Consider the following 72,089-nt stretch of genomic DNA (forward strand, 5'->3'; position numbering starts at 1 on the left):
TGTGCCCCCCCCCCCTTCTTTAACACCCTCTTTCACCGTGGATAAGCAGGGGAGAGTCCGGGGAGCTTCCTCTCAGCGCTGTGCTGTGGAGAAAATGGCGCTGGTAAAAGATACATAAAAAACGGCTGCGCTGTATGTCAGAAATATAATATAAAAGAGAGAGCCAACGTATAAAAGTAAATGTTTAATAACAATGATGTTAATGTTATTCCAATTTAATAATACCAATGACAGCAGAAAAAGTAAAAATGAATATGAAGAATGTTAAAAAGCACACAACCCTTGTCACAGAGTGTCAGATAAACTTGAAACCTTCCAATGAATTAAAAAATGAAAGCAGCAGTCTCTATCCACAGCTGCCGATGCTAACTGCTGATCAGACACTGGGAGATCAGTAAACGAATAGAGTTCCAGAGCTGAATGTCTGTGCAACACCCGTAAATGCAGTGGTTAATTCCTCTCCGATGGGCTGGTTAGTGAACCGGGCGTCCCCGGTCAGATGTCCTGCGTTGCCCACGTAAGCTGTGCAGCGGAGAGGAGATGCCGCGCCGTGTGCTGTTTGGCTGGCTAGAGCACTGTGATCCGTAGCGGCTGCTACTGGCAATGAGGCATCAGGGATGTAACCATCAGGGTGTATGGAAGATGCACTGTTGGAGACACCTGTGCAAGGTGTGTGAAGAGGCAGGTCCTAACGCGTTTCGTCACGCTCCACGTGACTTTTTCAAAGGTGATTTCCTGCTTCCAGAGTGTGCAGTATTTAAGCTCTGAACTAATCAGAGTGAGCAGCTGTCCGAAATCAGTATCTAATTACAATAGTGCTTAATAACGTTGGCTCTCTTGTCAGTATAGCAATACTTATACTTAATGTTTGAACACGGCATACATGACTTGCAATAGGTTCCATAATCATTTAAGGCAGATATAAAAAACCTCTTATTCACTTTATATAATTATATTGTTAAATCTTATTGATGTTTCATAAGGTACTCCGGTGGAAAAGTCATCTCAGACATGGAGTTAAACATCCAATTAATAAGCCTCTACTTCTAATCTAATATACCTAATGATTTAGATAGTCAAATGTGTCATAATGAATGCAACATAAATAATTCAAAAACCATACTAAAAGAGATAATAATGAACAATATCAACAATGTGAGTATGTCCTATCAGAAACGCAAATAAACTAATGAATAATAAAAAATACTTTTACTTCTATCATCCTCATTTGGATTCGAACATAGAGACTTCCAACCTCAGAGATTAGTGGCTCAACCGAGTGCGCCACTGAACAGGACAAGTGCTCAGTGTGCACATTTCCATATTATATTACATTCTCATTAGTTAGACCATCGGCTGAGTAAGAAACCAAAGAAAATAGAAAACTAGGGGAACCCGATGACTAATATATGACTAGATAACAACAATGTGTCTATATACAAGCTCCACCCATATATATATAAATATATCCAGACTGATCTTTTATTGCCAGATAATAGTTTACTAACCATTAGTTGTGATTAAGACAAACACAAACAACAGCCAGATAATTGCAAAATTAGACAATAATGACTAGCAAAAGCCAGTAACTAAAATATGAATGAATAAAAGAGTAGCAACATGATTGAATCAGGATAGATCGAATTCAATACATTCATTCAATCCTTCAGGAGTAAGGGTTCTTAACTTATGAATCCAGTAGTTCTCTCTAAGACATAATTTCCTATATCTATCCCCTCCCCGTACTGTGGGTTTGATGGTTTCAATACCTATTAGTCGAACATCTTCTGGATTTGTTTGGTGTTTATCAAGAAAGTGTCTCGAGACACTGTGGAACAAAAAGCCTTTCTGGATGTTACGTCTATGTTCAAGAAATCTGATCTTTAATTTCCGTGTCGTTCTACCGACATATATTAAGTTACATTTACAAACCAGTATGTAAATAACAAAAGTACTATTACAATTGATGTGTGAACGTATCTCAAATTGTAGAGAATCAGTGGAAGAAAAACATTTAATGTTGTTCTGAATGTAAGAACAAGTTATACATTGATTAGCACCACATTTGTAGCATCCTACTATTTTAGGTAACCATTGGTCACTTTTGGCCGGAGCTACAGGGGTATCAGTATTTCTCTTGTCTATAAAAAGACTAGGGGCAAGATGTCGTTGCAAACTATTGGATTTCTTAAAGATAACTGATGGAGTGTCTTTTAATTGAGATCTGAGAACCTGATCTGTAAGAAGGATAGGATAATTATTCCGAATGATGTTCCTAATCTTAGACAAAGAACAATTGTATTGAGACATGAAATGCGGTTGATCTGATTCAAATTTCGAGAGGTGATTTTTAGATACTAAAAGATCCTTTCTATCCAGAGCATCTACCTTCTCCCGTGCATTTTTAATTAGTTCTACTGGGTAGCCCCTGCTCTGAAAAGATAGTGAAAGTTCATCTGCTTGTAACTGGTAGTCTAATTTATCACTACAATTCCGCTTAATGCGTCTCAGCTGTCCGAAGGGAATATTATTAAGCCAAGGTTTATGGTGTGAACTCTGATAGTGAATAAAGTTTAGAGTGTCCACCTCCTTACGAAACGTTTTAGTGGAGATTCTGCCCTCAACTATATTCAAGGAGATATCAAGAAAGGAAATAGAAAATTGGTGCGCAGTGCCAGTGAACCGCAAATTAAAATTGTTATCATTAAATGCATTGATAATATGAGAGGATTTAGAGATATCGCCATCAAAAATGAAAAACAAGTCATCTATGTAACGGCCATAGTAGACGAGGTCCGCGCCGAAGCTCCGCCCCCAAACATGGCGGTCCTCAAAGGCGCCCATGTAGAGGTTTGCGAAGCTCGGCGCGAACCTCGTCCCCATGGCCGTTCCAAGGGTCTGTAAATAATATGATTTGTTAAAAACAAAATAATTATGCGGAAGTATGAATGCAATCGAGTCCAGTAAAAATTTCTGTAATTCTGGATCAATGGAATCTGTTTTCAAAAAAAATTCAGCTATAGTAGAAATACCTTTATGATGTGGAATATTGGAATAAAGTGCCTGTACATCACAGGTCATAAAGAAAAATGAACTCTTCCATTCAATATTTGCTATCGCATTCAAAAAGAAAGTGGTGTCTTTAATATGTGAGCGTAAAGATGTGGCTAGTGGCTGCAAAAAATAATCAACAAAGTGGGATAAATTGGACGTGAGGGACCCAACACCAGAAATTATGGGAGGACCAGGAGGTGCAGTGAGTGATTTATGAATCTTTGGTAAGTGATAATATGTGGGAGTGATCGGGTGGGTAGGGACTAAATATCTAAATTCTTCCTTAGTGATAATATCCCCATCTAGGGCCCCCTTAACTAACGTTGTTAAAATTCTATGAAAATCCTGCGTAGGGTTGGTGGGCAACTTAACATAGGTAATACCATCATCAAGCTGCCTATAGGCCTCAGATAGATAATCCTCAGTATTCTGAATAACAATGCCCCCCCCCCCCCCTTGTCTGCCGGCTTAATGACAAGGGAGGGGTCATTGGCAAGTTTCTGCAAAGCCAATCTCTCCTGGACAGACAAGTTATGTCTATACTTGAATTTCCTCATCTCCCTTTGGCATAGATTATTAAAGTCATCAATTGTCTTTCTATAAAATATGTCAATAGGAGGACTCCTATGATGAAGGGGAAAAAATTGAGATTTATTCCTAAATATATGGGTACGATTGTTGGTGCGTTCTTGATTATAAATCTGCACAGGAGAGATGGATGAATCATTTTCGAGAAGAAGAGATTCCAACATATTAAGGCTAGTTCTATCCTGATCATCCAGTCCCGCTCAAATATAGAAAAAACTGGCGGGGGCTCTTTATATATACAGTGCCTAGCTGTATATATGTCTTTTTTGCCAGAAATGAGGATATATTGCTGCCCAGGGTGCCCCCCCCCCCCCCCTGTGCCCTGCACCCTTACAGTGACTGCCGTGTGTGAGGTGTGTGGGAGCAATGGCGCACAGCTTTACTGCATTACCTCAGTGAAGATCTGAAGTCTTCTGCCGCCTTTGAAGTCTACTTTCTTCTCATACTCACCCGGCTTCTATCTTCCGGCTCTACGAGGAGGACGGCGGCGCGGCTCTGGGACGGACGGCAAGGGTGAGACCTGCGTACCAATCCCTCTGGAGCTAATGGTGTCCAGTAGACTAAGAAGCAGAGCCCTTGAACTCTTAAGAAGTAGGTCTGCTTCTCTCCCCTCAGTCCCTCGATGCAGGGAGTCTGTTGTCAGCAGAGCTCCCTGAAAATAAAAAACATAACAAATATACTTGCTTATCAGGAAACTCAGGAGAGCTCCCTGTAATGCACCCAGTCTCCTCTGGGCACAGTAGTAAACTGAGGTCTGGATGAGGGGCATAGAGGGAGGAGCCAGTGCACACCCAGATCTAAAGTCTTTCTAAAAGTGCCCATGTCTCCTGCGGAGCCCGTCTATCCCTATGGTCTTTACGGAGTCCCCAGCATCCTCTAGGACGTTAGAGAAATGGACTTTTAATTCAGAAGCCAGTCTATCCATAGAACAGGCTTTTTCAACCAGTGTGCCGTGGCACACTAGTGTGCCGCGACCAGTTGCAAGGTGTGCCGCGGAGCCAGAGCAGCTTCCTGCACCTTCAGAGTGAACTGTTGGCCCAGGCTCTTAGAGGATCAGTCATGCTCCGGCCGTGACCTGTGCCTTGAAAACGGTGTGATATCATAGGTCACAGCCGCCGCGTCTGACCACACAGCCAGCCCACCCGCCTGCATACACAGCTTTCCTTGCCCACCCACATCCACACCTGCCCGACCACCCGCTGCTCAGTATTCGCTGCACTCCACTATGAACAACCCCCGCCACTGAGGGACAGGGAGGAGGACAGCTGATAATATTATTTGTTATTTTATTTCTCCTGTGGGGAACAATAGGATTTCAATAGGATTTATGTGGGGAGAATAAGAATTTATGGATGCATTGGGGGTACAATATGAATAATTAATGTGGGGAGCAATAGGATTTATGTGGGGAGCAACATGATTTTTGTGGGAGCAATGTGATTGTTTTTTTCTGTGTACGCCAATGGATGTGTGGATTTTTGTTTTACTGTGAGGGCCTATGTGTGTGTTTTGTTTTTTTCTGTAGGGAACTGATGGTGTGCCTTGGCAATTTTAAAATATTGTTCGGTGTGCCGTGAGTAAAAAAAAGGTTGAAAATCACTGCCATAGAAGATACATGGGTTCAGTTTTTTAAGACAATCAATTCCTTCTACATGACCACCCAAAGTGAACCCTATGTGGGAACGCCTCCTTGCCACCCAGTTACATATATTTAGCCATCAGTAAGATGTCACTGAGATGCGTACGGCGCTGACCCTCCCATAGGTGTTGGCGCTTGGCTCCGGCGCTGTTGCTACAAACTGCAAGACCCATTCCCAGAACATACACTGAATCAGGACCCCCATCTCTACAGAAGAAGCCAGAGAGCAAATACACCAGTGCCAACTGATCTACAGTATATAAGGTGTCTGAGATTTTTATATAAACAAAACGCATTTAAAACCGTAGATATCACATGCAACGCATATATACCGCTCAAATGTCCATTCAGCGGACCAAAAATCCCCCTGATCCTGTGTTTTGGCTCCTAAATGTGTAGCTACAATTTTGCATACCCTCCAACATTTTACCACGCCCCTTTTCCTATACTTTCAATGGAAGTCTGGAGAGCCAAAAATCGGTACAGGCCATAAAAAAAAGGTACTGTACCTGCCAAAAAGGTACAGTTGGAGGGTATGCAATTTTTCCTTCTTCATATATAATGCTGGTATCAACATATATGCGACAAATGGCACTAAATGACACACTTATAATGGGTGGCACGGAGAGCCACCATGGCACTCCTTCAGTATGTGCCGGACTCTGCAAAGGACATAGGGGGTCATTACGAGTTGATCGTAGCTGTGCTAAATTTAGCAGAGCTACGAGCATTCATACTGACATGCGGGGGGACGCCCAGCACAGGGCTAGTCCGCCCCGCATGTCAGTGCCGCCCCTGCCCCCCCGCAGAAGTGCAAAGGCATCGCACAGCAGCGATGCCTTTGCACTTCAAGAGTAGCTCCCGACCAGCGCAGCTTTAGCGTGCTGGCCAGGAGCTGCTCATCGCTTCCCGGCCCGCAGCGGCTGCGTGTAACGTCACGCAGCCGCTGCAGTCCGCCCCCCTCAACGGTCCGGCCACGCCTGCGTTGGCTGGACCACGCCCCCTAAACGATGGCTTAACGCAGCCGCCGTTTAGCCCCCTCCCGCCCAGCGACCGCCTCTGCCTCAGAGGCGATCGCTAGGCAACAACGGATGGCATGCGCAGTTCTGACCCGATCGCTGCACTGCGAGAAACTGCAGCGAGCGATCGGGTCGGAATGACCCCCATAAAGAGATTTTCCTAAACAAATTTGCTAAGTAGCAATGTGGTGCAAAGCTATTTAAAAATAAATAAATTGTAATATTTTAATTAAAAAGGAAATACACGTAGTAATAATAATAATAATAATAATAATAATAATAATAATAATAAGATAATTGCAGCCTTTGCTACAGAAACTATCATGTCAATGTAAACATCTGTAGGTGGCTTTGCCCACATGTGCACAGAACATATTGTGTTAAACAAAAAGTAAATTCTCCTAATTCTCCACCAGGGGGCGCGGCGGAGGATCCATGAATAAGCAACTAAGCATGAGACAGCTCCAGTTCTAGGACAAACCATTTCAATCTGCAGGGGAGGAAATTAGCTTCCTGCATGTTAAACTTGCTATCCATCAACTTAAGTTAGAATAAATGTAACTATTTCTTTGATTATTTAATTTTGTATGTATTTTACTGTCTAGATTGTATTATAATTATATGACATGACATGCATCGTTCCCTATGCTGTGGAATAGAACATTCTGCAAGTTACTACACTTACTTGCCCCTGTGCAGTAACAAAACAGGCTGCAGCTGGCTGGCTGGGGAGAATACATAGGACAGTATGGAGGGTAAGATTACATGTGCTGTAACTGCTGACTGTGACATGTCTGGTGCTTTTTGGTAAAAGCAATAGAAAAATGAATGGGAATGACTGGTGCTTGCATTGGGGTGGATTGCTGTGTAAATGCATGTGAGCAAGTTATTATTGCATGTTGTTTATGTGTAATGCAATGTGCTGACACTTCATTGGTGATATAAGGTAGTGGGAGACTATTATATTGCACTATTGCAGCAGCAAAACAATCTATATTATAGACTACAAATGTATACTACAGCATATCCCACTACGTCTGTCTGGGCTTTGAGTGGAAGTAATGCAGAGGCAACTAGTGCCAATAATTCATCAACGTTTCAGTTTTAGTTTGAAAAACTTTCGTCAGTTTTTCAAAATAAAACTGAATCGTTGATGAATTATTGGCACTAGTTGCCTCTGCATTATTACTTCCACTCAAAGCCCTGAGAGTGGCGCCGTATTTCTCCAGCTCTATATTCCGCTTTTAGTGGTAAGGAGGGCACCCAGGCAATTACCTATCTCAGAACGGAGTGCCGGCCATTACAAAACTATATATATATATATATATATATATATATATATATATATATATATATATAATATTATACAGATGGTGCGGCACTCCAAGGATTTTCACACCGACAGCAATTAAATAACAACGTTTCAATGCCCTTTATTAAGATGGCATTTTCATCAGGTAGTGACTACCTGATGAAAATGCCATCTTAATAAAGGGCATTGAAACTAGAGATGAGCGCCGGAAATTTTTCGGGTTTTGTGTTTTGGTTTTGGGTTCGGTTCCGCGGCCGTGTTTTGGGTTCGACCGCGTTTTGGCAAAACCTCACCGAATTTTTTTTGTCGGATTCGGGTGTGTTTTGGATTCGGGTGTTTTTTTCAAAAAACCCTAAAAAACAGCTTAAATCATAGAATTTGGGGGTCATTTTGATCCCAAAGTATTATTAACCTCAAAAACCATAATTTACACTCATTTTCAGTCTATTCTGAATACCTCACACCTCACAATATTATTTTTAGTCCTAAAATTTGCACCGAGGTCGCTGTGTGAGTAAGATAAGCGACCCTAGTGGCCGACACAAACACCGGGCCCATCTAGGAGTGGCACTGCAGTGTCACGCAGGATGTCCCTTCCAAAAAACCCTCCCCAAACAGCACATGACGCAAAGAAAAAAAGAGGCGCAATGAGGTAGCTGTGTGAGTAAGATAAGCGACCCTAGTGGCCGACACAAACACCGGGCCCATCTAGGAGTGGCACTGCAGTGTCACGCAGGATGTCCCTTCCAAAAAACCCTCCCCAAACAGCACATGACGCAAAGAAAAAAAGAGGCGCAATGAGGTAGCTGACTGTGTGAGTAAGATAAGCGACCCTAGTGGCCGACACAAACACCGGGCCCATCTAGGAGTGGCACTGCAGTGTCACGCAGGATGGCCCTTCCAAAAAACCCTCCCCAAACAGCACATGACGCAAAGAAAAAAAGAGGCGCAATGAGGTAGCTGACTGTGTGAGTAAGATAAGCGACCCTAGTGGCCGACACAAACACCGGGCCCATCTAGGAGTGGCACTGCAGTGTCACGCAGGATGGCCCTTCCAAAAAACCCTCCCCAAACAGCACATGACGCAAAGAAAAAAAGAGGCGCAATGAGGTAGCTGACTGTGTGAGTAAGATAAGCGACCCTAGTGGCCGACACAAACACCGGGCCCATCTAGGAGTGGCACTGCAGTGTCACGCAGGATGGCCCTTCCAAAAAACCCTCCCCAAACAGCACATGACGCAAAGAAAAATAAAAGAAAAAAGAGGTGCAAGATGGAATTGTCCTTGGGCCCTCCCACCCACCCTTATGTTGTATAAACAGGACATGCACACTTTAACCAACCCATCATTTCAGTGACAGGGTCTGCCACACGACTGTGACTGATATGACGGGTTGGTTTGGACCCCCCCCAAAAAAGAAGCAATTAATCTCTCCTTGCACAAACTGGCTCTACAGAGGCAAGATGTCCACCTCATCATCATCCTCCGATATATCACCGTGTACATCCCCCTCCTCACAGATTATCAATTCGTCCCCACTGGAATCCACCATCTCAGCTCCCTGTGTACTTTGTGGAGGCAATTGCTGCTGGTCAATGTCTCCGCGGAGGAATTGATTATAATTCATTTTAATGAACATCATCTTCTCCACATTTTCTGGATGTAACCTCGTACGCCGATTGCTGACAAGGTGAGCGGCGGCACTAAACACTCTTTCGGAGTACACACTTGTGGGAGGGCAACTTAGGTGTAAATAAAGCCAGTTTGTGCAAGGGCCTCCAAATTGCCTCTTTTTCCTGCCAGTATAAGTACGGACTGTGTGACGTGCCTACTTGGATGCGGTCACTCATATAATCCTCCACCATTCTTTCAATGTTGAGAGAATCATATGCAGTGACAGTAGACGACATGTCCGTAATCGTTGTCAGGTCCTTCAGTCCGGACCAGATGTCAGCATCAGCAGTCGCTCCAGACTGCCCTGCATCACCGCCAGCGGGTGGGCTCGGAATTCTGAGCCTTTTCCTCGCACCCCCAGTTGCGGGAGAATGTGAAGGAGGAGATGTTGACAGGTCGCGTTCCGCTTGACTTGACAATTTTCTCACCAGCAGGTCTTTCAACCCCAGCAGACTTGTGTCTGCCGGAAAGAGAGATCCAAGGTAGGTTTTAAATCTAGGATCGAGCACGGTGGCCAAAATGTAGTGCTCTGATTTCAACAGATTGACCACCCGTGAATCCTTGTTAAGCGAATTAAGGGCTCCATCCACAAGTCCCACATGCCTAGCGGAATCGCTCCGTGTTAGCTCCTCCTTCAATGTCTCCAGCTTCTTCTGCAAAAGCCTGATGAGGGGAATGACCTGACTCAGGCTGGCAGTGTCTGAACTGACTTCACGTGTGGCAAGTTCAAAGGGCATCAGAACCTTGCACAACGTTGAAATCATTCTCCACTGCACTTGAGACAGGTGCATTCCACCTCCTATATCGTGCTCAATTGTATAGGCTTGAATGGCCTTTTGCTGCTCCTCCAACCTCTGAAGCATATAGAGGGTTGAATTCCACCTCGTTACCACTTCTTGCTTCAGATGATGGCAGGGCAGGTTCAGTAGTTTTTGGTGGTGCTCCAGTCTTCTGTACGTGGTGCCTGTACGCCGAAAGTGTCCCGCAATTCTTCTGGCCACCGACAGCATCTCTTGCACGCCCCTGTCGTTTTTTAAAAAATTCTGCACCACCAAATTCAAGGTATGTGCAAAACATGGGACGTGCTGGAATTTGCCCATATTTAATGCACACACAATATTGCTGGCGTTGTCCGATGCCACAAATCCACAGGAGAGTCCAATTGGGGTAAGCCATTCTGCGATGATCTTCCTCAGTTGCCGTAAGAGGTTTTTAGCTGTGTGCGTATTCTGGAAAGCGGTGATACAAAGCGTAGCCTGCCTAGGAAAGAGTTGGCGTTTGCGAGATGCTGCTACTGGTGCCGCCGCTGCTGTTCTTGCGGCGGGAGTCCATACATCTACCCAGTGGGCTGTCACAGTCATATAGTCCTGACCCTGCCCTGCTCCACTTGTCCACATGTCCGTGGTTAAGTGGACATTGGGTACAACTGCATTTTTTAGGACACTGGTGAGTCTTTTTCTGACGTCCGTGTACATTCTCGGTATCGCCTGCCTACAGAAGTGGAACCTAGATGGTATTTGGTAACGGGGGCACACTGCCTCAATAAATTGTCTAGTTCCCTGTGAACTAACGGCGGATACCGGACGCACGTCTAACACCAACATAGTTGTCAAGGCCTCAGTTATCCGCTTTGCAGCAGGATGACTGCTGTGATATTTCATCTTCCTCGCAAAGGACTGTTGGACAGTCAATTGCTTACTGGAAGTAGTACAAGTGGGCTTACGACTTCCCCTCTGGGATGACCATCGACTCCCAGCAGCAACAACAGCAGCGCCAGCAGCAGTAGGCGTTACACGCAAGGATGCATCGGAGGAATCCCAGGCAGGAGAGGACTCGTCAGAATTGCCAGTGACATGGCCTGCAGGACTATTGGCATTCCTGGGGAAGGAGGAAATTGACACTGAGGGAGTTGGTGGGGTGGTTTGCGTGAGCTTGGTTACAAGAGGAAGGGATTTACTGGTCAGTGGACTGCTTCCGCTGTCGCCCAAAGTTTTTGAACTTGTCACTGACTTATTATGAATGCGCTGCAGGTGACGTATAAGGGAGGATGTTCCGAGGTGGTTAACGTCCTTACCCCTACTTATTACAGCTTGACAAAGGGAACACACGGCTTGACAAATGTTGTCCGCATTTCTGGTGAAATACTTCCACACCGAAGAGCTGATTTTTTTGGTATTTTCACCAGGCATGTCAACGGCCATATTCCTCCCACGGACAACAGGTGTCTCCCCGGGTGCCTGACTTAAACAAACCACCTCACCATCAGAATCCTCCTGGTCAATTTCCTCCCCAGCGCCAGCAACACCCATATCCTCCTCATCCTGGTGTACTTCAACACTGACATCTTCAATCTGACTATCAGGAACTGGACTGCGGGTGCTCCTTCCAGCACTTGCAGGGGGCGTGCAAATGGTGGAAGGCGCATGCTCTTCACGTCCAGTGTTGGGAAGGTCAGGCATCGCAACCGACACAATTGGACTCTCCTTGTGGATTTGGGATTTCGAAGAACGCACAGTTCTTTGCGGTGCTTTTGCCAGCTTGAGTCTTTTCAGTTTTCTAGCGAGAGGCTGGGTGCTTCCATCCTCATGTGAAGCTGAACCACTAGCCATGAACATAGGCCAGGGCCTCAGCCGTTCCTTACCACTCCGTGTGGTAAATGGCATATTGGCAAGTTTACGCTTCTCCGACGACAATTTTATTTTAGGTTTTGGAGTCCTTTTTTTACTGATATTTGGTGTTTTGGATTTGACATGCTCTGTACTATGACATTGGGCATCGGCCTTGGCAGACGACGTTGCTGGCATTTCATCGTCTCGGCCATGACTAGTGGCAGCAGCTTCAGCACGAGGTGGAAGTGGATCTTGATCTTTCCCTAATTTTGGAACCTCAACATTTTTGTTCTCCATATTTTAATAGGCACAACTAAAAGGCACCTCAGGTAAACAATGGAGATGGATGGATACTAGTATACAATTATGGATGGACTGCCGAGTGCCGACACAGAGGTAGCTACAGCCGTGGACTATTGTACTGTACTGTGTCTGCTGCTAATATAGACTGGATGATAATGAGATGTAGTATGTATGTATAAAGAAGAAAGAAAAAAAAACCACGGGTAGGTGGTATACAATTATGGATGGACTGCCGAGTGCCGACACAGAGGTAGCTACAGCCGTGGACTACCGTACTGTGTCTGCTGCTAATATAGACTGGTTGATAATGAGATGTAGTATGTATAAAGAAGAAAGAAAAAAAAAACCACGGGTAGGTGGTATACAATTATGGACGGACTGCCGAGTGCCGACACAGAGGTAGCTACAGCCGTGGACTACCGTACTGTACTGTTTCTGCTGCTAATATAGACTGGATGATAATGAGATGTAGTATGTATAAAGAAGAAAGAAAAAAAAACCACGGGTAGGTGGTATACAATTATGGATGGACTGCCGAGTGCCGACACAGAGGTAGCTACAGCCGTGGACTACCGTACTGTGTCTGCTGCTAATATAGACTGGTTGATAATGAGATGTAGTATGTATAAAGAAGAAAGAAAAAAAACCACGGGTAGGTGGTATACAATTATGGACGGACTGCCGAGTGCCGACACAGAGGTAGCTACAGCCGTGGACTACCGTACTGTGTCTGCTGCTAATATAGACTGGTTGATAATGAGATGTAGTATGTATAAAGAAGAAAGAAAAAAAAAACCACGGGTAGGTGGTATACAATTATGGATGGACTGCCGAGTGCCGACACAGAGGTAGCTACAGCCGTGGACTACTGTACTGTGTCTGCTGCTAATATAGACTGGTTGATAAAGAGATGTAGTATGTATGTATAAAGAAGAAAGAAAAAAAAACCACGGGTAGGTGGTATACAATTATGGACGGACTGCCGAGTGCCGACACAGAGGTAGCTACAGCCGTGGACTACCGTACTGTACTGTGTCTGCTGCTAATATAGACTGGTTGATAAAGAGATGTAGTATGTATGTATAAAGAAGAAAGAAAAAAAAACCACGGGTAGGTGGTATACAATTATGGACGGACTGCCGAGTGCCGACACAGAGGTAGCTACAGCCGTGGACTACCGTACTGTACTGTGTCTGCTGCTAAAATAGACTGGTTGATAAAGAGATGTAGTATGTATGTATAAAGAAGAAAGAAAAAAAAACCACGGGTAGGTGGTATACAATTATGGATGGACTGCCGAGTGCCGACACAGAGGTAGCTACAGCCGTGGACTACTGTACTGTGTCTGCTGCTAATATAGACTGGTTGATAAAGAGATGTAGTATGTATGTATAAAGAAGAAAGAAAAAAAAACCACGGGTAGGTGGTATACAATTATGGACGGACTGCCGAGTGCCGACACAGAGGTAGCTACAGCCGTGGACTACCGTACTGTACTGTGTCTGCTGCTAATATAGACTGGTTGATAAAGAGATGTAGTATGTATGTATAAAGAAGAAAGAAAAAAAAACCACGGGTAGGTGGTATACAATTATGGATGGACTGCCGAGTGCCGACACAGAGGTAGCTACAGCCGTGGACTACTGTACTGTGTCTGCTGCTAATATAGACTGGTTGATAAAGAGATGTAGTATGTATGTATAAAGAAGAAAGAAAAAAAAACCACGGGTAGGTGGTATACAATTATGGACGGACTGCCGAGTGCCGACACAGAGGTAGCTACAGCCGTGGACTACCGTACTGTACTGTGTCTGCTGCTAATATAGACTGGTTGATAAAGAGATGTAGTATGTATGTATAAAGAAGAATGAAAAAAAAACCACGGGTAGGTGGTATACAATTATGGATGGACTGCCGAGTGCCGACACAGAGGTAGCTACAGCCGTGAACTACCGTACTGTGTCTGCTGCGACTGGATGATAAATAATGATATAAAAAATATATATATATCACTACTGCAGCCGGACAGGTATATATTATATAATGACGGACCTGCTGGACACTGTCTGTCAGCAGAATGAGTTTTTTATAGAATAAAAAAAAAAAACACCACACAAGTCACACGACGAGTGTTTAACTTTTTCAGGCAATCACAATATAGTATACTATACTGGTGGTCAGTGTGGTCAGGTCACTGGTCAGTCACACTGGCAGTGGCACTCCTGCAGCAAAAGTGTGCACTGTTTAATTTTAATAATATGTACTCCTGGCTCCTGCTATAACCTATAACTGGCACTGCTCCCCAGTCTCCCCCACAATTATAAGCTGTGTGAGCACAGTCAGATATATACATAGATGATGCAGCACACTGGGCTGAGCAGTGCACACAGATATGGTATGTGACTGAGTCACTGTGTATCGTTTTTTTCAGGCAGAGAACGGATTATATTAAATAAAACTGCACTGTCTGGTGGTCACTGTGGTCAGTCACTACTAAACTCTGCACTCTCTACAGTACTCCTAAGCTCCAGTAAATCAAGTGTCTCTGTCTCAAATCAATCTCACTCTCTCTCTTCTAATCTAAATGGAGAGGACGCCAGCCACGTCCTCTCCCTATCAATCTCAATGCACGTGTGAAAATGGCGGCGACGCGCGGCTCCTTATATAGAATCCGAGTCTCGCGAGAATCCGACAGCGTCATGATGACGTTCGGGCGCGCTCGGGTTAACCGAGCAAGGCGGGAAGATCCGAGTCGCTCGGACCCGTGAAAAAAAACATGAAGTTCGGGCGGGTTCGGATTCCGAGGAACCGAACCCGCTCATCTCTAAGAAACGTTATTTAATTGCTGTCGGTGTGAAAATCCTTGGAGTGCCGCACCATCTGTATGCTATCTATTCCTTCTCTGTGAGGGCACCCAGGACATTATCTAACTATGTGGCTGTGCCGGACCACCACCTCTGTGTGTATATATATATATATATATATATATATATATATATATATATATATATAATATTTTCTAACTTCCGAAGTGCCGCCACAACATACAAGCAAGGTGTTTAGCGTGTTGGCTCTATTGTTAAGGGGTCGCTTACACATAGGCAAAACGATGATGAATGTGTTGGCTAAACAGTGGTTGATTTTGGCATACAGTAATATGTTTCTTAGGTACAATGGGAAACAACAGTGATACAACAAAACTGGGTAATAACAGACAGTCATAGAGGTAGGAAGGCCCTGCTCGCAAGCTTACACTCTATAGCAGGCTTTTTCAACCAGTGTGCCGTGGCACACTAGTGTGCGACCAATTGCAAGGTGTGCCGCGGAGCCAGAGCAGCTTCCTGCATCTTCAGAGTGAACTGTTGGCCCGGGCTCTTCTTAGAGGATCAATCGTGCTCTGGCCTTGACAACGGTGTGATATCATAGGTCACGGCCGCCGCGTCTCACCAGCCAGCCCACCTGCCTGCATACACATCTTCCAGTTCCCGCCTGCATACACAGCTTTCCTTGCCAACCCACATCCACACCTGCCCGACCGCCCGCTGCTCAGTATTCGCAGAACTCCACTATGAACAACCCCCGCCACTGAGGGACAGGGAGGAGCACAGCTGATAATAATATTTGTTATTTTATTTCTCCTGTGGGGAACAATAGGATTTCAATAGGATTTATGTGGGGAGAATAAGGATTTATGGATGTATTGGGGGAACAATGTGAATAATTCATGTGTGGAGCAATAGGATTTATGTGGGGAGAAATGTGATTGATTTATGTGTGGAGCAATAGGATTTATGTGGGGAGCAATGTGATTGTTTTTTTCTGTGTAGGCCAATGTATGTGTGGACTTTTGTTTTACTGTGAGGGCCAATGTGTGTGTTTTGTTTTTTTTCTGTGGGGAACTGATGGTGTGCCTTGGCAATTTTAAAATATTGTTCGGTGAGCCGCGAATAAAAAAAGGTTTAAAATCACTGCTCTATAGGATGACATTCATTCATCAGTTATAGCGGCACATATGTGCCAGGCACAAGGGTTACAGGACCATACTGGTGCCAGTGGTAAGCCGTTCAGTCAATGTTAGTTCTAAAACCAAGTTGGAGAAGGGACCTCTGACATCACCAGGGGGAGGAGCCATGGCTGAACAGGGTACCCAAAATGTACGCTCGCCACGCTTCGGGCACAGTGGCTCGCTTCGCTCGCCACCAGGTTACTAAAGGGAGTTGTTGGTGGCGTGGAAAGCAGAAGAACTATCCCGCTGGCCTAGCTCCTCCCCCTCGTGTTGTGGCTCATCCCCCTGACGTCAAAGGTCCTTTAGCTCACTTGATTCTAGCATCTACCATTCAGTCAGTGCCGAGTAGGGTGTGGCAGAGGATCATGTGAGTTGTAGTTCATTACAGAAGGGTGCTTTGTGTTACAGGGAAAATGTTGGCTGCGTATTTTGATGCTCCAGGAGGGCCAGAAAATCTGTACATTAAAGACGTTACCAGACCGATCCCAAAGGAAGGAGAGGTTCTTGTACAGGTCCACGCCAGCGCCCTGAACCGGGCGGATTTACTACAGGTATGTCACAGTTTGAGGATTTCCCCATACAAACCTTGGCAGTAGAATTTTAGTGCATTTTTACAACATGACTTTTGAGTGCATCTGTGACACACACGGTGGCGGAGCCATTTTGTGAACTGAGGGGTCTATGTATTAAGCCTTGGATGGAGATAAAGTGGACGGAGATAAAGTAGCAGCCAATCAGCTCCTAACTGTCACTTTTCAAACACAGCCTGTGACATAGCAGTTAGGAGCTGATTGTCTTTTACTTTGGGGTATACTTACCTACTCTCCCGGAAGCTGCGGGAGGCTCCCGTTTTTTGGGGTAGCCCCCCGCACCCCCGGAAGAGTGGGCAGGTCTCCCGCATCCTGCTCGCACCCTAGTGATGCGAGCAGGATGGAGAGATTACCTCCCGCATTCGCGGGTCCGTCAGGTGGAGAAGGGGTTAAAATGACGCAAATCGCGTCGTTTTAGCCCCGCCCCCTTCCCGCGGACCCGCGAATCGCGGCATTTCCCGATGCAGGGGGCGGGGCTTAGTGATGTCACAGTCCGCCCCCGCCCCCTGAAGACACCTGCAGCGTCTCCTCTCCGGGCTTCTCCCGGAGAGGAGACTTACAATGTAGGTAAGTATGCTTTGGGGTCTATTTATTAAGCCTATTTAATAGACCCCTTTATCACTGTGCACTATATCTCCATCCAGGGCTTAGTAAATAGACCCTGAATCTAGTACCCACCCTCCAAGGGCCCGGTGTGGAATCCTCTTCTGAGTGGGAGATGGTCTGGTACATACTCAAACCCTTCCCCCTCTGTATTGTCCTTGGATCCTTGTGAATGTATAAACTGTATTACCTGAAAAGGTTACATCCAGAAATCTATTGTGCCCACTTTGGGTTTCTGTCAGGTACAAGGTACACTAACCCTATACATTTGTTTATGTGTAACTGTGTATTTCTCTAAGCATTATGGGATGGTATGTAGTCATTATGTTGACATTCAGAATGTTGACATCACAGGGCTAGGGATAGTCTACAATTAGGGTAGGGTTAGGGCGCTAACAGTAGAAAAAGATTATGTCAACATTATGAACATGGCAACTATTTTAACATTGTTTATGTTGATATAACGTCCACGTTGACATTCAGACCATGCCTGTTTTCCCTCTTATGTCGACACTGATACCATGTCAGCATTCTGGTGTCTACATTCTGACTGTCTCCATTTTGTACCACGGGATGAGTGCATAACTTTTTTTTTTTTTATGGAACTTTATCTAATCTCTATGGCGGTGTTTCTCAAACTCCGTCCTCTTGGAAACCTAACAGTCCATGTTTTCAAGGTATCCTCAGGAATAACATTGACACCTGTATATCTGTTGTGTTCATTAACACACCTGTACTCTGACTAGATGATCTGGAAACCTGTACTGTTAGGGTTCCATGATTACCAGGTGCTCCATGGTGACATTTGTTAGATGCTCGCAGAGATAAGCATTCATGAGAGGTGCCATTAACTGCCTTCTCTTTCCCATAGTCCCTTCTCCCCAAACTCTGTGCACTCGAGGCGCCAGATGTAATGAAGTCCGAGTTGGCTGGAGGTGCGGGTTCCCGGCTGAACTTGCACGTGTTTTTTTTTAAAGCGGCAATCGTTTACAAGGCGTGGTTTTGCCTTGTACATGATTGCCACTTTAAAAAATAGTCCAAGTTCGGCCGGGAACCCGCACCTCCAGCCAACTTGGACTTCCTTACATCCGGCCCCATGTGTGATAATCTAATCACACTACAATAATTTGGGCCTAGTGACAAGGGCTATGCATGACTCATTGTGTCAAAGAGTGACATTATATGTGAGAGGTCTGATGATAGGCCCAGAAGCATGCGGAGAGCTGGCAGATACATTCCCTGAGTTCCCTCATAGAGGGATGACATAAGGTGGGACTGTTTCCAGTCAACTGTATCTGATCAAGTATCCCCCATTGCTTAGCAATCCCTGCTTTTGTCAGTAATGTATGAGGCCTGAATGAATACAGTCCTGACTTTTCACACTGCATTGATCTTGCAGAGAAGGGGTATGTATGCCCTACCTCCTGGCGCCTGTCAGATTTTAGGCCTGGAAGCAGCCGGCAAAGTGGTGGCACTTGGCCCTGGCACTGATGAACGCTGGAAGATTGGAGATCGAGTGATGGCTCTCCTCTCTGGAGGGGGCAACGCACAATATGTGGCAGTGCCATCTTACCAGCTCATGCCAATTCCCTCTGGCATGAGTGACACTGACGCTGCTGCCATCCCTGAGGCTTGGCTCACCGCCTTCCAGCTGTTGCACTTTGTAGGTGAGTTTAATGCCACACAACGGCCATATGCACTTACACTATAGCCCATAGTAACTAATCAGAAATTTGCTTTCATTATTTGACTTTTACTTGATGAATGTAGGGCCCCATTCAGACCTGATCTCTGTTGTGCAAAATCGCAAAGGCTGCTGATTATCGATTGACTGCGCATGCGTACGGATCGTAATGTGCAGCTGATTGTCAGGAAGCCGGCGTTTGGAGTTGGTAACTGCCCATTTTCTGGGAGTGTCAGGAAAAACGTTTTCAGGGAGGGTGGGTGACGTCAGCTCCGGCCCCCGATCTGCCTGTTTGTATCGCACTGTAAGAGTACGTCCTGGGCTACGCAGAGACTGGAAAAATCATTAGCTGGTGAGTGAGTTGCAAACGTATTTGCAGGTGACCGGCGTTCGCAGAGATTTTTGCAAGGTGTACGCAGACTTGCACGGGGCGGGTTTTCACTCTGTCTGGGCGGCGACTATCTGATCGCAGACCTCTGCAAATTCATAAAGGAGCATTTAGGTCTGAATTACCCCCTTAATCTGATGATTGGTTGCTACTGGAGATTTAGCACATTACATAGTTTTTAGTTATTTTTCTGTTTAGCTGCTACACAAAAGCTACAACCTGCTGTAAGTAAGAAGGGGTTATGAAATATTATATTGGTATTACTAGAATAACTTTTACAATAACACTTTCATTCTACTGAAAGTGCCTCAGCTTCTGAAATGCAGGCAGCCATTTTGATTGCCAAACCAATATTCACTAGGAAGTTGTGCGATGTTACTAAGGCACAAACACTGGCGCACAAACCCCATGCCACAATTATGGCAGCGCTTCTTAGTGAATTGATAGGTTTGTTCAGTCCCAAAAAATGTCGCTGACTCGCATCATAGATACCAACATTTAATGAGAAGATATTAGGATATAATGAAGTCCGAGTACGGAGGCTGTGTGGGATGCTGGCTGAACTCTGACTTTTTTTAAAGGGGCAAACATGTACGAGGCATGCCTTGTGCATGATTGCCCCTTTAAAAAAAACGTTGAGTTGGATCGGCATCCCACACGGCCATCAAACTGGAATTTCAGTACATCCCTGCCTTTATGTTAAATATTACTATCTTTATTGTGTAAATGAAAACTTAGTAAACCTGCTGGAGGAGGCAACTGGACAGCACGTAACCTGCTATGTTGTTTTTTGCTAAAAGGAAAAGTACAAAAGGGAGAAACAGTACTGATACACGCTGGAGCAAGCGGAGTGGGCACTGCCGCCATCCAGCTGTGCCGCTTGGCAGGAGCCATTCCTATGGTAACAGCCGGTTCTGCAGACAAACTACAGCTCGCCAAGAAGCTTGGAGCTGCGGCTGGCTTCAATTACAAAGAGGAAGATTTCGGCAAGAGGTGCTTGGAGGCCTCCAACAGTAAGATTCACTATCGCACTTTTATTTTTTGTGGTAAAATCTAATTACAGATGATTTGTATCCACAGTGGAGCTGTTCCTGTAGACATTTTTCCTCATAATACAATGGATTTTACATAGAAATAAAGAAAAAACAAAACAACCTAGTGTAAACAGCGTCAGTGACCATCAGGACCTTTCAGGCCCGCTGCCAGGTTGCGCCATCACTATTTCATGGGGTGCTCATCATGTGAAAGCTTATTTCTGAGGGGGGAGCAGGGGTGTAACCAATCAGCTTCTGTCATTTTTCAAACGCAGCCTGTAACATAGAAGTTAGGAGCTGATTGGCTGGTACTTTATCTCTCTCCACTTTTGCTTTCTTCAAGGTTTGATGCATCTATCCCCCTTGCATTTACTGATGTGTTCTATACCAGCTTCTATCTTGTAAGTGCTCCTCTGAACATAAGTTAGACATGGCGGGCGAGAAACGGAAGTATTCCACCAAAGAAAGATGTTTTGTAACTGAAAGCTGTTGGTGGTCATTCCGAGTTGATCACTAGCTGCATTTGTTCGCTGTGCAGCAATGAGGCAAAGAAAGGCACTTCTGCGCATGCGTATGCGGCGCTATGCGCACACGCAACGTACTATTACAACGAACAATGTACTTTAACACAAGGTCTAGCGAAGCTTTTCAGTCGCACTGCTGGCCGCAGAGTGATTGACAGGAAGTGGGCGTTTCTGGGTGTCAACTGACCGTTTTCAGGGAGTGTTCGAAAAAACGCAGGCGTGCCAGGAAAAACGCAGGCGTGGCTGGGCGAACGCAGGGCGTGCTTGTGACGTCAAAACAGGAACTGAACAGTCTGCAGTGATTGCAAGCGCTGAGAAGGTTTTGAGATACTCTAAAACTGCACAAAAATACTTGGCCGCCGCTCTGCGATCTTTTCTTTCGCACTTCTGCTAAACTAAAATACACTCCCAGTGGGAGGCGGCATAGCGTTTGCACGGCTGCTAAAAACTGCTAGCGAGCGAACAACTCGGAATGACCACCATTGTCCCACCTATGGAATCAGTGACGCCTGCGGTGTTCTATTTTTTCACCAATGACACTTACGTTTCATTAGTCAAACTTGCACCACAGTGATCAGGGCAAAATCTGACAGGGCTTCTAGGCCACAGCCTGCTTTATATCCCACTCTGTGTACATGGAAGTGAATGGTTCCTGCATTTGGGTAATAATATTGATGCTGTATTGTCCTTGTGCGTGTAACAGTTCCGGCAGGTAGGACACTGCTGCCATAGCAGCTTACAGTGCCGCAACTCCATACCATACAGCGCATGCTCCATCTTCACACTACGTGCATAGGCTGAGTCCATTCCTTCCCTTTCTGGTAATTAGAGGGCACAGGTTACCGTCCCTTCTCAGAATTTCCACCGTGTGTCTTCCAAGCCGTACTATCAATTCTCCCCCACTGTTTGTTTTGGCTGCCGGAACAATTGAGCAAACCTTGTGAGTCAGGTATTTGCCATATTTGTATTTGTATGTGCCCGGGGAGTGCCAGGTCTTTCACACCTATGGAAATACATTGTGTGGGTATCTTAGCAGGCTTTGTTTGAGCATGTGTTTGTGATCCAACTACGGGAGGGAACATGGAGCGGAGAGGAACTGGCCGCATATCAAGATCGCTAATGTGATTATCAGCCTTTTGCAGCCAAGAGTGAACTCTGAAAGCCAGGGCACATACCTTCATGGGCAAACGTCACTCTGTCAATACTGCCCGTCAGGAGATGTCACCATTTATTTTCATTTTTTGGGTGTTTCGATACCATTTATTTTAAAAATATCTTAAATGTCTTAAATTTTACTCAACGTGGGCAATTTTTCTATTATTTCTTTGGGACAGATTGTGCTGTCCTTGTGTCACCATGGTCAAGTAAATAACTTATATTATGGTTTATTTTTAAAGGAAAACTTCACTTTTGGTCAAAGTCACACTGACCCATAAACTGCGGGCGTGATTCAGATGCGGTTGTTGTCAATTGCTGTTGCTATCTTTTGCCGTTCGGAATTGCGAGTATACACTAATATGGGCAGAAGCTAACCTGAGCATAGGGACGCCCACTGCTGGCTGCTGAAACATCGGTGCCATCATCGCATATTGGGTCATCATGCAGAGCCTGCGTGCCTCAGGCTGAGCTGCTCTCCCGGGATTCTAAGGGCTGACCAGTAGCAAACAAGATCTGGTAATTTATGCACGCCCAGAAAACGCAGTTTGAACAGCCATGACACTCCTGCGTTTACTGGACCACTCCCCGTTACCACCCCCCAAACGCTGTCTTTCTGTCACTCACATTGTGACTACTCCCTCCTTGCAACCGTCATCGCAATTTAATCGCTGCGCACATGCACTGTGGCTCAGATGTGCAGTAAGAAAACAATGGGGCAGTTGTATTAACCTGGAGAAGGCATAAGGAAGTGATAAACCAGTGATATGTGCAAGGTGATAAAGGCACCAGCCAATCAGCTCCAATATGTAAATTAACAGTTAGGAGCTGATTGGCTGGTGCCTTTATCACCTTGCACATATCACTGGTCTATCACTTCCTTATGCCTTCTCCAGGTTAATACATCTGCCCCAATGTCTGATTTGCGTACATTGGCCGCATCAGAATGAGGCTCTATGTTCCTTGTACTTAAAGAACAGTAATTCTTACAAAAATGACAACGTGTTACCATGGTAAACATCCAGATTCCACTATTTGATTTTACCATTGTACTGTTTTGTGTTTTTTTTGGTTTTTTTTTTGGAACGGGCAGTTTATTCTCTGTGGTTTAAACTGGTTACCGTATATATATTCCTTGTCTTTTATTTCAGATGTAGGAGCGGATATTATATTAGACTGTGTGGGGGCCACGCACTGGCAGAAGAATCTAGAGTGCCTTAATACTGATGGCCGCTGGGTGGTCTATGGGCTCATGGGTTCTGGTCAGATTAACGGGGACCTGCTGTCGAAGTTACTGTGGAAAAGAGGGAGCATCCTGGGCAGTCTCTTAAGATCACGTCCAAGTAAGGTGAGTGGTCACTTAGACTGTACAAAGTGGGAAGTAGGCCCTTAAAGACCCATCACCAGGACCTCCTAGTTTTTTTTTTTTATTGGCATTATTGTAATAGTGTAGGCCCACATAGCAGTAGAGCTGCGACCAGTAGTGGGCGACGGGACATAAACTGTCTATTTAGTTTGATATAAGGTTACAAGAGGCATCCATCTTGCATGACCTCTGACCTCATTTGAAAAGTGGCAATACCAGCACTGGGCTTTGCCAGCCAGGGCTGGTGTCACTACAGCAGGGTAAACCTGTACCAGTCATACCTGTGCCAGTCAGCAAAAATGTGTGTGCCTTAGAAAAATGCTAGTGCTATTCCCACGCCTAGCATTTTTACATGTTACACTACAAATCCCAGCATGCCGCGACGCAATCGAGTTCCTAACTGTATATCGCCTTTATTAATAATGCAGCAGGATTTTCCCACAGTGATAGGTCAGACCATTTGGGGATCCCCACTGTAATACGTAGAAGTGATACACCACTAGTGGTTGATAGGCTTAAAGTGTATCTTCCGCTATTAATGTAACTTGTTTGTGTGTTGCAGTACAAGGCGGAGCTGGTGAAGGCTTTCACGGAGCAGGCTCTGCCTTACTTTGCCCCCGGGGGTCCCACCCATCTGCAGCCGATAGTGGACAGCGAGTACCCTCTGAACCAGATCGCTGAAGCGCACCAGCGCATGGAGGACAATAAGAACACGGGAAAAATCGTCCTTCAAATCCCGCAGTGATAATGGAAGATGGAGACGGACATTATTATAATGGAATAATTACTAAATGGAGAAATGTCACTGACACCAGTGTGTGGATCTAGAGCAGGGATGGGGAACCTTTGGCCCTCCAGCTGTTGTTGAACTACACATCCCAGCATGCCCTGCAACAGTTTTAGCATGGCCAAATAGCAAAACTGTAGCAAGGCATGCTGGTATGTGTAGTTCAGCAACAGCTTGAGGGCCGAAGGTTCCCCATCCCTGGTCTAGAGCCAAACTCCCTGCGTATGCTCTATACTGGATTCATGACACCAGACTCCAGATAATAGGACACTAACAAAGGATGACTGTGCCTTGGAACGTTTGCCATTACCCATTTACCATAGATCACTGTCCTTGCCAGTTCATTCACACATTACTATTTCATTCTTCCATGCAACGAATAATTGGCTAATATACAATCTGTTTATATTAATTACCATACACATCCAACCAAAGATCTGCAATACCTGATACCTGATATGGGGAGATGTATCACTCCTTCCAAAGAGAAACCGCAGAGGTGTTGACCATGTCGACCAATCAGATTCTAGCTATCACTTTATTAAATGTACAAGAGAAATGTCTGCTAAAATCTGACTGGTTGCTATAGGCAACACCTCACTTTTCCTCTAGAAGTTTTGATAAATCACCGCCGTAGTGTGATAACGGGTAGAGCACCCACATGGGCTGTCAATCACAACACAGCCAAGAAACAAACGGTTAAGTGTTCTCATACTGCAGTCGCTCAGGAGCGACCTGATGGTGGACCCACAGCCAAACGGGCATTACAGGCTTCTATGTCTTACACAAACATTGCGCTGTTTGGGTATTGATAGGACATGTGACGAAGATACTGCCATAAATGTAATTTCTACTATAATGTTGATTCTATTCTACCTTTGATGATGTTTCTGACACAAGTTTATTGTAGACGAGAATATCACTTCTATGAATGTAATCTGTCCTACTTAATTCATTTAAATAGAGGAGACGGGGGATAATTATTCTTACAATAACATTTCCAGTTTAATATTTAAGTAGTGATTCTGTTGACACGTTTGAAATGCTAACAGTAACAATGTCGACGTAGACAGTGCCGACATGAACTTAATGTCATCCTGTTCATTACGTCCACAGTCACAATGCCGGCAGTACATATCACGGTTAGGGTAAGGATTCTCTAAGGGCTCCCACACTGTAAAAATGCGGTATCGACGTGCCGACTGTCCATGTTCAACATTGTGTGTGTCAACATGGCATGTGTTGCCATAAGGTGCACATCAGTATTCTGAATGTCAAGATTACGTATCACACACTAATATTTTTCTTTCTGTGTTATTGTACAAGTCCGGTGTGTTTTTATAAAGAGTGGCCCTGTGTCACTTTGCTACTTGATCCATTTGCAGACGGATTTTGGTATAGACGATCTACAGGAATTAGATAGACGGTCATTTGGTCGACATGCATTAGGTCCACAGGGTCAAAAGGTCAACATGGAAATAGTCGACACAGGGTTTTTTGTGTGTAATTTTCTATGTTTCATGATATGTGACCCCAATTATAGCAAACGTAGACCCACGGGCTCTCTTTGCTCGCCATGCTTTGGGTTACTATTCTTAACCCACGGGCTCTCTTTGCTTGCCATGCTTTGGGTTACTATTCCTAATCGTAGTCCATGTGGATGGTAAATCAAAAGCTGTATGTGACATCATTTAGCTATTACCCATGGCTGCTCACTCCTGATGCATGTAGGCGTACAGACCCACACCGCTAAGGGACACTTATGTTAATAACGAAATGCATGTAGGCGTACAGACCCACACCGCTAAGGGACACTTATGTTAATATCGAAATGCATGTAGGCGTACAGACCCACCGCTAAGGGACACTTATGTTAATGAAGAAAATGTATCACCAGATTTTCCCAAGACTTTTTTTTGCATACAGACATTATGGGGCCGATGCAGCATTGTTGCTAGTGATTGGTTACTATTTGTGGGAACGCTTTCCGCCCCCGTCCTCCCTCTATGCCGATATTATACAGATTTATGTTCATGATTTTTATGCCAACTCGTTATTCATCTATAAATATTTGTGATGTTCTATGAATTAAACATTCCTACTTTATAGTTATTCAAATGTTTTGCTTGAACTATTCCTTTGTTCTGTGAACTCTGCGGATGCCATTACATATTGGGGGTAATTCCAAGTTGATCGCAGCAGGATTTTTGATAGCAATTGGGCAAAATCATGTGCACTGCAGGGGAGGCAGATATAACATGTGCAGAGAGAGTTAGACTTGGGTGTGGTGTGTTCAATCTGCAATCTAATTTGCAGTGTAAAAATAAAGCAGCTAGTATTTACCCTGCACAGAAATAAAATAACCCACCCAAATCTAACTCTCTCTGCACATGTTATATCTGCCCCACCTGCAGTGCACATGGTTTTGTCCAATTGCTATCAAAAATCCTGCTGCGATCAACGTGGAATTACCCCCAGTGTTTGTTTATTAGATATATCATGTAATTACCTCATACACATTTGTATATCACATCATCATACGCTTTCCCTACTTGTTTTTATAGTGTGGATGATGGATTCTCTTCTAAATAACACCTGCATGTTGATCTGCCTAAGCCAGGGATGGGGAACCTTCGGGCCTCCAACTGTTGTTGACCTACATATACCAGTATGCCTTGCTACAGTTTTGCTAGTTGGCCATGCTAAAACTGTTGCAGGGCATGCTGGGATGTGTAGTTCAACAACAGCTGGAGGCCGAAGGTTCCCCTTCCCTGGCCTAAGCGGGCTACAGGGGAGGGGGTGGTGAGGAGCAGAAGAGAGAGGATGTAGTGGACCAGGTGGGTCAGCGGCCTGATCCCCCACTGCCATTAACAGGACATGAAATCGGCATCAGGCCCCTCTCCAGTCTGATACGATTGCATGAGGCATACTCCAAGCCCAGTTAACTGGAAATGTTGAAAAAGGAATGGGGCCATAACCCCTTCACCCCCTCCTAAATGTACAGATAGCGCCCCCCAGCTGGGTGCATAGGGTTAGACCCGTGGACCCCTATTTCTCTAGGCCTGAGAGGTTGCTTCAGACTACTGTGGAAGTGCTGCCAGCTATTGTGGAACTACATTTTCCAGAATTCACCGGCAGTTGCTAACTGGAAGGGCATGGTAGTACTTCCTGAACTACAAGCACCAGCATGCCCTCCAGTCCATGGCTGCTAACAGAACAATTGCTACAAATGCCTATATCTTATGTTCCTATTTTAAAATTGATCTCCAGGGGCACTGCTGGAAACGTGGGTCTGAGCTGGACAGCTTATTACTAGCCGGACATTGGGGAACTACAATTACCAGAAGTATGTGTTTACCGAACGTAGGCCGGTATTGAGTACAGATAGGACATTCCCAGGGATAAGACATGTAGCATTAGGTAATAATCCCAGGCGTGGAAGCTGGAGGGGCTAATACTGACATTATACATTATATTACTCAGCATTAGATTACCCTAGGCATGGAAGCCACTGTGGGAACTGGCAGGGATAATACTGACCTAAAACATATTATTCCGCATTAGATTACCCCAGGCATGACAGCCAGTGTGGGAGCTGGAGGAGATAATACTGACATTATATTTTATATTATTCAGCATTAGATTACCCCAGGCATGATAGGCAGTGTGGGAGCTGGAGGAGATAATACTGACATAAAACATAATATTCAGCATTAGATTACACCCAAGCATGGAGTCCAGTGTGGGAGCTGGATGTGGCTAATCTTGACATTTGCTAGCCTACTATAACCCATTATATTACTCAGCAGAGATGCCCCCAGCGCCAGGGAGGTGTAACAGGGACCTATCCCGCCTATTGGGTTAGAGATAAGTGGTGATGTAATTCCTTTTGCCCTCAATAAACATGGCCGCAGGTGACTCCTCCCCCGGACAGTGCTTCCTGTGTAATACGCCGGAAGAGATTTCTAGGACTGTTGTGATTACGTCACAGCTCGTAGTTTCCTTTTCCGGACCCTACAGCCTGTGCTCGGTGATCGTTTCTCTGTGATCCTCCGGGAACCCTCCTCCAGCGGCTACCATGGCGATGCAAGCGGCTAAACGTGCGAATGTGAGTGTCGGCGGGGCCGGGTGGTGTTACTCCCAGGGCTGTAGGGATCAGGTGGTGTGATGTTAGTCCCTGGGCTGTAGGAACCAAGAAGGGGTGATGTTAGTCCCTGGGCTGTAGGAACCAAGAAGGGGTGATGTTAGTCCCTGGGCTGTAGGGTCCAGGAAGGGGTGATGTTACTCCCAGGGCTGTAGGGATCAGGTGGTGTGATGTTAGTCCCTGGGCTGTAGGAACCAAGAAGGGGTGATGTTAGTCCCTGGGCTGTAGGAACCAAGAAGGGGTGATGTTAGTCCTGGGCTGTAGGGTTCAGGAAGGGGTGATGTTACTCCCGGGGCTGTAGGGACCAGGAAGGGGTGGTGTTTGTCCCGGGGCTGTAGGGACCAGGAAGGGGTGGTGTTAGTCCCTGGGCTGTAGGGACCAGGAAGGGGTGATGTTAGTCCCTGGGCTGTAGGGACCAGGAAGGGGTGATGTTAGTCCCTGGGCTGTAGGGACCAGGAAGGGGTGATGTTAGTCCCTGGGCTGTAGGGACCAGGAAGGGGTGATGTTAGTCCCTGGGCTGTAGGGACCAGGAAGGGGTGATGTTAGTCCCTGGGCTGTAGGGACCAGGAAGGGGTGATGTTAGTCCCTGGGCTGTAGGGACAGGGGGGGGGTGATGCTAGTCCCTGGGCTGTAGGGACCGAGAAGGGGTGTGTGTGATGTTAGTCCCTGGGCTGTAGGGACTGGGGGGGGGGGGGAATGTTAGCTCCTGTGCTGTAGGGACCAGAGGGGAACGATTTTAGTCCCTGGGCTGTAGGGACCATGGGGGGTGATGTTAGTCCCTGGGCTGTTGGGACGGGGGTGGGGCGGGGGGTGATGATAGGGTAGCGAGCCCGCGAGGGTCCAATGCTGCTTAGAAAAAAATAATCACCCCAAACGAACGGAGAACAAAGAAAACATTTTGGTGCTGTAGGGGTGGAAGTTCTCCTGCCCTCTCGTTTTGTCACTTCCAGGCCCTGAGCACGAAGGTAACATAGACCCAACCGTGATGTTAGTCCCTGGGCTGTAGGGACCATGGGGGACACATGTACTAAGCGGTGATAATAGTGGAGAAGTGGCCCACGGCAACTAATCAGCATTGACGTAACATTTGCATACTATAAATGTATACAGAGCAGCTGATTGGTTGCCAACTTCTCCGCTGGCTCTCTTCTCCTCTTTTATCACTGCTTAGTACATGTCCCCCTCAGTCCCTGGGCGGTAGGGACCGGGGGTTGGGGGGTGGTGTTAGTCCCTGGGGGGGGGGGGGGGGGGTGATGTCAGGATCTGAGGCTGTATTCTCAGTCTAGGAGTATAATGTTATTCCCAGGGCATGATGGAGGATATTAGAGATCTGGGGGTATTAGTTTAGTCTTGGTCTGGACCAGGGGTTGTTAAGTTAGTCCCAGTGGAGGCGGTAATGGGGATCTAGAGGTGTTGGGTTTGTCACAGGGCAGGGTTGTTGGGCTCTGTAAATGTTGAGTTAGTCCTGGAAGAGGGGTAGGGATCTGATCGAGTTATTTTAGTCCCGGCGAAAGGGATCTCAGAGAGTTATGTTAGTCCGACACGGGGTGTCTGGAGGTGTTAGGCTAGTCCCAGTGAGGGGAGTATGGATCTGTGGGTGTTAGAATGCCCCCCCCCCCCCCCCCCTCCATCGGAACTAACCTAGGGGAGTTATATTAGCCTGGAGGAAGAGGAAGTAGAGATCTGGGGGCATTAGGTTAGTCCCTTGGGAGTGGGAGTCTGGGGGTGTTACATTAACCTACCTGTTGCATCTGCTAATTATGAAAACTCCTCGCCCATCTTTCAGATTCGCTTACCACCTGAAGTAAACCGGATATTGTACATCAGGAATTTACCGTATAAAATCACTGGGGAGGAGATGTATGATATCTTTGGAAAATATGGACCCATTCGACAAATCAGAGTGTAAGTAGAATTTGTTCTTGACACCTCCCTCCCTCTGGTAATGCCTCCTCTGTTCCCATTACTGGCCTTACAGGTTTCCTGTAATGTCTGTTACTGGTGTCGTCACCGACTCCTGTCACCACACATATCTGGGTAGGGGCACAAGTTGGGTATATTCCCGTGTTCTGCATGTGGAACTGCTGTACAGATGCTCCATGCACTCTGATGCTCAGGAGGGATTGGAGGAGCATTGGAAGTACCAGACAATATAGGAGATGTATGAAGCTGAGAAAATAGTGGAAAAGTTGCCCATGGCAACCAATAAGCTGCTACTTATAATTGTATAGAATTTACTTGATAAATGTTACCACAATGCTCTTTGGTTGCCATGGACAACTTCACTAGCTCACTTCTCTACTCTTCACTGCTTCATACTTCTCCCCCAATGACCAGCAGAGCAGTTGTCAGTAGGGCCGAATCCCACTAAATGCTTCCTATGGAATAAAGGGTTCCAGGGTTCAGGTTTGATTTGTGTTGGGAAACATCCTGGTAAAGTGTATGGTGTCCTGATCTGGTAACGGACTTCTCACCAAATAGGGGTGAGACCAATCACAACGATGCCGGGACTGGAGTATTCTGAATAAAGCATTTTATTACCCAGGTCATAAAAGGGGAATCTGAATATTTACAGTGTTAAATTAATCTGCTATCCCGGTACTACCCTTGGTTACAAAGAGCCTTACTGCATGGTGCACCGCATCTGCTGAAGAAAGAGTTGGGCATACTCCTATGACTGGGAAACAGTATGCCTTTAATAGTCCACAGCTAAACAATACAAGATATTGATGATGGAGAGCCAATAACTTCCATAGTTGCCCCGAGGAAACCAGGGGCATCCCTTTAGTAGACCTTTAGTCCTTGCAGGGGTGATCTTCTATTCACAGCACAGTCAGATGGGATTCTAGGAATGCTTATGTTGAATATGAACAATCTGTCCTTGAGGATTAAAGAAAATCTTGCCACTGCCGGCGACTCTCAGGGTGTTACATTTAGGCCAGTAGGTGTTCAGTAAGCAGCATGATGCCTCTCCTGGGTCATCTGACGCCCTTCCTGCCTGGGATTCAGTGGTCCTCTTACCAGACTTGGCTAACGGTACCACTACAGTTGCTCCAAGGATACGGTCTGACCGTAACAATACAGCTGCTCCAAAGAAACAGTCTGACAGTACCCCTACAGTTGCTCCAAGTATGCGGTCTGACAGTACCCCTACCGGTACTCCAAGGATACGGTCGGACAGTACCCCTACAGGTGCTCCAAGGATACGGTCGGACAGTACCCCTACAGGTGCTCCAAGGATACGGTCGGACAGTACCACTACTCGCCTGAACAAGCTGTATGGTGCAACAACTGGGAATCTTGAGACGTTTGCCCTATTAGTACATGAGATTTTCCAAAAAGAAGCCCAGAAGTATAAAGTTCCTAGACTTAGAAGTTCTTATCTATGGTCCCTGGAGTCTTTTTATTTTTTTTATTTTTTTTGCTCCTCTGCTGTCCAAAATATGGCTGACAATGGTGTCGCTTATGAGGGTCTAACTCTGCTGTCAAGTCTGAGGACTCCAAATATTGCAGCTTGGGTCATGCTGGAAAATTTGGGTTATTGGGGCTCTCTAGATAGTCCAATAAAGATAACATATTAAATCTGGAAAAGGTTTATACTATGGAAAAGAAACATCTTCTGACAGTAAACAGGCTGGAATTCTTCCTCCTTTCCTGAATCCTTATCCATAATCTGCCTAGATGTAAGGTAGTGCCTGCTGCACTTCTGGGAGGCTACTGGAGAATGCATGGAAGGAATCAGCCTTTTAACCTTGTAAAGGACGTAAGGTGTGGAAGAGGGGTTGGACTGATATACCTGCGTGGGGGGTGAGCGCAATGGAGCCCCTCGCTGCGCTCTCCACGCATCGGGATCGGTGGCTCGCTGCGCTTGCCACAGGTTCTATTCCCACTCTATGGGTGTCGTGGACCTCTTGAAGGGTTAATGGTCCCGTTCCCCGCTGACAGGACACTAGCTCCTGAGGGAACTATTCACAAGCCCCACCACGGCGAGCATACATTCCCGCAGCACGCCGCCACCCCTAACAGAGCCAGAAGAAAGAAGAGTGGTGAGTACTAAGCCGTCATCCCAGTTAGTGGGTTGTAGGCCATTATGGCGCATGAGGGTACGGATGCGTACGGCTTCTAACCGGGGAGGATTGTGTCTCCAGACTCTGTACACAACTGCGTCTCAGTACACTGTACACAGTACCCACACTGGCTAACAAAGCCTTAAAACGATTCTGTCTCCATTTTAAGCACAATTTACCTCAGCCAGTGTAAAAAAAACAAAAAAAAAACGGGAAGGCTGCATGCAATTGAAGGGGCGGGGCTTCACTGAGAGGATCCAGCAGCTCACCAGCGCCATTTTCCCTCTGCAGTGGACACAGACGCTGACTGACAGGGACGTGCAGCTCCTCCAGTGTGACTCCAGATTACCTCAGCGTTACCAGGGGGTCATAGCGCGGGGGGGGAGCGATTATTAGTGTACTAAGTCCCCAATCTGGGTACTTAGTCTGCGACCCGGCTAAACTTGACATTCGCAATAAGGGGCGTGGTGTGCTGGCTCCAAATACCTCTGTGTCTCCCTGGAAGGGTTCTTTGTCGGTTAATTGTGTTCCTCATCCCCAGGGAGCTTACTACTGTGTACTCAGTGTAGTGCACCTTCTCAGGCTAGCGGGGCTGAACCAGTGTGGCTGGATTCCCTTTAAGGAATGATTTCTAATATCTCTAATAAATTGTCCCGCAATGAGAAAGAGACGCAATACTTAAGACAGTCTGTGGATGAGATTATGAACAGAGAGAGACTCAGGGGGTCATTCCAACCTGATCGCACAATGCCGTTTTTCACAGCGGTCAGGTCACTACTGCGCATGCGTGTGCACCGCAATGCGCAGGTGCCGCAATGCACAGTCGCGTCATATGGGTACAAAGCGGATCGTTGCTGGGCGATGGAAATTAACAAAGAATCCATTCGCACAGCCGATCGCAAGAAGATTGACAGGAAGAAGGCGTTCATGGGTGTCAACTGACCATTTTCAGGGAGTGGTTGGAAAAACGCAGGTGTGTCCAAGCGTTTGCAGGGTGGGTGTCTGACATCAATTCCAGGACCGGACCGGCTGAAGTGATCGCAAGGGCTGAGAAAGTTCAGACCTACTCAGAAACTGCACAAACTATTTTTGTAGTGCTCGGCTGCACAGGTGTTCGCATACTTGCAAAGCTAAAATACACTCCCCAGTGGGCGGCAACTATGCGTTTGCACGGCTGCAAAAAGCAGCTAGCGAGCTATCAACTCGGAATGACCCACGCAGTCCCCAAACAAGCGTCTCAGTCCCTTGCTATTTGTCCACAAAAACGTACTCTGGCGCATATCCTGCAGTCTGACGCTGAGGGGTCAGACTTGGGGGAGGTGGATTCAGAAGGGGGGACGCTGCTCTGTCACAGGCAATACAGGTTCTAATAGAAGCTATCAGAGATGTGCTACAAATTCCTGATAAGGTGACAGAGGAGTGTGAGGAATCTTATTTTAATGTAAAAAAGTCCTCAGTCACTTTTCCTGTGTCAAAGGAATTGAATACCCTGTTTGAGGAATCGTGGGTTACTCCTGATAAGAAAATAAGATTTTACTCACCGGTAAATCTATTTCTCGTAGTCCGTAGTGGATGCTGGGACTCCGTAAGGACCATGGGGATTAGCGGCTCCGCAGGAGACTGGGCACAACTAAAGAAAGCTTTAGGACTACCTGGTGTGCACTGGCTCCTCCCACTAAGACCCTCCTCCAGACCTCAGTTAGGATACTGTGCCCGGAAGAGCTGACACAATAAGGAAGGATTTTGAATCCTGGGTAAGACTCATACCAGCCACACCAATCACACCGTATAACTCGTGATACTATACCCAGTTAATAGTATGAAATATAACTGAGCCTCTCAACAGATGGCTCAACAATAACGCTTTAGTTAGGCAATAACTATAAACAAGTATTGCAGACAATCCGCACTTGGGATGGGCGCCCAGCATCCACTACGGACTACGAGAAATAGAATTATCGGTAAGTAAATTCTTATTTTCTCTGACGTCCTAAGTGGATGCTGGGACTCCGTAAGGACCATGGGGATTATACCAAAGCTCCCAAACGGGCGGGAGAGTGCGGATGACTCTGCAGCACCGAATGAGCAAACTCTAGGTCCTCCTCAGCCAGGGTATCAAACTTGTAGACTCTTACAAAAATGTTTTAACCCGACCAAGTAACAGCTCGGCAAAGTTGTAAAGCCGAGACCCCTCGGGCAGCCGCCCAAGAAGAGCCCACTTTCCTCGTGGAATGGGCTTTTACAGATTTAGGGTGCGGCAGTCCAGCCGCAGAATGTGCAAGTTGAATCGTGCCACAGATCCAGCGAGCAATCGTCTGCTTAGAAGCAGGAACACCCAGCTTGTTGGGTGCATACAGGAGAAATAGCGAGTCAGTTTTCCTGACTCCAGCTGTCCTGGAAACATATACTTTTCAGGGCCCTGACTACATCCAGTAACTTGGAATCCTCCAAGTCCCAAGTAGCCGCAGGCACCACAATAGGTTGGTTCACATGAAAAACTGATACCACCTTAGGAAGGAATTGGGAACGAGTCCTCAATTCCGCCTTATCCATATAAAATACAGATAAGGGCTTTTGTATGACAAAGCCGCCAATTCTGATACACGCCTGGCCGACGCCAAGGCCCACAGAATGACCACTTTCCACGTGAGGTATTATAGCTCCACGGATTTAAGTGGCTCAACCCAATGCGACTTCAGGAAATCCAACACCACGTTGAGATTACACGGTGCCACTGGAGGCACAAACGGGGGCTGACTATGCAGCACTCCCTTAACAAAAATCTGAACTTCAGGCAGTGAAGCCAGTACAATTTTGGAAGAAAATCGATAGAGCCGAAATCTGGACCTTAATGGAACCCAATTTTAGGCCCATAGTCACCTCTGACTGTAGGAAGTGCAGAAATCGACCTAGCTGAAATTTCTCCTTTGGGGCCTTCCTGGCCTCACAGTAGGCAACATATTTCCGCCATATGCGGTGATAATGGTTTGCGTTCACTTCTTTCCTAGCTTTAAATAGCATAGGGATAACTTCCTCCGGAATTCCCTTTTCCTTCAGGATCCGGCGTTCAACCGCCATGCCGTCAACGCAGCCGCGGTACGTCTTGGAACAGACAGGCCCCCTGCTGCAGCAGGTCCTGTCTGAGCGGCAGAGGCCATGGGTCCTCTGAGATCATTTCTTGGAGTTCTGGTTACCAAGCTCTTCTTGGCCAACCCGGAACAATGAGTATAGTTCTTACTCCTCTCCTTCTTATTATTCTCATTACCCTGGGCAAGAGAGGCAGAGAAGGGAACACATACACCGACTGGTACACCCACGGTGTTACCAGAGCTTCCACAACTATCGCCTGAGGGTCCTTGACCTGGCGCAATATCTTTGTAACTTTTAGTTGAGGCGGGACGCCATCATGTCCACCTGTGGCCTTTCCCAACGGTGTACAATCATTTGGAAGACTTCTGGATGAAGTCCCCACTCTCCCGGGTGGAGGTCGTGTCTTTTGAGAGAGTCTGCTTCTCAGTTGTCCACTCCGGGAATGAACACTGCTGACAGTGCTAACACATGATTTTCCGCCCATCGGAGAATCCTTGTGGCTTCTGCCATCGCCATCCTGCTTCTTGTGCCGCCCTGTCGGTTTACACGAGCGACCGCCGTGATGTTGTCTGACTGGATCAGCACCGGCCGGTGTTGAAGCAGGGGTCTAGTCTGACTTAGGGCATTGTAAATGGCCCTCAGTTCCAGAATATTTAAGTGTAGGGAAGTCTCCTGACTTTTCCATAGCCTTGGAAGTTCCTTCCCTGTGTGACTGCCCCCCAGCCTCGCAGGCTGGCATCCGTGGTCACCAGGACCCAGTCCTGTATGCCGAATCTGCGGCCCCCTAGAAGATGAGCACTCTGCAGCCACCACAACAGCGACACCCTGACCCTTGGAGACAGGGTTATCCGCCGATGCCTCTGAAGATGCGACCTGGACCACTTGTCCAACAGATCCCACTGGAAACTCCTTGCATGGGACCTGGCGAATGGAATTTCTTCGTAAGAAGCTACCATCTTTCCCAGGGCTCGCGTGCATTGATGCACCGACACCTGTATACGTATTAGGAGGTCTCTGTCTAGAGACAACAACTCCCTGGACTTCTTCTCCTCCGGGAGAAACCCTTTTTATCCTGTTCTGTGTCCAGAACCATACCCAGGAACAGTAGACGCGTCGTAGGAACCAGCTGCGACTTTGGAATATTCAGAATCCAGCCGTGCTGTTGTAGCACTTCCCGAGATAGTGCTACTCTGACGAACAACTGCTCCCTGGACCTCGCCTTTATAAGGAGATCGTCCAAGTGCGGGATAATTATTTCGGCCATTACCTTGGTAAATACCTCGGTGCCGGGGACAGACCAACGGCAACGTCTGGAATTGGTAATGACAATCCTGTACCACAATATTGAGGTACTCCTGGTGAAGAGGGTAAATAGGAACATGCAGGTAATCATCCTTGATGTCCAGTGATACCATGAAATTCTTCCAGGCTTGCAATAATCGCCCTGTGATACTATTTGCAGAACCTAGGGATCCACCTGTGGGCAAGCCCACTGGTCCCTGAAGTTCCCGAGACGCGCCCCTACCGCACCTGTCTCCACCTGTGGAGCCCCAGCGTCATGCGGTGGACTCAGAGGAAGCGGGGGAAGATTTTTGATCCTGGGAACTGGCTGCTGGTGCAGCTTTTTCCTTCTTCCCTTGTCTCTGTGCAGAAAGGAAGCGCCTTTGACCCGCTTGCTTTTCTGAAGCCGAAAGGACTGTGGGGGTGATCGCAGCAGGATTTTTGTTAGCAATTGGGCAAAACCATGTGCACTGCAGGGGAGGCAGATTTAACATGTGCAGAGAGAGTTAGATTTGGGTGTGGTGTTTTCAATCTGCAATCTAATTTGCAGTGTAAAAATAAAGCAGCCGGTATTTACCCTGCACAGAAACAAAATAACCCACCCAAATCTAACTCTCTCTGCAAATGTTATATCTGCCCCCCCCTGCAGTGCACATGGTTTTGCCCAATTGCTATCAAAAATCCTGCTGCGATCAACTCAGAATTACCCCCTGTACCTGAAAATACGGTGCTTTCTTAGGCTGTGAGGAAACCTGAGGTAAAAAATTTTCTTCCCAGCTGTTGCTGTGGATACGAGGTCCCAGAGACCATCCCCAAACAATTCCTCACCCTTATAAGGCAGAATCTCCATGTGCCTTTTACAGGCAGCATCACCTGTCCACTGCCGGGTTTCTAATACCCTCCTGGCAGAATGGACATTGCATTAATTCTGGATGCCAGCCGGCAAATATCCCTCTGTGCATCCTTTATATATAAGACGACGTCTTTAATATGCTCTATGTTAGCAAAATATTATCCCTGTCTTAGAGTATTAATATTATCTGATAGGGTATCAGACCACACTGCAGCAGCACTATTTATGCTGAGGCAATTGCAGGTCTCAGTATATAACCTGAGTGTGTATATACAGACTTCAGGATCGCCTCCTGCTTTTTATCAGCAGGTTCCTTCAAGGTGGCCGTATCCTAAGACGGCAGTGCCACCTTTTTTGACAAACGTGTGAGAGCCTTATCCACCCTAAGGGATATCTCCCAACGTGACCTATCCTCTGGCGGGAAAGGGTACGCCATCAGTAACTTTTTAGAAATTACTAGTTTCTTATCGGGGGAACCCACGCTTCATTACACACTTCATTCATTCATCTGATGGGGGAACAAAACACTGGCTGCTTTTTCTCCCCAAAAATAAAACCCCTTTTATGTGGTACTTGGGTTCATGTCAGAAAATGCGTAACACATTTTTCATTGCCGAGATCATGTAACGGATGTTCCTAGTGGATTGTGTATATGTCTCAACCTCGTCGACACTGGAGTCATCCCATTTATCTGCCTCTGCTCCGCCTCCACGTAACCCTCCTCATCCAACATGTCGACACAGCCGTACCGACACACCGCACACACACAGGGAATGCTCTGACTGAGGACTGGACCCCACAAAGTCCTTTGGGGAGACAGAGAGAGAGTATGCCAGCACACACCAGAGCGCTATATAATGCAGGGATTAACACTATAACTGAGTGATTTTTTTCCCCCAATAGCTGCTTGTATACATATATTACGCCTAAATTTAGTCCCCCCCCTCTCTTTTTAACCCTTTGAGCCTGAAAACTACAGGGGAGAGCCTGGGGAGCTGTCTTCCAGCTGCACTGTGAAGAAAAAATGGCGCCAGTGTGCTGAGGGAGAAGCCCTGCCCCTTTTTCGGCTGACTTTCTCCCGCTTTTTCTGGAATACTGGCAGGGGTAATTTTACATCTATATAGCCTCTAGGACTATATATGATGTAGATTTGCCAGCCAAGGTGTCATATATTGCCCTCAGGGCGCCCCCCCAGCGCCCTGCACCCATCAGTGACCGGAGTGTGAGGTGTACATGAGGAGCAATGGCGCACAGTTGCAGTGCTGTGCGCTACCTTGGTGAAGACCGAAGTCTTCTGCCCCCGATTTTCCGGACTCTTCATGCTTCTGGCTCTGTAAGGGGGACGGCGGCGCGGCTCCGGGAACGAACACCAAGGTCGGGTCCTGCGGTCGATCCCTCTGGAGCTAATGGTGTCCAGTAGCCTAAGAAGCCCAAACTACCACCTGTTAGGTAGGTTCGCTTCTTCTCCCCTTAGTCCCTCGCTGCAGTGAGTCTGTTGCCAGCAGATCTCACTGTAAAATAAAAAACCTAAATATACTTTCTTTCTAGGAGCTCAGGAGAGCCCCTAGTGTGCATCCAGCTCAGCCGGGCACAAGAATCTAACTGAGGTCTGGAGGAGGGTCTTAGTGGGAGGAGCCAGTGCACACCAGGTAGTCCTAAAGCTTTCTTTAGTTGTGCCCAGTCTCCTGCGGAGCCGCTAAACCCCATGGTCCTTACGGAGTCCCAGCCTCCACTTAGGACGTCAGAGAAATTTCAAATCCCTAAAGGGTTACTCTCATCTCTTCCTTTTCCTCCTGAGGATAGGAAAAAATGGGAAAGTCCACCGATAGTGGATGCATCTGTGTCCAGGTTGTCACGGAAAATTGTGTTACCCGTCCCTGGTGCAGCCTCCCTGAAATACACAGCTGATCGTAAGATTGAGACTACACTCAAATCATTGTACACAGCTGCTGGGTGTGTGTGGATTACTAAAGCCATTGCTTAATGGTCAGGTAACCTTATTGAAGGATTGGATTCCTTATCTAGGGGGGAGATTGTGTTACTCCTGCAGCATATACAGGAGCCTGCAAACTTTATGGTGGAAGCCATAAAACAAGTAGGTTTGCTGAATGCACGCACCACTGTTATGGCAGGGGCTTATGGTTACGCCAGTGGACTGCGGACTCCAGGAAAGGCGTGGAAGGCCTACCCTTCACAGGAGAGGCCTTATTTGGAGATGAACTGGACAAATGGATCTCCAAAGCTACTGCGGGTAAGTCCACATATCTTCCTTCTGTAGCTCCCCCAACCAGGAAGACCTACTCAGGACCTACCCTACAGTCCTTTTGGCCTGCCAAGTTTAAAGGCAAAGTCAGAGGATCTTCTACTGCCAACAGAGGCGCTAGAGGTAAACCACGCATACCAGCAACTGCCAGTCCTCAGGAACACAGTTCCAGTTCTGCTTCCTCAAAGCCTTCTGCATGACGGTGGGCCGTGTGGCCTGGAAGACTGGCAGGTGGGAGCCCGACTAAGAAATTTCAGTCACATCTGGACAACATCATGCCAGGATCCCTGGGTCATAGATCTTATTTCCCAGGGTTACAGACTGGAGTTTCAGGAGCTCCCACCTCACAGATTCTTCAAATCAGGCTTACCAGCTTCATAAGAGGCAAGTATAACCTTACAGGATGCCATTCAAAAACTGGTACAGACTCTGGTCATTGTCCCAGTTCCACCTCATCTGCAAAACAAGGGGTATTATTCCAACTTGTTTATAGTACCGAAACTTGACAATTCGGTGAGACCGATTTTGAATCTAAAATCATTGAACCCGTACTTACGAGTGTTCAAATTCAAGTTGGCGTCTCTGAGAGCGGTGATCTCCGGTCTGGAGGAGGGGAATTCCTAGTGTCTCTGGATATCAAGGATGTTTCAAGGATCACATTCCGATCTGGCCGCCTCACCAGGCTTATCTACGCTTTGCATTGCAGAACTGTCAATACCAGTTCCAGGCCCTGCTATTTGGTCTGTCCACGGCACCGAGGGTGTTCACCAAGGTGATGGCAGTGATGTTTCTCCTTCGCAAGCAGGGAATTAACATAATTCCGTACCTGGACTATCTTCTGATAAAGGCACCATCCACGGAAAGGTTGTTGAGCAGCATTGGTCTCACAACCAAACTACTCCTGGATCACGGGTGGATTCTAAATCTCCCGAAATCTCATTTAGAGCCAACTTGGAGGCTCCCATTTCTGGGAATGATACTGGACACTCAGTCGCAGAAAGTTTTTCTTCCGTTGGAAAAGGCATTGGTAATCCAGTCGATGGTTCGGGATGTCCTGAAGCCAACCCGGATAGCTGTGCATCTATGCATTCGCCTTCTGGGGAAAATGGTGGCCTCTTACGAGGCGCTTCAGTACGGAAGGTTTCATGCTAGGCCCTTCCAGCTGGATCTGTTGGACAAATGGTCCGGATCGCATCTTCACATGCACCAGAGGATCCGTCTGTCTCCCTTCTGTGGTGACTACAGACTTCTCCCCTAATTGAGGGCCGAAGGTTCGGGATTCAGAATTGGATTCTGCTAACCACAGACGCAAGCCTCAGAGGTTGGGGAGCGGTCACCCAGGGGGTGCAGTTTCAAGGAAGATGGTCAAGTCAGGAAGTCGTTCTTCCAATCAACATTCTGGAACTCAGGGCTGTATACAACGCCCTTCTGCAGGCCTCATATCTTCAAGATCGGGCCATTCAGGTTCAGTCGGACAATGGGCCTAATTCAGAGTTGGTCGCAGCAGCAAATTTGTTAGCAGTTGGGCAAAACCATGTGCACTGCAGGGGGGCAGATATAACATTTGCAGAAAGAGTTAGATTTGGGTGGGTTATTTTGTTTCTGTGCAGGGTAAATACTGGCTGCTTTACTTTTACACTGCAATTTAGATTGCAGATTTAACTCACCACACCCTCTATCTCTCTCTGCACATGTTATATCTGCCTCCCCTGCAGTGCACATGGTTTTGCCCAACTGCTAACAAAATTCCGGCTGCGATCAACTTGGAATTACCCCCCATGTGCAGGCAGATATAACATGTGCAGAGAGAGTTAGATTTGGGTGCAGTGTGTTAAAACTGAAATCTAAATTGCAGTGTAAAAATAAAGCAGCCAGTATTTTACCCTGCTCAGAAACAAAATAACCCACCCAAATCTAACTCTCTGCACATGTTATATCTGCCCCTCCTGCAGTGCACATGGTTTTGCCCAACTGCTAACACATTTTCTGCTGCGATCAACTCTGAATTACCCCTAATGTGACGGCAGTAACGTACATAAACCGACAGGGAGGAACGAGTAGCAGAGCAGCAATGTCAGAGGTATCAAGAATTCTCCTCTGGGCAGAAAAACACGCTGTGGTGTGTTCCGGGAGTAGACAACTGGGAAACAGACTTCCTCTGCAGACACGACCTGCACCTGGGGGAGTAGGGCCTTAACCCGTAGGTGTTCAGGTGCTTGACACGTCGATGGGGATGTCCACAAATTGACATGATGGCCTCTAGTCTCAACAAGAAGCTCAAGCGGTATTGTTCCAGGTCGAGAGACCCACAGGCAGTGGCAGTGGATGCTCTGACAACTCCATGGGTCTATCAGATGGTGTACGTGTTCCCTCCACTTCCGCTGTTCCCAAGAATTCTCAAAAGAATAAAAAGGGAAAAAGTTCAAGCAATTCTCATTGTTCCGGACTGGCTAACATGGGCCTGGTACGCGGCCCTTCTGGGGATGCTCCTGGAAGATCCGTGGCCTCTACCTTTTCGCGAGGTTCTCCTGCAACAGGGGCCGTTCGTCTATCAAGACTTAACATGGCTACATTTGACGGCATGGAAGTTGAACGCCTGATTCTAGCCAGGAGAGGGATTTCTGACCAGGTCATCCCACTATGATCCAAGCCGGGAAAGGGGTAATGTCTAAACATTACCACCGTATTTGGAAGAAATACGTCTCTTGGTGTGAGAGCAGAAAATATTCTGCGGTGGAATTTCATCTGGGACATTTCCTGCTTTTTCTGCAGTCAAGTGTGGATGTGGGCCTACGTCTGGGCTCTATAAAAGTCCAGATTTCAGCCTTGTCCATTTTCTTTCATAAACAATTGGCGTTTCTTCCTGAGGTCCAGACATTCTTGAAAGGGGTTCTGGACATCCAGCCTCTTTGTGCCTCCCACGGCACCTTGGGATCTCAACTTGGTGCTGCAGTTCCTCCAGTTGGACTGGTTTGAACCGTTACAGGAGGTAGACGTAAAATATCTTACGTGGAAAACCGTCACACTGTTGGCCTTGGCTTCTGCAAGACGTGTGTCGGAGCTGGGGGTGTTGTCTTACAAGAGCCCCTATTTAATCTTCCATGAGGATAGAGCTGAACTCGGGACTCGTCAGCAATTTCTTTCTAAGGTGGTGTCGGCGTTTCACATCAACCAACCAATTGTGGTTCCAGTTGTTACTGACACCTCTGTTACTTCAAAGTCTTTGGCTGTTGTGAGGGCTTTGAAGGTGTATGTGAAGAAAACTGCTCGTCACAGGAAATCTAACTCTCTGTTTGTTCTTTACAATCCCAATAAGATTGGGTGTCCTGCTTCAAAACAGTCAATTGCACGTTGGATGAGGCATGCTTATTCCATGGCAGGATTGCCGATTTTTAAATCTGTACAGGCCCACTCGACTAGGTCAGTGGGTTCTTCTTCGGAGGCTGCCCGCGGTGTCTCGGCCTTACAGCTCTACCGAGCAGCTACTTGTTTGGGTTTGAACACGTTTGCAAAGTTCTACAAGTTCGATACCTTGGCCTCTGAGGACCTTCTGTTTAGTCAATCAGTTCTGCAGGACCCTCAGCACTCTCCCACCCGGTCTGGGAGCTTTGGTACTTCCCCATGGTACTAAATGGATCCCCAGTATCCTCTAGGACGTAAGAGAAAATAGGATTTTAATTGCCTACTGGTAAATCCTTTTTCTCGTTGTCCGTAGAGGATACTGGGCGACCACCCAGTGCTTCGTTCGTCCTGCACTGTTACTTGGTTAAGTATTGTTGTTGGTTCAGCTGTTCCTGTTCCAAGTTTGGTTAGCATGGCTTTCCTCTTGTTTGTGTGTGCTGGTTCGGAACCTCACCACTATCCTTTTTATATCCTTCTCTCAAAGTATGTCCGTCTCCTCGGGCACAGTTTCCTAGACGGAGTCTGGTAGGAGGGGCATAGAGGGAGGAGCCAGCCCACACTATCAAATTCTTAAAGTGCCCGTGGCTCCTAGTGGACCCGTCTATACCCCATGGTACTAAATGGATCCCCAGTATCCTCTACGGACTGAGAGAAAAGGATTTACCGGTAGGTAATTAAAATCCTATTTTCTTTTCTGGTTCTTAATGATGCATTATTTTTTCTATATCCTCCCGTCATTCTCTATTTAGCGTTGTTTGGAACTGGACTGTGCGAGCGTTCTTTATCCTCTTTTGGTTAGGGGTGCAGTCGCTCTGGTGGGAGCTGTGCCACTGCACCCCTGCAAATAGATGCATCAGTAAAATTAAGTTTACATTCTAGTCTACTTGGGGCAGAGAGATGAGGGCCTGGGAAACAAATGGGGAGTAAGGGAGTCTTTGGAAACATTTATGAACGAATAAATTACATTTTTAAGACCGCACTGAAAAACTATATAATCGTCTTATCTTCATTCAGACAGTGATAATGTTTCCTGTACACTGAAGACATGTTGTGCAGTGTGACTACAATAGCAGGATTCATTCTGCCACCAGAGGGCGCTGCCACACTCACAGGAAGCAGCATGTTGTTACCAATGTGTTCTTGTTACTGTAATCTCCTGGCTCTAAGAATGAACAGAAGACAGGATGTTTGTTGCTGCTGCACGTACCCTGTTTTGGACATTTTTACATGATGTTACAAAGTTATACAAAAAAAATGTGCATACTAGAGAACATCTTCAGGTGCTTAGCCCAGGAATAAAGGGCCTAATTCAGATCTGATCACTGGGCTGCTAATTTTGCTGTCCTGTGATCAGAAAGTCGCCGCCTACAGGGGGTGTGTAAATTTGCGGTGCAAATGTGCGATCCTATGCGTACACCGACTGCGAAAATCCACTTTGTGCAGTGTGTGCGCAGCCCAGTGCTTACTCCTACAGTGCAATCACATCAGGCTGATCGGGGCCGTAGCTGACGTCATACACCCTCCGTGAAAAAACTTAGATACGCCTGCGTTCCTGAACATTCCCAGTAAACGTGCAATCGTTTTTTTCGCACCATCCCGTCGCTGACCAACGATTCCCGTTGCTGTCCGACACACGTGCGCATTGCGGTGCATACGCATGCACAGTCAAGATCTGATTGCCCACTGTGCGAAAACGCACAGCAGCGATCAGCTCTGAATTACCCCCAAAGTACAGACTGTACCAAACCTATCCCTTCTGCCAAGGCCTTTTCCTGATGCACCATCTGATGCCTTTTACTTCTCGCCGTCTTCAGGTTCCTCCAGCAGCGGTTTGGAGATATCTGCACAAGCTCAGTAGCTAGAGTAAGCTGTGAAAGACTAGGCCGCGTGTCTCCATCCAGTTACAGTACCCCCTCCGTTTCAGTAGTTAAAGGAGAAGCGGAAAGTTCTGGTGCTGATCGGTCAGAGAGTCATTAAACCGTTACACAAAGATTTGTGATGCGGAAATGATTACTATAATGGCCGGACATTTGTGCGGCTGAATCGGGCCCCAATTTCTTAACTGCATCTATGGAAGGTGAAACATAATTTGCCTTCTGTTCCAACGTTGATTTTATTAGACTCGTGCGTTCAATCAAGATTTTTAGAAAGGTCATGTGATTGGTTTAACACATTTGGAGGGGCCCCCTGTACATCACTGTCTTTGTGTGGCCAGGGGAGGACAGGGTGTAGTATATTATGCCAGCTGTCTGGATTCCGGTGCCGGTATCCTGAACGCCAACATCCTGGAAGCGGGCGACCACAAAAGAGCCCCTTGCAGGCTCGCCACGCTGTTTATTCTCCCTCCAGGCGGGTCGTGGACCGCCCAAGAGGGAGAGTATTTGTCAGTATGCCGGCTGTTGGGATCCCGGCGCCGGTATACTAAGCCCCAGGATCCAGACAGCTGGCATATCAAATGCCTCCCGAGAGGACCTGGGTGTCCCAGTGACGTGTGTGGGGAAAGAGGTTTTATAGATGCACTTTTTCCTTTGTATTACAGCGGTATTTCATGTTTGGAGCACACTAGAGAAATGCGCCAGTGGGCAAAACAATAAGAGGTTTAGTCCTCACACGCTTCCGTCTACTCTGAAAATGATTGTGTGATAGGAGGCAGTATAGACTGTACGGCTAAACCACACGTAGTATACTTTCCATCTCCAGTCATCAATGGCAGGATCACTGATCCTTTAGGATGCGCAGCATTTCTCTATCGTCCTAGTGGATGCTGGGGTTCCTGAAAGGACCATGGGGAATAGCGGCTCCGCAGGAGACAGGGCACAAAAAGTAAAGCTTTCCGATCAGGTGGTGTGCACTGGCTCCTCCCCCTATGACCCTCCTCCAAGCCTCAGTTAGATTTTTGTGCCCGGCCGAGAAGGGTGCAATCTAGGTGGCTCTCCTAAAGAGCTGCTTAGAGAAAGTTTAGCTAGGTTTTTTATTTTACAGTGAGTCCTGCTGGCAACAGGATCACTGCAACGAGGGACTTAGGGGAGAAGAAGTGAACTCACCTGCGTGCAGGATGGATTGGCTTCTTGGCTACTGGACATCAGCTCCAGAGGGACGATCACAGGTACAGCCTGGATGGTCACCGGAGCCTCGCCGCCGGCCCCCTTGCAGATGCTGAAACATGAAGAGGTCCAGAATCGGCGGCAGAAGACTCCTCAGTCTTCTAAAGGTAGCGCACAGCACTGCAGCTGTGCGCCATTTTCCTCTCCGCACACTTCACACGGCAGTCACTGAGGGTGCAGGGCGCTGGGAGGGGAGCGCCCTGGGAGGCAAATGAAAACCTATTTGGCTAAAAAATACCTCACATATAGCCTCCGGGGGCTATATGGAGATATTTAACCCCTGCCAAAATACACTAAAGAGCGGGAGACGAGCCCGCCGGAAAAGGGGCGGGGCCTATCTCCTCAGCACACAGCGCCATTTTCCTTACACAGCTCCGCTGGTCAGGACGGCTCCCAGGTCTCTCCCCTGCACTGCACTACAGAAACAGGGTAAAACAAGAGAGGGGGGGCAAAATAGTGGCAAGAATTATTATAAAAGCAGCTATACAGGGAGCACTTATTATAAGGCTATCCCTGTCATATATAGCGCTTTTGGTGTGTGCTGGCAAACTCTCCCTCTGTCTCCCCAAAGGGCTAGTGGGGTCCTGTCTTCGTTAAGAGCATTCCCTGTGTGTCTGCTGTGTGTCGGTACGTGTGTGTCGACATGTATGAGGACGATATTGGTGTGGAGGCGGAGCAATTGCCAAATATGGGGATGTCACCTCCTAGGGGGTCGACACCAGAATGGATGCCTTTATTTATGGAATTACGGGATAGTGTCAACACGCTAAAACAGTCGTTTGACGACATGAGACGGCCGGACAATCAGTTAGTGCCTGTCCAGGCGCCTCAAACACCGTCAGGGGCGGTAAAACGCCCTTTGCCTCAGTCGGTCGACAGACCCAGACACAGGCACTGATTCCAGTGGCGACGGTGACGAATCAACCGTATTTTCCAGTAGGGCCACACGTTATATGATTTTGGCAATGAAGGAGGCGTTACATTTAGCTGATACTACAGGTACCACTAAACAGGGTATTATGTGGGGTGTGAAAAAACTACCTATAGTTTTTCCCGAATCAGAAGAACTAAATGATGTATGTGATGAAGCGTGGGTTGCCCCCGATAAAAAGATGCTAATTTCAAAGAAGTTATTAGCTTTATACCCTTTCCCGTCAGAGGTTAGGGCGCGCTGGGAAACACCTCCTAGGGTGGACAAGGCGCTCACACGCTTATCTAAACAAGTGGCGTTACCCTCTCCTGAGACGGCCGCACTTAAAGATCCAGCAGATAGGAGGATGGAAAATATCCAAAAAAGTATATACACACATACAGGTGTTATACTACGACCAGCTATAGCGACAGCCTGGATGTGCAGTGCTGGAGTAGCTTGGTCAGAGTCCCTGATTGAAAATATTGATACCCTGGATAGGGACAATGTTTTACTGTCTTTAGAGCAAATAAAGGATGCATTTCTTTATATGCGTGATGCACAGAGGGATATCTGCACACTGGCATCACGGGTAAGTGCTATGTCCATTTCAGCCAGAAGAAGTTTATGGACGCGACAGTGGTCAGGCGATGCGGACTCAAAACGGCATATGGAAGTTTTGCCGTATAAAGGGGAGGAGTTATTTGGAGTCGGTCTATCAGATTTGGTGGCCACGGCTACAGCCGGGAAATCCACTTTTTTACCTCAAGCTACTCCCCAACAGAAAAAGACACCGACTTTTCAACCGCAGCCCTTTCGTTCCTTTAAAAACAAGAGAGCAAAGGGATATTCATATCTGCCACGAGGCAGAGGAAAGGGGAAGAGACACCAACAGGCAGCTCCTTCCCAGGAACAGAAGCCCTCCCCCGCTTCTACAAAAGCCTCAGCATGACGCTGGGGCTTCTCAAGCGGACTCGGGGGCGGTGGGCGGTCGTCTCAAGAATTTCAGCGCGCAGTGGGCTCACTCGCAGGTAGATCCCTGGATCCTGCAGATAATATCTCAGGGGTACAGGTTAGAACTAGAGACAGATCCGCCTCGCCGTTTCCTGAAGTCTGCTTTACCAACGTCCCCCTCCGAAAGGGAGACGGTTTTGGAAGCCATTCACAAGCTGTACTCTCAGCAGGTGATAGTCAAGGTACCTCTTCTACAACAGGGAAAGGGGTATTATTCCACTCTATTTGTGGTACCGAAGCCGGACGGCTCGGTAAGACCTATTCTAAATCTGAAGTCCTTGAACCTATACATAAAGAAGTTCAAGTTCAAAATGGAGTCACTCAGAGCAGTGATAGCGAACCTGGAAGAAGGGGACTTTATGGTGTCCTTGGACATCAAAGATGCGTACCTCCACGTTCCAATTTACCCCTCACACCAGGGGTACCTCAGGTTCGTTGTACAAAACTGTCACTATCAGTTTCAGACGCTGCCGTTCGGATTGTCCACGGCACCTCGAGTCTTTACAAAGGTAATGGCCGAGATGATGATTCTTCTTCGAAGAAAAGGCGTATTAATTATCCCATACTTGGACGATCTCCTAATAAGGGCAAGGTCCAGAGAACAGCTAGAGAGGGGATTAGCACTGTCTCAAGAAGTGCTAAAACAGCACGGCTGGATTCTGAATATTCCAAAATCCCAGTTAATGCCGACAACTCGTCTGCTGTTCCTGGGGATGATTCTGGACACGGTTCAGAAAAAGGTTTTTCTCCCGGAGGAAAAAGCCAAGGAGTTATCCGAGCTTGTCAGGAACCTCCTAAAACCAGGAAAGGTGTCTGTACATCAATGCACAAGAGTCCTGGGAAAAATGGTGGCTTCTTACGAAGCAATTCCATTCGGCAGATTCCATGCACGAATTTTCCAGAGGGATCTGTTGGACAAATGGTCAGGGTCGCATCTTCAGATGCACCAGCGGATAACCCTGTCTCCAAGGACAAGGGTATCTCTTCTGTGGTGGTTGCAGAGTGCTCATCTATTGGAGGGCCGCAGATTCGGCATACAGGATTGGATCCTGGTGACCACGGACGCCAGCCTGAGAGGCTGGGGAGCAATCACACAAGGAAGAAACTTCCAGGGAGTGTGGACGAGCCTGGAAACGTCTCTTCACATAAACATTCTGGAACTAAGAGCAATCTACAATGCTCTAAGCCAGGCAGAACCTCTGCTTCAAGGAAAATCGGTGTTGATCCAGTCGGACAACATCACGGCAGTCGCCCATGTAAACAGACAGGGCGGCACAAGAAGCAGGAGTGCAATGGCAGAAGCTGCAAGGATTCTTCGCTGGGCAGAGAATCATGTGATAGCACTGTCAGCAGTGTTCATCCCGGGAGTGGACAACTGGGAAGCAGACTTCCTCAGCAGACACGACCTTCACCCGGGAGAGTGGGGACTTCATCCGGAAGTCTTCCACATGCTGGTAACCCGTTGGGAAAGACCAATGGTGGACATGATGGCGTCTCGCCTCAACAAAAAACTGGACAGGTATTGCGCCAGGTCAAGAGATCCGCAGGCGATAGCTGTGGACGCGCTGGTAACGCCTTGGGTGTACCAGTCGGTGTATGTGTTTCCTCCTCTTCCTCTCATACCAAAAGTATTGAGAATTATACGGCAAAGAGGCGTAAGAACGATACTAGTGGTTCCGGATTGGCCAAGAAGGACTTGGTACCCGGAACTTCAAGAGATGATCACGGAAGATCCGTGGCCTCTACCTCTAAGGAGGGACTTGCTTCAGCAGGGTCCCTGTCTGTTTCAAGACTTACCGCGGCTGCGTTTGACGGCATGGCGGTTGAACGCCGGATCCTAAAGGAAAAAGGCATGCCGGAAGAAGTCATTCCTACTTTGATTAAAGCAAGGAAGGAAGTAACCGTGCAACACTATCACCGCATTTGGCGAAGATATGTTGCGTGGTGCGAGGATCGGAGTGCTCCGACGGAGGAATTTCAACTGGGTCGATTCCTACATTTCCTGCAATCAGGATTGTCTATGGGTCTCAAATTGGGATCTATTAAGGTTCAAATTTCGGCCCTGTCAATTTTCTTTCAAAAAGAATTGGCTTCAGTTCCTGAAGTCCAGACTTTTGTTAAGGGAGTGCTGCATATACAGCCTCCTGTGGTGCCTCCAGTGGCACCGTGGGATCTCAATGTGGTTTTGGAATTTCTAAAATCTCATTGGTTTGAACCACTAAATAAGGTGGATTTAAAATATCTCACATGGAAAGTGACCATGTTACTAGCCCTGGCTTCGGCCAGGAGAGTGTCAGAACTGGCAGCTTTATCTTACAAAAGCCCATATCTGATTTTCCATTCGGACAGGGCAGAACTGCGGACTCGTCCGCATTTTCTCCCTAAGGTGGTGTCAGCATTTCATCTGAACCAGCCTATTGTAGTGCCTGCGGCTACAAGTGACTTGGAGGACTCCAAGTTACTGGACGTTGTCAGAGCATTAAAAATATATATTGCAAGGACAGCTGGAGTCAGAAAGTCTGACTCGTTGTTTATATTGTATGCACCCAACAAGATGGGTGCTCCTGCGTCTAAGCAGACGATTGCTCGTTGGATCTGTAGCACAATCCAACTTGCACATTCTGTGGCAGGCCTGCCACAGCCTAAATCTGTAAAGGCCCACTCCACAAGGAAGGTGGGCTCATCTTGGGCGGCTGCCCGAGGGGTCTCGGCATTACAACTTTGCCGAGCAGCTACGTGGTCAGGGGAGAACACGTTTGTAAAATTTTACAAATTTGATACTCTGGCTAAGGAGGACCTGGAGTTCTCTCATTCGGTGCTGCAGAGTCATCCGCACTCTCCCGCCCGTTTGGGAGCTTTGGTATAATCCCCATGGTCCTTTCAGGAACCCCAGCATCCACTAGGACGATAGAGAAAATAAGAATTTACTTACCGATAATTCTATTTCTCGGAGTCCGTAGTGGATGCTGGGCGCCCATCCCAAGTGCGGATTATCTGCAATAATTGTACATAGTTATTGTTAACTAATTCGGGTTATTGTTTAGGAAGCCATCTTTCGGAGGCTCCTCTGTTATCATACTGTTAACTGGGTTTGATCACAAGTTGTACGGTGTGATTGGTGTGGCTGGTATGAGTCTTACCCGGGATTCAAAATTCCTCCCTTATTGTGTACGCTCGTCCGGGCACAGTACCTAACTGAGGCTTGGAGGAGGGTCATAGGGGGAGGAGCCAGTGCACACCACCTGATCGGAAAGCTTTACTTTTTGTGCCCTGTCTCCTGCGGAGCCGCTATTCCCCATGGTCCTTTCAGGAACCCCAGCATCCACTACGGACTCCGAGAAATAGAATTATCGGTAAGTAAATTCTTATTTTAGTCCTTATTCTTAAAGAGGTCAGCAATGTGTTATTAGCACTGAACTCTTACCTTTGCGGGGGAGAGGGATCAAACCTTTGAGAAAGATAAAGTACTAACCAATCAGCTTCTGCTATGTTACATGCTGCGTTTGAAAAATCAGTCTCCTCCTTGTTCTAGTATTGATACACCTTTATTGATGAATTGATGTTTGTGTGACCATTACTTTAATGTAAAATAAATACTGCAGTCACTTTGTTTCTTACCTGGTCGCCTCTTCCCGCAGGGGAAACACACCTGAGTCCCGGGGAACTGCGTATGTGGTATATGAAGATATATTTGATGCTAAGAACGCCTGCGATCATCTCTCTGGGTTTAACGTCTGCAACAGATACCTGGTTGTTCTGTACTATAACGCAAACAGGGTAAGTTACTCTCCGAGGTCTGGATTTGGGGACTGTGCTATTCTCTTCTTTCTGCTAATACTGTTAAGCAGCTATATGAGTATTACAGAATAGTTTTGCCACTAATTGACAATATGTAGATTTCCCATGACTTGACTTGTGACGTTCGGATTTAGATTTGGCTGCCAGGTTTTTGTGTCATGTATGTTGGAGACTGGGACGGGATATCTAAGTGTAGGCCTCAGTGCTGCGTTTGTTTCTGTATAGATTTGAACATGGCCAATAAGTAACCTCACCGTTCTATATTTCCAGGCGTTCCAGAAGATGGACACAAAGAAGAAAGAAGAACAGCTCAAACTTCTCAAAGAGAAATATGGAATTAACACCGACCCCCCAAAATAAGGGCAATGGGTTTTTTTGTTTGTATTTTTTTCTTTTTATTTTGTATGATTCCCGAGCTGTTCCAGCGACTTATCTTTAAGAAAGGACACATGGACTTCTGTTTTTCCTGGAGTATGTGGCAAATTAATTTGTATGCTTCATTTTCCACCAGTGATCTGAGGTACGGGGTGTGTGACTGCTGTACAGTCGTTTCATGTTCTACACCACATTTGATAAGTAGGATAATGTTGCAGTCGCCATTTTACCTGAAGTGGCTGAAAGCTCTCCGTGTGCAGACAAGACGCCACTTCCTGTTGTCTCCCGCAGCCGGACAGCCCATCGTACACACTAGAACTTCTGTCCCCCCCCTGTCTGCTGCTTGTAGGTCACAAATCTAAAGCTTCATTGTCATACAATTCAAATAAAATCTGTCAAGTGTATGGCTTTGTAGGTTTCTTCTTGTATGGCTGCCTCAGATATGTGTTAGCCATTGGTGGATTATAACTATGAACCCTTTGCTAGGATGGAATAAAGTGGAAGTTCTTGATGCTAGCTACTCCGTGGACCACGCAGCATGTACAGTAAAGTAGAATCGGGTAATAGCTGTTGTCTGTATAGTAGTTTGGAATGTTCTGCAATTTTCGTAGCAAATTGGCCACCTGGCCCTATTATATTATCTATGGATACAACATTAATATGAGCAGACAATATGACCTACAGTATCCCCCCCTCCCCCCATACTAATACTATTCCGTCCCTCGTTTCTTTAACCGTTCTAGAAAAAAGTTTGGACTTGTCTCCCCTGCACGTTTGTTATCCTGCTGGGGGCGGGGGGGTGGTCTAAATCTATCCCTGGTGAATCATACAGTAGCTCCAGATCGACCTAGATTACATGCAGTTATTTATATAGCACACACACATTACGCAGTCCTGTACAAGAATATTCATCACGAATATGAATACACTTCAGAGGCAAATGATGTGACAATAAACTGCTCTGTGGACGGCTTTAGAAGCAGATGTGCCAGTTGCAGTTTCTAGGCAAAGCTGGAGATGTTTGTATAATGTATGGTAAGACGCTCCTGCCGCCCACTCGTGGTGAAGGGAGATGTTTATCAGCCCACAGCATGGTGCCCCGTACAAGTGATATAGCCCTATATGGTGCATTTCCTAATGTCGCCGCCTCTGCGTGTCACGTCTCCATAAATGCAGATATGGGGTTGGTGGGTTCCCTTTAATTCTGCAGGAGACGTGTCCGCTTCATGATCAGAGCAACACAATAGGGTGGCTGTTATGGAAACGGACTGTTCTGGTGTATTATAATTCTGCATTTCAGCATAGTCCCCTATTAATGCAATCCCCGTGGATCTCCAGTACACGGACCAGTGGGTACATCCTGTGGGACAGAACAATGTGTTGTCTGAGGTTTTATGGGGTTACTCCTTATTTTTCACCTGTTTTTTAATTTCACAAGTTTTGTATTAAGCCGTAAATTATGTATTTACAAACTGTATTTGGTGCAGAGCAGCTGCTTGCGGACCTTGATGTACTGCATTACAGTATAGGGGAGAGGGAGGGAAAGCAGGGGTGGCGGGATGATAGGCTCAGTACATCATCATCATCATTATTATAGTAGGTCATATTCTGTGATCCATTATAACTACATCTATAGTAAGATCCAGGAACCTGAGTGGCTGACAGGAAATCTTCCCCAGACACTCTTGTTTTATCCTCTCATAGGGGTCTATGTACTAAGCTGTATAGATTTGCTATTGGTAACCTTCTGACTTTGGGGAGAAACACCAACCCTCATTAATTTAGACTATTTTCGTATAGTTATAAACCATGAGGCATTTGGTAAGTTATTAATTTAAAACCTCCTCTGACACGTGGAACAATATATACCCTTCTGGTAATTTCTTTGATCAAGGAGGGATCTTGTGCGGAATATCTCACAGCTTGGTTTTCTTAGAAAGGCTGGTAATTTATCAGCTCCTGTTGTTTTTCAGACACAGCCTGTAACATGGCAGTTAGGAGCTGATTGGATGGTACTTTTGGCGGGATGTGGAGGAGTCAGAGATTGCCGGAGTTGTCGGACGTTTTTTAAAGGGGCAACTGCTTACAAGGCATGGTTTCGCCTTGTAAGCGATTGCCCCTTTAAAAAAAAACGTCCAAGATCAGCTGGCATCCCGCAACTCCGGCAGTCTTTGACTCCTCCACATCCCGACGCTCATCTCTGTCCACTTTATCTCTCTCCAAGGCTTAGTACATAGACCATTAGTCTATTTTACGTACCCCACTGTGTCATTGGTTATATAGATGCCGCTTTGTCTAATGTTAATACGTGTTACCCCGTATAGCTTCTAATGCTGTAAACCAGTTAGAGTGGGTCACCCATCCTGCCATAAGACTGATCATTTCTATAGATTTGCAGCCGTTTTTGCAGAATGTTATTCCTAGCGCTACTTAGGATTACTGTTTGGATAACATCAGGATGATGTAATATAGGAATCCATTATTCATGACTGCACAGTAATAATGTTATAATGGCTGGAGTGTTTTTATGGATATGAATTAGAAAAGTACTATTTGGAAAATGGATCGCTTTATCCCGACATTGTGAGCTCCACCAGAAGTGAGGGAAGGAAGCGGCACCGGGGGATTACATGTGCTACCGATTGCTCCTTTTTAGGGCCTAATTCAGATCTGATGGCAGCAGCAAATTTGTTAGCTAACGGGCAAAACCATGTGCACTGCAGGTGGGGTATATATAACATGTGCAGAGAGAGTTAGATTTGGGTAGGTTATATTGTTTCTGTGCAGGGTAAATACTGGCTGCTTTATTTTTACACTGCAATTTAGATTTCAGTTTGAACACACCCCGCCCAAATCTAACTCTCTCTGCACATGTTATATCTGCCTCACCTGCAGTGCACATGGTTTTGCCCATTAGCTAACAAAGTTCCTGCTGCGATCAGGTCTAAATTAGGGGGGGTCATTCCGACAGGTTCGCTCGCTGCGTTTTCACGCAGCAGAGCGAACGGGTCCCTGCTGCGCATGCGCCGGCGCCTTTGTGCGCCTGCGCATGTGAGACGGCCGTAGCAGGACAGCGATCGCCTCTGCCTGATTGACAGGCAGAGGCAATCGATGGGCGGGAGGGGGCGAAACGGCGGCGTTTGGCCGCTGTTTCGTAGGTGCGGTCCGGACAACGCAGGCGTGGCCGGACTGAACGGGGGGTAGGCTGCAGCGGCTGCGTGACGTCATACGCAGCCGCTGCAGGCCAGGGAGCGAGGAGTAGCTCCCGGCCAGCACGCTAAAGCTGCGCTGGCCAGGAGCTACTCCTGAAGTGCAAAGGCATCGCCGCTGTGCGATGTCTTTGCACTTCTGCGAGGGAAGCCGGACTGACCCTGTGCTGGGCGTCCCCCTGCATGTCAGGAAAGTTGATCGTAGCTGTGTAAAATTTTGCACAACTACGATCAACTTGGAATGACCCCCTAGGGCCACTGTTTCTATTGCACTGAAGCTTTTTATGCTGTATTAACAGTCTTCACTCGTGTGTGTATCGTGGAGGGAGGTAACGGATAATGCTTTCATTATAGCCTCATTAGGAAAGTCACGCTGCCTTGCTTGAAGGTACAAGACCACCGACCTTTACCAGATAGGATGTGTTTGGCATCCCAATGGTCGGTATGCTGGCGGTCATGGGACCGATGCCGGAAACCGGACGCCTCTCATGAGACCAGTGCCGGGACACCAACAGCCCGAAGGTGAGTATCTGGGTTAGGGTGTGGCACTAGGGGGGCTAAGGGTAGCAGTAGCTGACACCCCTGATGGCTTGGGGTAGGGGAAGGGAGAGGGGTAAAATACTTACCCCATCTGAATTTGGGATTCTTAGTGTTGGGATGCTGAGGTCGGTCATGTGACTGCTGTCATCCCGACCACCGGCATTTCATACCCAACCCTACCAGATCCCCATGTAACATGGATGAAATATCTCTGCCTTATGTGAGTTTCAGTATAAGATATTGGAGGTCATTCCGAGTTTAACAGCTACGATCATCTTCCCTGACAATGCGGGGGGACACCCAGCACAGGGCTAGCCCGCCCCGCATGTCAGTGCCACACACACACACACACACACACACACACACTCACTCACTCACTCTCTCTCTCTCTCTCTCTCCCTTTGTACTTGTGGAGTAACTCCCGGCCAGCGCAGCTTCTGCGGCTGGCCGGGAGTTGATCATCGCTGCCCCTGGTCGCAACGGCTGTGTGTGCCGTCATGCAGCCGCTGTGCCCCACTCCCTGCACAGTCCGGCCACGCCTGCGTTGGCTGGACGCCGCTCCCTCCCACCCAGCAACCGCCTGTGCCTTTCAATCAGGCAGAGGCATTCGCTAGGGAACGACGGCCTTCGACCGTCGGGCATGTGTCGGCGCATGCGCAGTTCCGACCTGATCGCTGCGCTGTGATAAACTGCAGCGAGTGATTGGGTCGGAATGACCCCCTATTGATGTTAGGCTGGCTGGGTAATGCATAGCCAGATAGGCAGTCCGGCCCTGGTGACAGGTGATAAATGTAATCGCCTAACGAGCCTACTCATCAACACGTTTTTTTCATGAAATTATGCAGGAACTACAAATGGGTAGAATACTCCTAATATGGTACCTGGAACCATAGTAATGTGTGGTACGAGACTTCGGCGGGTACTGTATCATACTTGCCTACTCTCCGGAAATTGAGGGAGATTCTTGAGTTTTTGGGGGTAGTTTCTCGCACCCCTGGAAGAGTAGGCAGCTCTCCTGCTACCCACCCACGTCCTAGAGAAGCCGGCAGGTTAGGGGGATAATCACAGAAATTGCAGCAACATATTGAGGGGGCGAGGCTTAATTACGCAAATTGCGTCATTTTAGTCCTGCCTGCGGACCTGCACATTGTGGCATTTTGCAGTGATTGGGGCGGGGCCTAATGATGTGGCATCTTGTCCCACCCCAATTGTCTCCTCTCTGGGCTCATGATAACTAATATGCAGCTTTGCTGTAAAGACAGGTTAGGTAGGTACTCACATACTTGTATCTGGTAGATGTAACGCTTTGTTCTTTTTTAATCTGATCCATTGCGGTATTGGTGCAGGTGACCCCTCTGGGGCTATTCATGTGGGAAGGTTTCAATCAGTGTGGAGTTTTGTCAGGTGAGCCAATCAGTGCAGGCCTTATTTTTCAGGTGAGCCAATCAGTGCAGGCCTTATTTTTCAGGTGAGCCAATTAATTATAGTTGGCCTTCTTGGATTACTTGTAAGATGATCGGGAAGCCACCTGTGTGCTCTTAAAGTATATGACAACGTATCTACTACAAAAAAGATATCCTGGAGCTAGAAAAGGTTCAAAGGCGGGCGACCAAACTAATTAAGGGTATGGAGACGCTGGAATACGAGGAAAGGCTTGCAAGACTAGGCATGTTTACACTGGAAAAGAGATTAAGAGGGGACATGATCAACATTTACAAATATATAAGGGGACAATATACAGATCTTGCGCAGGACCTGTTTTTGGTTAGATCAACACAGAGAACTCGTGGACACACGCTCAGGTTAGAGAGGAGATTCCGCACAATACGGCGTAAAGGCTTTTTTACGGTAAGGACGATACGTGTTTGGAAAGTTGTAATGGCCGACTCAGTCAACACCTTTAAGAATGGGTTAGATAAATTCCTAATGGATAAGGATATCCAGGGTTACGGGCCATAGTCACGCACTATGGTTATTATAAAAAAGAGGGGTAAAACGTAACGGCAGTCAGCAACTTCAGTCAAAATTTTATACAAAATAATCGTGCATAGGAGACCACAAATAGGTTGAACTCGATGGACGGTTGTCTTTTTTCAACCTTGGATACTATGTTACTGTATGAAGTTAAACGTCGGCATATTACTGTAGGGATGTCTGCCCAATGTCAGTACTTAATAATGTTCCATTTTAATTCCAAAGCACTATTAGAGTAGTAGTGATATCCAAAGTAAATGACACGGTCTCCTATAAAATTAGGAAAACAATGTTTCTCTAACGTCCTAGTGGATGCTGGGGACTCCGTCAGGACCATGGGGATTAGCGGCTCCGCAGGAGACAGGGCACAAAAGCAAGCTTTTAGGATCACATGGTGTGTACTGGCTCCTCCCCCTATGACCCTCCTCCAAGCCTCAGTTAGGTTTTTGTGCCCGTCCGCGCAGGGTGCAATCTAGGTGGCTCTCTTAAAAAGAGTTGCTTAGAAAAAGTTTTTAGGTTCTTTATTTTCAGTGAGTCCTGCTGGCAACAGGCTCACTGCATCGAGGGACTTAGGGGAGAGAAGTGAACTCACCTGCGTGCAGGATGGATTGGCTTCTTAGGCTACTGGACACCATTAGCTCCAGAGGGAGTCGGAACACAGGTCTCGCCCTGGGGTTCGTCCCGGAGCCGCGCCGCCGACCCTCCTTGCAGATGCTGAAGATTGAAGAGGTCCGGAACCAGGCGGCAGAAGACTTTCAGTCTTCATCAGGTAGCGCACAGCACTGCAGCTGTGCGCCATTGTTGTCAGCACACTTCACACAGCGGTCACGGAGGGTGCAGGGCGCGGGGGAGGGGGCGCCCTGGGCAGCAATGTATAATACCTGTATGGCGAAAAATACATCACATATAGCCCTTGAGGCTATATGGATGTATTTAACCCCTGCCAGATATCACAAACTCCGGAGAAGAAGCCCGCCGAAAAGGGGGCGGGGCCTATTCTCCTCAGCACACAGCGCCATTTTCCCTCACAGAAATGCTGGTGGGAAGGCTCCCATGCTCTCCCCTGCACTGCACTACAGAAAATAGGATTTTGGTACTTACCAGGTAAATCCTTTTCTTTGAATCCATAGGGGGCACTGGAGTACTCTTGGGATATGGACGGGCGCAGCCGAACAAAGGCACTGAATATTTAAATTTAGGACTCTCCACCCCTTCATATCCCCGAGTACCTCAGTGTACGACCTCAGTGTTTTTTACTGAGCGAACAGGAACTATATAGAGAGGTTGACAATGGAGAATTCCTATAACATAACGGACAACAACAAAGTTGACCCATAACTTTACTGTCAACTAAACAGTTGACACCATAACCGACAGAACTTTATAATTTGAACCAATCGGTGAAAATGTGTTACCATAAGCTCCTCTGAGCTTAATACCAACTAGGTAAAACGTGTTACCCTAAGCTCCTTTGAGCTTAAAACAACCCAGGTAAAACTGCTCTGGGTGGGCGTCCAGTGCCCCCTATGGATTCAAAGAAAAGGATTTACCTGGTAAGTACCAAAATCCTATTTTCTTTTTCATCCACTAGGGGTCACTGGAGTACTCTTGGGACGTACCAAAGCTTCCCTAGTGGGCGGGAGAGCTGTTTGATACTTGTAACAGTAGGCAGCCAAAGCTAGATGCTGATGCCGCCACCATTCATAACGTGTAAACGTGCACAAACGTGGTGCACTGAAGGCTATGTAGACGCTCCACGACCCGCTGGGTCTGACATTCCCACAGAACCTGTGGGATGAGCTATTACTGACGTAGGCGATTGTAACTTAGCCTTAAAGTAAGCCTGACTTGTAGTCATTATTATCCAACTGGATAATGTCTGCTGAGAAACTGGCTAACTCCAGTTGGCAGCATCATCGAGAACAAACAACGTATCCGTATCACGTACTGTAGACGTTCGGGACATATATAAACGCGTAATGCGTGTACCACATTCAGAATTCTAGAATGTGCTGTCCACACAGGAACCACTATTGGTATATTGATGTGAAGAATACGAAAGCGGAATTCGTCCGAAGATCTGCTTTGTCATGAGAAAACTCAAATACGGTGGCTTGGAATACAAGGCACCCAAATATGAAAACAAAACCCTTGCCGAAGCCAAGGCTAGAAGAAAAATGTTTTCCAAAGTGAGAAACTTAATCCCCATTTGTTGTAAGGGTTCAAAATATGAAAACTGTAAGAAATCTGAACCCAACCTCAAGTCACCTGGCGCTGTAGGTGGGATAAATGGAGTCTGAACTTTGATGACACCTTGTAGAAAGGTGTGTACAGACGCAATAGAGTCAAACGTCTTTGAAATAAGTTTACCACACAGATACCTGCACCCTCAGTGCAGATAAACGCAGTTTTCCATCCCACCCCGTTTAACAGAATACGGGTAACTTGAAGGATGATGTTGGAAACTTCCGAGCTTTACCACCTATGTAAGCACACGAAAATAAGAATTTACTTACCGATAATTCTATTTCTCGTAGTCCGTAGTGGATGCTGGGACTCCGTCAGGACCATGGGGAATAGCGGGCTCCGCAGGAGACAGGGCACATCTAAAAAAGCTTTTAGGTCACATGGTGCGTACTGGCTCCTCCCCCTATGACCCTCCTCCAAGCCTCAGTTAGGTACTGTGCCCGGACGAGCGTACACAATAAGGAAGGATCTTGAATCCCGGGTAAGACTCATACCAGCCACACCAATCACACCGTACAACTTGTGATCTGAACCCAGTTAACAGTATGATAACACAAACGAAGTAGCCTCTGAACAGATGGCTCACAACAACAGTAATAACCCGATTTTTGTAACAATAACTATGTACAAGCATTGCAGACAATCCGCACTTGGGATGGGCGCCCAGCATCCACTACGGACTACGAGAAATAGAATTATCGGTAAGTAAATTCTTATTTTCTCTAACGTCCTAGTGGATGCTGGGACTCCGTCAGGACCATGGGGATTATACCAAAGCTCCCAAACGGGCGGGAGAGTGCGGATGACTCTGCAGCACCGAATGAGAGAACTCCAGGTCCTCTTTAGCCAGAGTATCAAATTTGTAAAATTTTACAAACGTGTTCTCCCCTGACCACGTAGCTGCTCGGCAAAGTTGTAATGCCGAGACTCCTCGGGCAGCCGCCCAGGATGAGCCCACTTTCCTTGTGGAATGGGCCTTTACAGATTTAGGCTGTGGCAGGCCTGCCACAGAATGTGCAAGTTGGATTGTACTACATATCCAACGTGCAATCGTCTGTTTAGACGCAGGAGCACCCAACTTGTTGGGTGCATACAATGTAAACAACGAGTCAGATTTTCTGACTCCAGCTGTCCTTGAAATATATATTTTTAATGCTCTGACAACGTCCAGTAACTTGGAGTCCTCCAAGTCGCTAGTAGCCGCAGGCACCACAATAGGCTGGTTCAAGTGAAATGCCGAAACCACCTTAGGGAGAAATTGAGGACGTGTCCTCAATTCTGCCCTGTCCGAATGGAATATCAGATATGGGCTTTTGTATGACAAAGCTGCCAACTCCGAAACTCTCCTGGCTGAAGCCAGGGCCAACAGCATGGTTACCTTCCATGTAAGGTATTTTAAATCTACCGATTTTAAAGGCTCAAACCAATGAGATTTGAGAAAATTTAGAACCACGTTCAAATCCCACGGTGCCACTGGAGGCACTATTGGGGGTTGTATATGTAGTACACCTTTGACAAAAGTTTGTACTTCAGGCACTGACGCCAATTCCTTCTGGAAGAAAATTGATAAGGCCGAAATTTGAACTTTAATGGACCCCAATTTGAGGCCCATAGACAATCCTGCTTGCAGGAAATGTAAGAATCGACCCAATTGAAATTCTTCCGTTGGAGCCTTCTTGGCCTCACACCACGCAACATATTTTCTCCAAATGCGGTGATAATGTTGTGCGGTCACTTCTTTCCTGGCTTTAATTAAAGTAGGAATAACTTCCTCAGGAATGCCCTTCTCTTTTAGAATCCGGCGTTCAACCGCCATGCCGTCAAACGCAGCCGCGGTAAGTCTTGGAACATACAAGGTCCCTGCTGAAGCAGATCCCTTCTTAGAGGTAGAGGCCACGGATCCTCCGTGAGCATCTCTTGAAGTTCCGGATACCAAGTTCTTCTTGGCCAGTCCGGAGCTACCAGTATTGTTCTTACTCCTCTTTTCCGTATAATTCTCAGTACCTTTGGTATGAGAGGCAGAGGAGGGAACACATACACTGACTGGTACACCCACGGTGTTACCAGAGCGTCCACAGCTATTGCCTGAGGGTCTCTTGACCTGGCGCAATACCTGTCCAATTTTTTGTTGAGGCGAGACGCCATCATGTCCACCTTTGGTTTTTCCCAACGGTTCACAATCATGTGGAAAACTTCTGGATGAAGTCCCCACTCTCCCGGGTGAAGGTCGTGTCTGCTGAGGAAATCTGCTTCCCAGTTGTCCACTCCCGGGATGAACACTGCTGACAGTGCTACGACATGATTCTCCGCCCAGCGCAGAATCCTTGCAGCTTCTGCCATTGCACTCCTGCTTCTCGTGCCGCCTTGTCGGTTTACGTGGGCGACTGCCGTGATGTTGTCGGACTGGATCAACACCGGCTGACCCTGAAGCAGCGATTTTGCCAGGCTTAGAGCATTGTAGATCGCTCTTAGCTCCAGTATATTTATGTGAAGAGACGTCTCCAGGTTTGACCACACGCCCTGGAAGTTTCTTCCCTTTGTGACTGCTCCCCAACCTCGTAGGCTGGCATCCGTAGTCACCAGGACCCAGTCCTGTATGCCGAATCTGCGGCCCACTAACAGATGGGCAGTCTGCAACCACCACAGGAGAGACAACCTTGTTCTCGGTGACAGTGTTATCCGCTGATGCATGTGCAGATGCGATCCGGACCATTTGTCCAGCAGATCCCACTGAAATGTTCGTGCATGGAATCTGCCGAATGGAATCGCTTCGTACAAAGCCACCATCTTTCCCAGGACTCTTGTGCATTGATGTACTGACACAGTTCCTGGTTTTAGGAGGTTCTTGACAAGTTCGGATAACTCCCTTGCTTTCTCTTCCGGGAGAAATACCTTTTTCTGAACCGTGTCCAGAATCATGCCCAGGAACAGCAGATGTGTTGTCGGGGTCAATTGAGATTTTGGAAGATTTAGAATCCACCCGTGTTGCTGAAGCACTACTTGTGTTAGCGCTACACCGACTTCCAGCTGTTCTCTGGACTTTGCCCTTATCAGGAGATCGTCCAAGTAAGGGATAATTAATACGCCTTTTCTTCGTAGAAGAACCATCATTTCGGTCATTACCTTGGTAAAGACCCGAGGGGCCGTGGACAACCCAAACGGCAGCGTTTGAAACTGATAATGACAGTCTTGTATCACGAACCTGAGATACCCTTGGTGTGAGGGGTAAATCGGGACATGTAGATAAGCATCTTTTATGTCCAAGGACACCATGAAGTCTCCTTCTTCCAGATTCGCTATCACTGCTCTGAGTGACTCCATCTTGAACTTGAATTTCTTTATGTACAGGTTCAAGGATTTCAGATTTAGAATAGGCCTTACCGAACCGTCCGGTTTCGGTACCACAAATAGTGTGGAATAATACCCCTTTCCCTGTTGTAGGAGGGGTACCTTGACTATCACCTGCTGAGAATACAGCTTGTGAATGGCTTCCAAAACCGACGTCCTTTCTGAGGGAGACGTTGGTAAAGCAGACTTTAGGAACCGGCGAGGGGGAGACCTTTCGAACTCCAGCATGTAACCCTGAGATACTATCTGCAGGACCCACGGGTCCACTTGTGAGTGAACCCATTGATTGCTGAAAATCTTGAGTCGACCCCCCACCGTTCCTGAGTCCGCTTGTAAAGCCCCAGCGTCATGCTGATGGCTTTGTAGAAGCCGGGGCGGGCTTCTGTTCCTGGGCAGGGGCTGCTTGCTGCCCTTTCTTACCCTTTCCTCTGCCTCGCGGCAGATAAGACTGTCCTTTTGGTCGCTTTTTATAGGAGCGAAAGGACTGCGGCTGAAAAGACGGTGTCTTTTTCTGTTGGGAGGGGGTCTGAGGTAAAAAAGTGGATTTGCCGGCAGTTGCCGTGGCCACCAGGTCCGAAAGACCGACCCCAAACAATTCCTCTCCTTTATATGGCAATACTTCCATATGCCTCTTGGAATCCGCATCACCTGACCACTGTCGCGTCCATAAACTTCTTCTGGCAGATATGGACACCGCGCTTACTCTTGATGCTAGAGTACAAACATCCCTCTGAGCATCTCGCATATAAAGGAAAGCATCCTTTAATTGCTCTAGAGTCAATAAAATACTGTCCCTATCCAGGGTATCAATATTTTCAGTCAGAGAATCCAACCACACTACCCCAGCACTGCACATCCAGGCTGAGGCTATTGCCGGTCGCAGTATAACACCAGTATGTGTGTATATACTCTTCAGTGTAGTTTCCAGCCTCCTATCTGCTGGATCCTTGAGGGCGGCCGTATCAGGAGACGGCAACGCCACTTGCTTTGATAAACGTGTGAGCGCCTTATCCACCCTAGGGGGTGTTTCCCAGCGCGCCCTAACCTCTGGTGGGAAAGGGTATAATGCCAATAACTTCTTGGAAATTAGCAGTTTTCTATCGGGGTTAACCCACGCTTCATCACACACGTCATTCAATTCCTCTGATTCTGGAAAAAATACAGGTAGTTTTTTCACCCCCCACATAATACCCCTTTTTGAGGTACCAGCAGTATCAGAGATCTGCAAAGCCTCCTTCATTGCCGTGATCATATAACGTGTGGCCCTATTGGAAAATACGTTTGTTTCTTCACCGTCGACACTAGATTCATCTGTGTCGGTACCCGTGTCGACTGACTGAGGTAAAGGACGTTTTACAGCCCCTGACGGTGTCTGAGACGCCTGAACCGGTACTAACTGGTTTGCCGGGCGTCTTATTTCGTCAACTGACTTTTGTAATGTGCTGACATTATCACGTAATTCCATAACTAAAGCCATCCATTCCGGTGTCGACTCCCTAGGGGGTGACATTACCATCATCGGCAATTGCTCTGCCTCCACACCAACATCGTCCTCATACATGTCGACACACACGTACCGACACACAGCAGCCACACAGGGAATGCTCTAATCGAAGACAGGACCCCCTAGCCCTTTGGGGAGACAGAGGGAGAGTTTGCCAGCACACACCAAAAGCGCTATAAATGTATATAAACAACCCTAGAAGGTGTTGTTTACTATATATGCGCTCTTAATATATAAATATCGCCAATTTATGCCCCCCTTCTCTTTGTTACCCTGTTTCTGTAGTGCAGTGCAGGGGAGAGACCTGGGAGCCTTCCTCACCAGCGGAGCTGAGCAGGAAAATGGCGCTGAGTGCTGAGGAGAATAAGCTCCGCCCCTTTTTCGGCGGGCTTTCCCCCGGTTTTTAAGAAACTGGCCTGGGTTAAAATACATACATATAGCCTTAATGGCTATATGTGATGTATTTATTTTGCCACTAAAGGTAATTATATTGCTGCCCAGGGCGCCCCCAGCAGCGCCCTGCACCCTCCGTGACTGAGTCAGTGAGCCGTGTGACAACAATGGCGCACAGCTGCCGTGCTGTGCGCTACCTTCAAGAAGACTGAGGAGTCTTCTGCCGCCTGCTTTCCGGACCTCCGTTCTGCCGTCTCTTCAGCGTCTGTAAGGGGGATCGGCGGCGCGGCTCCGGGACGAACCCCAGGCTGACCTGTGTTCCGACTCCCTCTGGAGCAAAGTGTCCAGTAGCCTAAGACTCCAATCCATCCTGCACGCAGGTGAGTTGGAAATCTCTCCCCTAAGTCCCTCGATGCAGTGATCCTGTTGCCAGCAGGAATCACTGAGATTGAAACCTAAAAAAAAACTTTTCTAAACAGCTCTTTAGGAGAGCCACCTAGATTGCACCCTCTCGGACGGGCACAAAAACCTAACTGAGGCTTGGAGGAGGGTCATAGGGGGAGGAGCCAGTACGCACCATGTGACCTAAAAGCTTTTTTAGATGTGCCCTGTCTCCTGCGGAGCCCGCTATTCCCCATGGTCCTGACGGAGTCCCAGCATCCACTAGGACGTTAGAGAAATTTTGTAATAATGAGCTGCCTTAAGTGGCTTACTAGCTCGTAACATGGTTGGTATAACCAATACTGTAATGCCCTATTTCTTAAGAGGGAGGTCTGAACCCTCACCCCGTCAACCGCAGCTGCGGTACATAGGTAATAGGTACATAGGTAACTATGGGTAACAGAACGTTCCCTGTTGTAACAGGTTGGACGTATTATGAGCGGGCCAAGATCGTGTGCAAGTATTCCTTGGAGATTCGAGAAGCAAGCTCTCCGAAACCCATGAGATATCACTAGTATGACTTTGACAACTGTCTTATGATCCGTTTTGGCAACGGAGAGAGCAGCGGAAAAATGGTGGAGCCAGATACACGATGCTGAATGACCACATGAATGTGAGAGACTCCACCGCCACTGCCCTTGTTACACATACTGAGCTTTTGTAATTGTGGCGAGATGCCATCATGTATACATGAGGGTAACCCCCTTCTGTGGACTCACATATGAAACACCTGTGGATTTAATGTCCAGTTTTCAGGATCTAAATCCTGACGGGTGAGATCATCTGTGTAACAGATGTCCACTCACGGAATGAACCTCGTTGACATTTCCACATAATGGTGTTCTGAGCAATTGAGGATTCGAGTTACCTGCCGCATTGTCATGCGGCTTTTTGGTTCTCCCTGGTTGTTGTGTATGCAACTGCCGTTGCGTTGTCTGACTGCCCCTGGTCAGACTGAAAGCGAAGCATGTAGTGCATTGTAAAATGCACGGAGTTCCAGGACATTTATCGACAGCAATCTGTCGTAATCCGTTTTAGAACCTTTGTCGCTGATCTTTTTTAACTACAACTCCTGAACCTCTGCGACTCTCGTCCAGAGTATATACACCCTCGCCCCTCTGTGGGAAACGCGAGTGAAGGGCGTTGAACTAAATCGCTTTGAAACACATCATTATTCTTACAGGTGAATACACCAATGTACCGCTAGTGTGCGTGTTTTGCACTAATTACTAGATGTACATTTGTTCTTACTGGTGTAGTAGGTAAATGTCTTTGATTTACCGTATTTATAATCTTACCTAGGAATTTGATGCGATTGTTTTTGAACTTGATCTGCCACTGCAGTATACATTAGTAGCGCAAGTTAGAGGAACTTTGTTGAGACAGAGTTCTTATGAGCAGATCATCTAAGATAAAGAAACTCTGTTGAGACAGAGTTCTTATGTGAGATGAGCTATCATCACCAACATCACTTTGGTAAATACCCGAGGCGATAAGAAACGGTAGACCTGAAATGGTTAATGGTTGTGGCGATTTGCAAACGCTAGAACCTGTGATGAACAAACCGGAATGGGTAAATACGCATTGTGAAGAACAAGTGCAATTATGCCATTTTGTGGCTCCAATAAGCAAATACTAACATGAGAAAATCCATTTTCCCACTGCAGTAACTGACTTGCTGATTGAGATTGCGACGGAGCTGTCTGGTTTTTTCAAACAGAGAGGAATAAGTAACCCTGACTCTGTTGGTGTACTACTGCCTGGTTTATAAAGACAGCTGAAAACCAGCAGAGACTAAATGGCAACCTGCCAAACCGTTCGACAGAGGCAGTCTTGTCTTTTAATCTGTAAATAGCTGAGACATCCATGAGTTGAAGTCTGGAAACCCCGCAAATGTAACATGTAAAGACGCGCTTCCACAATTGGAAAAGAGGTCATCAAATCACTGGCATGCTGACTGTAGCGTCCTGTCGTTACAAGGCGTGACTGTTTTGTACCACCGTTTTGGGAAAAAAAAACTGAAGTCTAAAGGGATTAAACGCCGGTACAAGTATTTGCGTTTTGATACTGGATGCGGTAATGGCTGAATATCAAATTTAGGAGCAAACAAGCTCTGGCCTTGTCGCGCTTAAACTAGCGACGATGAAAGTAACCGGCGTTAGCAGAAGCTTTACAGATATACTCTGCAGCTTCTTTTAACAGTGATCGTCATTGTTTCATACATAGAGTCTAGTGACCCAAATGTATCCTGGGTTTTTATAATGTTTGACAGAGACGCATTTACCAATGGCGGATCGCGTCATTTTGGAAACGATTATGTATGGTTGTCAAAAACCCCGCACTATCTGAGTGCTGGACTAATGTACCCTTCTCACTCGTTCGGTGTGAGATTTGACATAGAATCGTGCATTAAATTATAAGACCAGTCAAATAAACACTCTGGTACCCAAAGGGAAATTGGCCCTTTGGAAAGACTGTCTTTTGTTAGAGCTGGCGGAGTAACTTCCGAGACTCCGATGTTACCGCTCCTTTAATTTGAATTGCCAATGTTTAAAATTATTTTTAGTCTGCGCTAGAGCCTTACTCGCTATGTAGACAGACACCACAATAGGCAACAGACAGACACTTGCACGACCTATTGAAGTTATTATGTGTCATATATATATCTTATTGCTGAACAGCATATTGATATGAAACTCATGGTTGTTTCTCTCTACGGAAATCTTTAGTAAAAGCAAAAGATTTCTTCGATGTGAAGAGAAACCAGAGTATTCTTTATGTGAAAAGCAGTTCACATGGGCATGTGAAACCCGAACCAAATTCCCACTAACACCCCTGCGCCTCTGGTGGCTTAGAGATGTAGGGCAGGAATGTTCCAGAATTATGTCGAAATACAGTTTACATGGCTAACTTATGTGAAACCTGAACCAAAATTCCCACTAACACCCCTGCGCCTCCTTGTGGAGTAGAGGTGTATGGCCGGAATGTTCTGGAATTATAAACTGGAAGAAACAGTAATGATTAAAATGGCCCCCATGCCATGCTTACACTGAAAATCACAGGACAGATTACAATACCTGCTGCAGTGTTAATATAGGCTTAATAGCCTATTATACAGTGATAATCACAGGTCTAGTATACAGTAAAATACATGCAGTTTACAATACATGCCTTTAGTTAGCCTTCCAGTTAATATAAACACTGCCTGCAGTGAATTTTGTATTAACATTATATGGCAGCCTTAACAGAAAAACCAGGAAACATGGCTAAAAATGGCTGCCATGCTTACAGTTAGAAACATAGTTTAGGTTATGACACTGATAGCCTATAACTAACTGTCTGTTTAAAAAGCTGAACAGCCTATGACTTCTTAACCCATGCAGCCTTGCTATATGGTGCTGCTGCTCTGGGCATTTACTCCCCCTCACCCCCCCTGCAGCTGCGCTGCTTGTGAGGTAGCTTCTCCCCCATGTTACCTGCAGCGGACGGGAGCGGGTGCAGGGAGCCTAGCGGAAGCAGTGGAGCGCTGTGTATAGCGCCGGGGAGCTGCGTCCGGAAGAGCGGGCGGCGCCTCTCCTACAGCAGTGGCCGGGTAATCAGCGGCGGGCTGCGGTGGCCGGGTAATCAGCGCTGGAAGAGCGGCCGGCGTCTCTGAGTGACGTGCGGCCGCTCCGAGCTGTTTCCCCTAGATAGCGGCAGCGTAGAGTGGCTGGCTCGGGCGGCCTCGCACAGCGGTGGCTGGATAATCAGCGGCGGCACCTGTAAGCAGCGGCGGGAGTATGTATCAGCGGCGGCCATCGGTAAAGGAGCACTTTCCCCACACAGCAGGGCGGCAGCGTGAGCTGACCGCCCTGACACCCCACCATACCTTGCTCGTCGTGCCGCATGTAGTGAGGGCTATGACAGGGCTTCTTCCTGTAAGCTCCGTCCAGCTTGTTCCTGGCTGTGACGGGGCTTTCTTCCTGGCTGTGACGGGGCTTCTTTCTGTAAGCTCCGTCCAGCTTGTTCCTGGCTGTGACGGGGCTTTTTCTGTAAGCTCCGTCCAGCTCTTTGCAGGAGACAGTGGGCTGCCTGTGGCTGTGAGGGTGCTCTTTGTGAGGACCGACACGCCATGCGCTGCCTTGCAGCGGCACCATCCCGGACCCATGTTTTTCTAGAAACTGGGAAGGGAAGTGTAAAAATAAAAAGTAAAAATGAAAAATTTAATAAAATCTTCCACCAAATGTGGGAATCTTCCCACAAGCCGATGTTAGTGCTGTGAGCACCGAAAAAACACTGAGGTCGTACACTGAGGTACTCGGGGATATGGAGGGGTGGAGAGTCCTAAATTTAAATATTCAGTGCCTTTGCTCGGCTGCGCCCGTCCATATCCCAAGAGTACTCCAGTGACCCCTAGTGGATGAAAAAGAAACAGGGTTAAAACAGAGAGGGGGGGCACTGATTTGGCGATATGAATATATATTAAATGCTATAAGGGAGGAACACTTATATAAAGGTTGTCCCTGTATAATTATAGCATTTTGGTGTGTGCTGGCAAACTCTCCCTCTGTCTCCCCAAAGGGCTAGTGGGTCCTGTCCTCTATCAGAGCATTCCCTATGTGTGTGCTGTATGTCGGTACGTGTGTGTCGACATGTATGAGGAAAATGTTGGTGAGGAGGCGGAGCAAATTGCCTGTAATGGTGATGTCACTCTCTAGGGAGTCGACACCGGAATGGATGGCTTATTTATGGAATTACGGCCGGCGATCAAATTAGTACCTGTCCAGGCGTCTCAAACACCGTCAGGGGCTGTAAAACGCCCATTTACCTCAGTCGGTCGACACAGACCCAGACACGGACACTGATTTCAGTGTCGACGGTGAAGAAACAAACGTATTTTCCTTTAGGGCCAAACGTTAAGGGCAATGAAGGAGGTGTTACATATTTCTGATACTACAAGTACCACAAAAAAGGGTATTATGTGGGATGTGAAAAAACTACCTGTAGTTTTTCCTGAATCAGATAAATTAAATGAAGTTTGTGATGATGCGTGGGTTTCCCCCGATAGAAAATTATTGGCGGTATACCCTTTCCCGCCAGAAGTTAGGGCGCGTTGGGAAACACCCCTTAGGGTGGATAAGGCGCTCACATGCTTATCAGAACAAGTGGCGGTACCTTCTACAGATAGGGCCGTACTTAAGGAGCCAGCTGATAGGAGGCTGGAAAATATCCTAAAAAGTATACACACACATGCTGGTGTTATACTGCGACCAGCGATCGCCTCAGCCTGGATGTGCAGAGCTGAGGTGGCTTGGTCGGATTCCCTGACTAAAAATATTGATACCCTTGACAGGGACAGTATTTTATTGACTATAGAGCATTTAAAGGATGCATTTCTATATATGCGAGATGCGCAGAGGGATATTTGCACTCTGGCATCAAGAGAAAATGCGATGTCCATATCTGCAAGAAGATGTTTATGGACACGACAGTGGTCAGGTGATGCAGATTCCAAACGGCACAAAGATGTATTGCCGTATAAAGGGGAGGAGTTATTTGGGGTCGGTCCATGGGACCTGGTGGCCACGGCAACTGCTGGAAAATCCACCGTTTTTTACCCTAAGTCACATCTCTGCAGAAAAAGACACCGTCTTTTCAGCCTCAGTCCTTTCGTCCCTATAAGAGTCATATCTGCCCAGGGATAGAGGAAAGGGAAGAAGACTGCAGCAGGCAGCCCATTCCCAGGAACAGAAGCCCTTCAACGCTTCTACCAAGTTCTCAGCATGACGCTGGGACCGTACAGGACCCCTAGATCCTAC

The 72,089-nt window shown here is 47.1% G+C and overlaps 2 protein-coding genes and 1 non-coding gene across 3 annotated transcripts; 2 read left to right on the forward strand and 1 right to left on the reverse strand.

Annotated features, from left to right (window-relative positions):
• The first annotated feature begins 6,948 nt into the window (after positions 1–6,948).
• On the forward strand, positions 6,949–26,446 carry TP53I3 (tumor protein p53 inducible protein 3). The gene is made up of 6 exons (XM_063915284.1): positions 6,949–7,055; positions 16,612–16,754; positions 18,796–19,063; positions 20,269–20,481; positions 23,333–23,529; positions 24,110–26,446. Exons 1-6 carry the CDS (start codon positions 7,049–7,051, stop codon positions 24,290–24,292), a joined length of 1,011 nt encoding a protein of 336 aa, XP_063771354.1. The 5' UTR covers positions 6,949–7,048; the 3' UTR covers positions 24,293–26,446.
• A 1,844-nt stretch (positions 26,447–28,290) lies between these two features.
• SF3B6 (splicing factor 3b subunit 6) lies at positions 28,291–53,039 on the forward strand. The gene is made up of 4 exons (XM_063915285.1): positions 28,291–28,442; positions 30,265–30,383; positions 52,101–52,239; positions 52,531–53,039. The coding sequence occupies exons 1-4, from the start codon at positions 28,413–28,415 to the stop codon at positions 52,618–52,620; spliced, it is 378 nt and encodes a 125-aa protein (XP_063771355.1). The 5' UTR covers positions 28,291–28,412; the 3' UTR covers positions 52,621–53,039.
• A 15,904-nt stretch (positions 53,040–68,943) lies between these two features.
• LOC134913530 (U5 spliceosomal RNA) lies at positions 68,944–69,063 on the reverse strand. Its single transcript, XR_010177274.1, has one exon. It is a non-coding gene; the product is annotated as a U5 spliceosomal RNA (small nuclear RNA).
• Between the last annotated feature and the right edge of the window lie 3,026 nt (positions 69,064–72,089).

Source organism: Pseudophryne corroboree, chromosome 4 (genome assembly GCF_028390025.1).
Source record: "Pseudophryne corroboree isolate aPseCor3 chromosome 4, aPseCor3.hap2, whole genome shotgun sequence".
In the NCBI taxonomy this organism is placed as follows: Eukaryota; Metazoa; Chordata; class Amphibia; order Anura; family Myobatrachidae; genus Pseudophryne; species Pseudophryne corroboree.

What these genes read in the sequence shown, in the direction of transcription:
- TP53I3 (XM_063915284.1), top strand. An exon ending in ACCGGGCGGATTTACTACAG is followed by an intron (nt 16,755 to 18,795) that starts GTATGTCACAGT and finishes TTGATCTTGCAG; the next exon opens with AGAAGGGGTATGTATGCCCT. An exon ending in GTGCTTGGAGGCCTCCAACA is followed by an intron (nt 20,482 to 23,332) that starts GTAAGATTCACT and finishes CTTTTATTTCAG; the next exon opens with ATGTAGGAGCGGATATTATA.
- SF3B6 (XM_063915285.1), top strand. Translation starts at nt 28,413, where the DNA reads ATGGCGATGCAAGCGGCTAAACGTGCGAAT. An exon ending in CCCATTCGACAAATCAGAGT is followed by an intron (nt 30,384 to 52,100) that starts GTAAGTAGAATT and finishes CTCTTCCCGCAG; the next exon opens with GGGAAACACACCTGAGTCCC. An exon ending in TGTACTATAACGCAAACAGG is followed by an intron (nt 52,240 to 52,530) that starts GTAAGTTACTCT and finishes CTATATTTCCAG; the next exon opens with GCGTTCCAGAAGATGGACAC.